The following is a 72089-nucleotide window of genomic DNA, read 5'->3' on the forward strand; positions in this document are numbered from 1 at the left end:
GCAGTTCGTCAAAAGTTCTGGATAATTCGTGGACGACAGGAAGTCAAGAGTTTCAAAAGAAAGTGCACCGAGTGTAAGAAAGAACGAGCGAAGCCTGGCAGTCAGCTTCTAAGTGAACTTCCTATTGAAAGAATAACTGCCATGCAACCAGCATTTTACCATACTTCTGTGGACTATTTCGGGCCAATCGAAGTTAAGTTGACTCGCAACACGACGGCGAAAAGATACGGCGCCCTGTTTACATGCATGACGACCCGATGTGTTCATTTGGAAGTCGCAGAATCGTTGTCCACCCCTGATTTTCTGCAAGTCCTTCATAATATGATTGCGAGACGCGGAGAGCCAAGAACCATCTACAGTGACAATGGCACAAACTTCGTCGGCGCAGTATCTGAATTGAAATCGCTGGTCAGAGAATTGAATCATAGTGAAGAACTCCAAAACCGCCTAGCTAGAATTGGAGAAGGGATCACCTGGAAGTTTCAGCCACCCGCAAGTCCTCACTGGGGAGGAGTACACGAGAGTTTAGTTAAGTCAGTCAAGACAGCACTTAACCGTACCCTGAATCCAAAAGGAGGACCGAAGATAAGTAACCCTACAGATTTGCAGTTGTCTGCCCTGTTTGCGGAAGTCGAGCGATTCGTCAATTCACGACTGATAACCTACGTCAGCAACGACCCTGAGACATAGAGGCTTTGACACCTTACCACTTTTGGGTTACACCGACGCTCGCCAGTTGTCCCACTCGGAGAGTATGCCGACCAAACTTGCAAAGATCGTTTCAAACGGACTCAACACTTAGCAAATCTTGTGTGGCAGCAGTGGGTGAAGCTCTACCTACCTAACCTCATCTCTCGGAAGAAGTGGCGTAAAGAGGAAAGGAACATTTCAGTTAATGACGTTGTTCTTATAGCCGATCCAGGTGTTTTACGTGGTGAGTGGAAGTTAGGACGAGTCGTTGAAACAGGCCCTGGAAAAGACGGACGAGTTCGAGCTGCTAAAGTGAAGACCAACAATGGCGTTTACACTAGGCCTGTTACAAAATTATGTCTTCTCGAACAGGACTGCGGATACGATCGTCGCCCCGAAGAAATCGAGACGAACGATGGGGAGGAGTGATGGACAGGCGTTCGGAAACTCTATATGAAGTACGTGCTTACCATATCGCAGGCTCAAGAAAACAACGTGGTTGTAACGTTTTACTTCGAAAATTGAGTCGTGGTAAAAGAATTTGGACATTTTGAACGTTTTCTGATGGACATCCTTTGTTATTAGACTGTTTTCTGTATCGTTCTGTTAGTTGGCTTGAACTGAAGAAGATTTGACTGTGTTTGAACGGTAAAATAAGCATGATTTCACTGATTTATTTACGTCGTGAAAAGTGCCAAGTGACAGTCATAGTATTTTAATTTGTATTGTCTTATTTTCCTTGTTTATGTTCTTTGTAAGGTTAATATGTTTGTTTAGATATTTATGTCCTATTTTACTTTGTAATTTTATGAATATTTGTCCTTTTTAGCGTGAAAATAAAACCGTTCGTTATTCTGTGTGTACTTCATGTAACATTGCACATAATTGCAAAATATCGAAGGCGCTTGGGTTGGTCGTCAACTAAACATTGAAACGAGGCCTAACGCGTGAACAGAAGGAATTGCATCTGTTGTAACCTTCATTCCAGATCTTCTTCGGGAATTAAAATCCATGCACCGCCAGTTATTTCATAAATAACATGCAAGTGTAAGAATCCAACGACATACTTCTCTTGACTGCAGTAGCTGCATTTTTTTTAAAGGCCCGTTTACACTTGCGATTTTTACTGCGACTTTCGTGTATGATTTTCTTCTTTTAATAGATGTGAACGAGTGAATTATTTACCGACGTTTAAATATGACGACCTTTTATTCATCAGAGCATTCGTAACTAACTACTCTTTCACACCAAAAGAAGATAATCGCACATGAAATCGCACCTAAAATTGCAAGTGTAAAGATCGACACAGACCAAGACGCCTGCCAGGCGCTCACTCGGGCCACAGTTATCTCGCTTGAGCTCGTATCACGCCTAATATTTGGTATTATTGCATGCTCGTGACACCCGCACGAGAAAAGATCCTAGGACGATTTCGATTCGTTGGAAGACTTCGTGCCGCCCACGCGTGATTTTTGTAAACTCGCGACGCAAAAGGGAAATCCGAGCCCATTTTTCAACTTGCTCTACCTATGGTAGCTATAGTAAAGCAAAATAATAATGACTTAGTCAGTCGTACTTCGAGTAGTGTGCGAATAATACACCGAGCGCAATATTTTTAAGCTGTTTTAATTTTAAGTTCTTCCTTAAGTCGGGGGCCCCTTCAGGTGAAAACAAAATGAAACAAACAAACAAAATGAAAGAGATGTCTACTGAAGCAAAACTACTTATACAAACTATTCTATACCTTTGCAACGTCAATAACACTCGTGGATAAAGCTGAATTTGAAGATAGGGATCATGACCGTAAGCGGCGGACACGAGAACGAAAGCTAAAATTTAACTCCATATAATTCGCAGGATGATTGTTGAATTAGAGTACCTAAGTTTAGCTGGGAATGATTTGTTTCAAGTCTTAAGTCTAGTTGCTCGCAGGAGCATCTTAGCCTTAAAATAGATAAGTTAGATAAGATAAGTTATAGTTTTTCAACTGTGGTTTTTTCAATCGCTTTAAAATCGCTTAACTTTGATTAAATCTTAGCATTGCTAAAGGCCATGTTACACAGTGCCATTTTTCTTGCGACTTGCAATGCAATTCTACTTCTAAGAGATGTAAATTAGTGAAGAGTCTTGCAGACGAAAAGTGGATGAAGCGTAGTAAAAACACAAAGTTTCGTTGTTCCCAAATTTTTAATTGTTCACAAAACAGCACAAATGTTAATTTTATTGCTTTTCGAGAATTTTTAGAACGTTTTAAAAAATCATTATCCAATAGCGCTATCCAGCCTTTGTACGTCTGTAATTGACTATAGTTGTTGCTTATTTCCCCCAAATTAATACATACTTATAGATAGTTAACGTCACTTTATTCTCCCAGAATGAATTAATAAAATAATTCATAAATTTTCGTGGCTTATATATCGCAGAGTTCAAAAATTATCCTGACCTGGCTCCGTCAGCGTTATCTGCTTCAGCTTCGCTTTGCTTGTAAACAATAATTCTGGATTATTTAGCACATATGGGATATCTTTTTGCCGTTTGCAAGGCCAAGGGAGTATAATAAAGCTAAGAAATCGAAGATATCAAATTCTACACAAAATTGACTATATATTTTAATGAAATAAAACAACTAAAGCAATTAATAATTAAGACAATTTCACAAAATATTATTAGGTCTAAAACAATTTCTCACAATATTGACAAGATATGCTCAATCACTGTTTCATGCAGTCCTACTTTCGGCCCTTCCTCCATTCTTGATTACGGAGAAAAAGCTACTTTCGTGCACGTAATACTAAAGGCAATTTTTCACAAGGGGAAATTTTTCGATCGAACAAAATTTTTTGCTCGATTTTCTTTTCAATTGTGACCGGTTAAGCGAATCTGCTGCTGTCGACGAAAACTTCGTTCGATCGAAAAATTCTGCCTATTGGAGAACCGGCTTAATAGTTCTAAAAAGTCACCCTAAAATGTTTTAAATGTTACTCGTATTGGTTAATTTAAAAAAACAAAGTCATACATAATTAATGTTGAGATTAAAGGTAAAGTCAATGATTACGCGATTATTGCTTTAAACAATCACATAATTGTTTAAATGCTCGCTTGTAACATTCAGCTTCCAATACTGTGTTGCGACAATCACGGTACGCGACACAGACGGCAATACAACAGGCAAAGTCTTTCTTATCGTGACAAGTCTTGATTGGCTGACCCCGTTTGACAAATAATTTGCGATAAGATAACTTTTTGCAGTCGAACGGGCATTGCTAAAAAAAAAAATTGTTTAGCTGTAAGGGAACTGATAAAAGTTATAATAATAGAAATAATAGCTATATAATTATAATAAATGAAACTTTGAGTAAATTAACTGGTAGCCAGGTACACAACGCGAGTATATATTTAATACTGCAAACCTTTCGGCCCGTTAATCCGGTGGGCCATCATGGGTAGAATTGCCTACAATTATTTTTATGCAAAACAAAAATTAACCAAGAGAATACGTGGAATAATAACAGTATCAAATAGTTTGCCCAAATTCTTAATATGTGACGCTTTAAGGTTACGAAAGGCGTTTTGAAACACAGAATCGCTGGGAGCACCACCTGGGGCCGGTTGTATGAAAGCCGGATAGCGCTATCTACAGGACAGTGATTTTTCAACCGTTCTAAAAATGCTTGAAAAGCAATAAAATTTCATCCTTGAATGGAACCAAAAATTATTAAAAAGGACACTTGATTTGGTGATTTATTCAAAGTTACGCCGAAGAACGGACTGAAGCGATTGAAAAAGCCCTTATCCGGTGGAAAACACTATCCGGCTTTCATACAACCGGCCCCTGAGCTGGCGATGATGAAATTATGGCATTAATGTGGTTCAAAATTACACAAACTGACTACGCTATTTCTCGGACGTCTCTTTGTCGGGGGATTAGAGACCTATAATGACCAGCGTTTTCTGCTTTTAATTAACCATCAGGGATAAAACTGTACAACATAGATTTACGGATTAATGTGGCCCTCGCCTTCATTGTGAAAACACACACCCTACCCCTGTGGAGGATTTTGCCTCTACAGAATCACACCAAATCCATGAAGGACTTTGATTTATACAGCAAGATACATCCTGAATTATTTGTCAATGAAGAGTAGCGCACATAATTAATTTTATGAAGCTCAACTTACAATTCCTTCAATAGAGAGAGCATTGCACTCGTTCTTTAGCAAATATCGTTTGAGTCCAAAGATCATCAATAAACGCTTCTTTTCAAGACGGTCCTCTTCATAAGTACAGTTCTTTTCATTTTTAATTGTGATCTCAGTGGAACTATCTTGTGAAGTTTCATTCGTTGGAGGAATGATGTTACATTTGGGTCCATACTCCACCGAGTATTCTTCAGTTTCTCCATTGCTTAAAGCAGCCAGCACAAAAAACACGCACAACAGTAGTTGTACGGAGTTGATAAACATGTTTGACATTATTCGCTCAAATTCTTTCTTGCATGGAGAGGAATATTGCAGGCAAGGTTTTTTTGAGGTGACTCCTCCAGAACACCTTTATATATACTAGCTGTTCAACGGGAATTACCACATGCAAACAGGAAAATTTGTCCATTCTGTTAAACGTCGACAAAGAAACGGCATAGAAACGGCCGCCATATAAAGAAATATTTAGTTTTTACCTGAAAGATCCTTTCAGAATGTTTTCGCAATTTTGTTTATTCAAATTGACGTGATTTAGATCATACTCGATGTCAATTATCGTCATCCGACAAGGAATTGGTTGTGAAACAGGCAACGGCATCTTTGAAATGTTTATATTCGTTTTCGTGGGCATCTTGGCAACGGGTTGGTATTGAATAGAAATAAAGAACACCTTTGAAACGGCATACTGTTTGCTTATTTTCGTGGGTGTCTTGTTTTTCCAGGTTCAAAGCGCATGCTATGATCACAACAATTATATTTCTCTCGAAAAGACCACTTAACGGATATAAGCACATTCTGGAGAGATTTGAAAAAGAAACGATATCGTCTGATTAGCTGTTTTAATCTTCACAGACAGGTCGTCTATCGGAGCAAAATTTGGCAAAGTTCACACAGACTTCATTTAATTAACGAACGAATTTAATTGACTGAGCTATATAGCCTAATCAGTTGATCAGAACCACCCATAGTTCTTTAAAAAAGTTCAAGTTTAACTATATAACAACTCTTGAGCAACTATCTGTAAATTGAACGTCACTCATTCTATGCAGGCGCACTGTTCATAGAGAGTTAAGCTCCACGTTTGACGTGAAACGGCAAAGGGCAGGTAAACAAAAATTGCCCCTGCAAGTTCACCTTCGAATGCACCCCTGGCTCTGGGGCCGGTTGTTCAAAAGCACGTTAAATTTAACCCTGCATGGTCTAGTGCTAAACCAGCATGGGTTAAAATCCTTAACCATAGGTTGGCTAAACCTAGGTTAAAACTGTGTTGTTCAAAGCAGGGTTAGCGGAAGGGTTAGTTAACCCAGGGTTAAAATATTTAACCTATATAAAATTAAATGTATTTTGAGCACTAAGTTGGATATAAGAACGCCTCCGATTGGTCAATAAACGAGCGTCAAAACTGTAAATTGTGATGAGGAAATACTGTCAATTGAAAAATCATATGCCGTGAGGGAGGGACGTTGTGTTGAACAGCAATTTCCGTGCATGGAATTTTGGAAAGATTTGAAATGAAAGGCCATTTTGTATGATAAACAATGTCAATAAAATTAGGCAAATGATAAACAACCGATTTTAAATTTCAAATGTGTTTAACTCATGAGAAATTATACTTGTTTACGTGTTACCGTGTTTCCGCTCCTTATGCATCCATCTTGAATCGAAGTTAACCCAGGATTAAAAAGTCAACCCACCTAGCTAGCAGGGTTAATTTTTTTATAAACTTAACCCAGAGTTAACGCTAACCGGGCTTTGTACAACGCAAATCAACCGAGGTTTAAAATTTAACCCTGGGTTAGCGTTAACCGGCTTTTGAACAACCGGCCCCTATGGGAATGATCCGTCTCTCAAATAAATCACGCTACTGTGGTAGCGCTTTGCTTCTGCGGCGTGGTTGCAACATGTCTTTACATTCTACCTTCCGATCTATCGCAAAGTACATCTCTTTCGTAATATGTCTTAATGTCTACTTTAAATAATATTTTAAAAACTTGCATGTTCAATTTATTGTCGTGTCGTGTCGTGGGAGTCTCGAAACTAATTATCCAAATGCATGCGGTAAAATACCAGACTTCAATTGGTCAAGACTTCCGTCTCTCTTCTTTTTCATACACAAAGAATTCTTTTTTCAACTGTGGGTGTTCTTGCTAATAGACTTTTTTTAACAAAAATATATAATAGCATTTTGTAGACATATTATTGTGCAGTGCAAATAAAGTCTTTGGAGCAATCTTTATAATTTATAGCTAGCTGTTTGTTTGGTAATTTTGAGATCGTATAGGAGTTATTGGTTATTCTGAGAGACTTTCTCCTCTTATCTCTTGCAGACTTGTATTTTATCATATCTCATACTTCGTGTATATTATTATTGGTAGAATCGTGCTAGTATTCTATTGCAATTGCTGCTCGGCTGCTCTATACCCGTTATCTACCCCTTGATAGACAGCGAGAAGCAAAACCTACAATTTTTGCTGGCCCGAATTTTAAAATGGCGTCCGGCTCTTCATTTTTGCTAAAGACTCAGGTAACTCCTAAAAGAACAAAACTTCCACGAAATTAAATTCGGCATCAAGATATTTAACCCTTAAATAAAAAAGTTAAATTTGTAAATTATCCGGCGAAAACGGGAAGGCTCTTGAGATTTTCGTTCCCTATAACACCGATAAATTTTCATACTTATCAGCATATTGTATTGTAAATAGTAACACAAGGGTTGCATGCAAGTATTTTAGTATGCTTTGCGACTCTTGACAAGCTCGCTATTTCCATCGAGGAAAAGTCAAAAGCCGAGCTAAGTAAACTGATGACTGCGCTTCTTCACCGCTGCACCGCTGGTTAAAACGGTTTTTTCCCGGTACAGCAGTTTTCAGCGGTTTCGAGACGAAGAATTGAAAGATTTGCTTGTTACCTACTGATTTTACTGCCTTAATTCTTCATAGAACACCCGCTGACATTATGAGCCTGCACTAATGAGACTTCGCTAGTTTGTTCCAGCGTGTAACAGTTCGAATGCGAATGAATAAGAAATGATGTGGACCGATGAGAAATAGTCCGGATGTAAACTTTTTTGTATGCAAATTGTGATTGACTGCGTACACATAGAAATATACAATACTTAATGGTTTCCGTGCATGGAAGGCCTGATCCAAACACTTGAGAATGTTGCTCGAGTTAAGAAAAGCGCGCGAAACACGAGCCGAAGGCGAGATAAAATAACAACAAGGCCTGAATTACGGGCTTCGACCAATCAGAACACGGGTTATATATATGTTATTCATAATATTCTTTCACATCAGCCATATCGACATGTTACGTTCACGACACTCACGCACTCACGACTAAATGGAAACCCGCTAGACGTTAGTATTTAGTGCTGTCTCTGGAAGCCTAATTGGGGAGGGTCAATACTCATAATCCATAAATTTTTAACTCATGCTCGTACAACCGAATTTTAATAGAATCGCTATCAAATGAAATCATTCAAACGAATATATACGAGTATTCTTTGCTACCTAATTTGGAGACTTAAGCATGTAGGACGGCAACACGACGACGACGTGGTTGGAATACTCCTTTAAATTAATGATATGGTGAAGAGTTCTTCTATATTATCAACTGTACCAATTTAATGAGATATAAGACGTTGGTAGCGCTCGGTCCTGAGATGCAGACGTTATGCATAGGACGTAATAAATGACGTTTTGCCGTTCTAAACAAAACATAGATCACCTCTAAATCTCCCATAGGTATTTAATAATTCATTTCTTTTCAATGAGGCATTGTATTGATAACTGACGTCGTCGTGTTCCCGTCCTACATGCTTAAGGTCCCTATTATAAGCTTCTAGCGACGGTACTGTTTAAATTTTGTCAAATCAGGGCACTCGCCAAACTTAGTTTAAATTTAAGCCGAGGTTTGATAATAAACAGGTAGTAAATGAATGAATATGACTGAGGAGATAGGACAGGACAAAGGTTTACAACATAAATGTATGTATTTCTACCTGAGTAAATATTTTCACACTTTTGTCCAAGTGGAAGAGAAAAACCCGCTCGATTGGCTCGAAGATTGTTGGGCAGTTCCCTACTGCGCAATTCCTTGTCAAGTTTTTCTTGACAGCCGTACACAGGAGTATTTTTCCTTGTTGAAAATCTGGCATGACTTTGAACAAGGCTCTTTGTCAAGGAAAACTTTTCAAATTTTTCGCGTACCAACGAGCAAATAAAACTTGGCAAGGAAAATTAAACTTGCCCGTCTGTACGGGCTTTATACTTCTCTTGAATGAGTCAACTTGAATAAGATGCACTGAATATGTAGTCGTAAACATGCAGTATCTTAGAATTAAGCTTGAAAACATTTAGCTCGCTTTCTATTTTGAACTTAACCACTGGCACCGTTTTAGCTAGACGGGCTTGATACAACCGGCCCCTGTTCAGTGAATAAATCTTCCTTATTTGAATACGGCACGGATGACAGAATAAAGATTTAGCTTAGCGTTTACGACAAACAAATTTCGAAATGCCAGGTAAAGCCGTGAAAATTGGTGCATTATGTTTAAACTTGTTTATCAGGTAATTACGATACAGATTGCGGCTGAGAAAGGGCTAAGAAACTACCAGTCCTTCAAACATGACTTAAAATATGCCGTCTACCTGGCCGAAACTGGATGTGATAATTACGACGTGTTTACACGATCCAACTTTGTCGGATCTAATTCATTCCTGGCGTATTGAATGTAGTTTGTTATTGGTAAAGCAGTGTCTATTGGCTAGCTGTAGATGATTTTTTGTTTGTAAGTCAACAGACTATAAAACATGCATCAATCAGATGTGAATTGAATCCGACAAAAAGAGGTCTTTATAGGCTATACGTTCACCCGGAACCGGATCAATTTGAGATTCTTAAATTCACTGTGATTTTTAATCATTTTTATCATTCTTCAACCCGTGTGTATATACTAAAAATTTAGGACGAGAAACTTATCTGTGACCGAATTCACATCAGACGAGTTTCCAGGAGACAGTCACTTTAACATGCCGTAATAAATTTAAATATTGAGTCCAACGATTGAATTTTGACATAACAAAAAAGAGGAGATAGCTATTTAGCTTTCTAAATATGTCTTTCCATGTCATAATGACGAGAAATAACCGAATAATTGCGTGTTAATTAATAATAATTTGGCTAGCTGTTAATTTCGATTTTTTTAGACACCCTGTATCTTACCCATGCAGCCTAATTTATCTAAGTGCGATGCAGATCAAGATTAGCACTGTTTTTAAATCTTCATTGCCAGGTTTAATCCATCACCAATCGGTAGAAGACTGTTATCAACTCGCGGATCCTTATGCATCTTTTGATTCAGATTATGGATTACGGTTGTCTCTTCATCCTTCTCATTCTTTACCACACGACCATTCCATAAAACCTGCATAAAAAATATTTCTATTTAAACAAACCTTTATAAGACATAGAAAGATAACCTTCTCGAGTGACAGAAATAAATATGGACAGGATCTTATAGCTAATAGAAGAAATATAATATTGTCGACTTTTTATTTCGGTAACGTTACCAATGTCAATTAGACTGCGTCCATCACATCAACTAATGACATAACTCTGTCTGAATGGAACTCGAACATTAGCGAGTCTGTTATACTTAGTTTTAATGCATGATCGATGATCGTCATTTTCCCTAGTACTAATAAACGTATAAGACATGTTTTCGAAATAGATAAAACCCCAAAATTAATATTAAGGGCAATACCTAAAACCTTATATATTAAAATGTAGGTAAACAAAGGGATTTTTACTTACATTGTCAATGGCAATGAGTCCTCCTGATCGGAGCAACTGCAAGCCTTTCTCATAATAATTATCATAGTTCATTTTATCGGCGTCGATATAAATGAAATCAAAAGTACCACCTTCACCTGCTGCTAATAGTTCGTCTAAAAAAGGACATAAATAATTCTGGTTTTGTTAACAAGGATTTCTGTCAATGTGTGAATATGCAACACTAATAAATATATATAACATTATATCCACTTAACGCCTTTTCATTTGTTCAAACGTTAAATTGGTGTGTTTTCGAACACACGAAGGTGTGTTTCCATACACACCAAGATGTGTTTCCATACACACCAAGGTGTGTTTCCATACACACCAAGGTGTGTTTCCATACACACCAAGGTGTGTTTCCATACACACCAAGGTGTGTTTTCTAAAAGTGCGTATAAAGGTGAGCACAAATTACACACCATGGCGTGATTGAGCACACATTGGTGTGTAGTCAAACACACATTGGTGTGTAGTCAAACACACCTTGGTGTGCAATTCTACACACCTGTTTTTTGTATGTAGTACCTCAGATGCAGTGTTTGAATTGGCTCGAAGTACCAAAGTATAAAAATATATGGATATATATGACATATCTTGGTAATCCCAAAAGATGCACAATCTAGGCTTATTCATGTGGTCATAAAACAATATTGAAATTTAAATTCCAATTCAGATTTCATTCTATAAAATAATTATTACCCAACCTAGTGTTTGTAAAGCTGGTTGAATTCTTAAATCAATCTTGTCCATGACCCCGGCCTAAAAATATCAGTGAAAAATAAATATACCAGAAACGAAATGGAGCAACTTCTAATTTATTATGTGTGATGTGCTAGGCGCGATCTTGGTTGATTCAACAAAGTTTGCTTCACGTTTTCAAGAGCGCAAACTGGATTTGATTTACTTCTTTTCTGTTGAACTCAACGACAACATAGATGCATGGATAAGATAATAGTATAAGATTCAGACAAGATTCAAACAAAGACTTTATATGCAGGGTGTCCCAAAAAAAACGCAACCACTTAAATATGCAAGAATATTAATATTGTTCGGGTTTGCACCATAGTTCAGCTATGTCTGACTTTTAGCATTGTAAATGAAGGATTAAGAGCCATTTTCAATTCCCAGAGGTGCTTATCTATTGCGCTTTAGAGCTGTATTAATGTTTTGCATATTTAACTGGTTGCTTTTTTTTGGGACACCCTGTATAGTCTTTAATTTGAAGTTGTTTGTGTTTTTGTTCTTCTCTATGACACAAAATTTTTTAACAAGAAAGTAAAGATGCACCATAAATATTCGTAAAAATTATGTATTATTATAATTATTCGTGTGTGTTTGTGTTTTGTTTACGTTTTCTTTAGGAGAAACGTAAATCCTAAAAATGCTGAATCCTAAATGACGATATATAAACACAACTCGGAATGTGACGCAAACACGTGGGGTTTAGTGACGTATTTTCATATAAATAATAAAAAAAAATTATTTGTTTCGAGAGTCACTGTTTTACTTAGCTGCAAAAATAGTTAATTTCAAAACATTTGAAGTATATGTTCTAGTTTCAATACCAATGAAAACATTCGCGAGTGAAAAGACTGGAACTGGTTTCATTTTTAAGAGATGTCCCTCCATTTATCCCACCAAGATTACCCCATCGAACTGAGCTGAAATTAGAACTAAAATTCTCACATACTTCTTCTATCAAAGGTCTTCCAACATCAAAGTATTCTCTCGAAACATCGCAGCCAATGACTTTACCATCTTTTGGAATTGTCATAGCGACACTAAGAAGATTATAGCCAGTAAATACACCTAGATGGTAAAAAAAAATGCTTTAGTCGTTCGTTATACCATAGGCAACCCAGAAATGTTTTCGTTCTCGTGGCGCTCCCGGGTGCACGCGAGTATACTCGAACTATTATTTATTATTGTGATATAATAATAGACCGAGTAGACTCGCGTACACGCGCGAGCGCCACGAGAACAAAAACATTTCTGGGTTGCCTAAAGGCTCTGTTACACTGTGCAATTTTTCTTTTGAGAGATGTAAATTTGGCTACTACCGAATTTTTATCTTTATTACACACTCCATGACGTTTCATGCACTTATATTTTGAGAACTCTTCACTAATTTACATCTCTTAAAAGTAGAATTACATCGCAAGTTGCAAGAAAAATTGCACCGTGTAATGCCCAGAAATGTTTTCGTTCTCGTGGCGTACGCGACTTTAAGGTTATACATATTCGCCATATCATGGCGAACCATTATTCAAAACGATGTTGAAAGCTCCGATATTTTAAAAGTTACATGAAATTTAGAAAACAACTGATAATACAATTATAACGCTCCTGAAAATTGGGAAAACTAGTAGAATAACTAGTGATGGATGAACTTACTCGAATGTTGAAGTCTTTAAATCTTATGATCACAGTTATTGCATGAAGCCAGTACAGTAGCGTAGCCAGAACGATAATTGGGGTGGCCCATATTCATATATTCGTGATACGCAGGATTAATTTCTTTTCAAATCAATTGTCTTTGAAGTCTGTTAACATAAATATATGAATATGGGCCCCACAATTATCGATGCTGGCTACGCAACTGACTGCCAGTATGAATCTGATTTTAGTCAGTGGCGTAGCCAGAACGATAATTGGGGGGGCCAATATTCATATATTCGTGATACGCAGGATTAATTTCTTTTGAAATCAATTGTCTTTACAGTCTGTTAACATGAATATATGAATAAGGGCCCCACAATTATCGATGCTGGCTACGCAACTGACTGCCAGTATGAATCTGATTTTAGTACTATTTGATTGCTCATGAAGTGGAAAAGACTTTAACATGGTGCAATAAAAATATATTTTCCGCCTGATGGCATCAATTTTAAAGCATATATGTAGTCTATCTTAAAGTAGTTGCCCGTTTTTTATGTTTGTTTAATTAAGGCGAAAGCGTTGCGCGTCAGTACCATATCGCAAGTGAAAACACGCGAACAAAATTCGAAAAATGTTTTGTGTACTAAATGAGTAAAGCGAGCCTGAATGACACAGATCCAAGATAACTATTGTCCAGGTAAAACATAATTCATTTAAACAAGACGCCTGCTCTGGCGTCAACTCCGGTGTGCCGCGCACTTAATCAAACATAATTCATTTTGGACAAGTGTACTTGTCATGGAAAAAATGGTCAAAATACAAATTTCGCTCGTGTGTACGAGTCAACAAAAAAAACTTGTCAAAGTAATGTGAGAATTTGTATGAGTTTGACCAACGGACCTATTTTGCAGTGGAAGCTAGCATTAGCGCCGTACGTTTCACTGCCTTGGCGATAAGAAACTGCTCAGGTAGAAAGACAGTTTATTATTGAATTTTGATTCGGAATCATATAGAAAAAGAAATAAGAGAAATACTGAATTACGTTATAATTACATTACAATCCTTACGTTATTACATTATTCAGAAAGGCGCCTGTTAGCGCGCTTACGTTTTCCACTGTACGATTACATCGCGAACTGCAAACTAAATTGCCAAAGTAAACTTCTTGGCACTTTCCCACGACTGAGCAAATAAAACTTGTCAAAGAAAAAAGTTTTCATCGAAAATTTGTTGTACATACACACTGCATTTGCCAATAAAAACTTATTGATCATAAGAAATCGTCATATAAAACTTTTTTTTAGGATTCCAGCATTCGCTAGCTTTTAAATATTTTTGGAGGAACCCCGGCTTGCCAATTGCGATGTTTATGTTAATAAAAATGTAGCTTCAATGCAGCTTGCATTACAAATATGAAATACAGACACTAACTAAATTCTTTTTTAACACAAGACAAGAATTGCGCTGTTTGGCAACTGAAAATGAATTAACTTGAGGGTGCTCTTTTTCTATGAAGAAGTGCCCCTGAAAGCATGTGCCCCCCCCCCAACTTTAACTTGCTTCCTACGCCACTAGTCGGTAGGGAGGGGAGGTTCCGCAAGCCCTTTTTTCTAAATGGTCGTGGGCCTACGTTGCAGCTCTCCTTATCCAAAACAGTTTCCCAAGGCCTGCATTACGTTAACCTCGGAGAACAGATTGCGTATAAAGCTATTGCGTATACAGTACCAACCTATTTCTATGGCTTTCTTTGCATTTGTCAATTTAAGCAATAACCGCAAAAATTGGCACTGCTCCGCATCGGAGATCATCCTTATCCTGGGCGTTTCAGCAGATGTTTTCTATAAATAAAGAGATAAAAAAGATCAATTGCACAATGGAATCCCTTTACACCACTGTAATCGCGATACACGTACGGTACGAGAAGCGGACAACGAAAAGACAACCAACAAATGAGTGTCATTTCAAATTCGAAAATCAAGAAAAACACAATACACTTGCATACATATGGCATAATAACACTCATTTCTGGCCTGGTGTGGACAAACGTAAATTATTGCCTATGGACCTTAGATTTATATAGAAACTTAAGGCCCTGTTACACGGTGCAATTTTTCTTGCAACTTGCAATGCAGTACGTTCTCCTTTTGTGAGATGTAAATTTGGTGATTACGAAACTTTTATCTTTATTATACTCCTTGTACGTTTCTTACCCTTACTTTTTGAATACTTTGTACTAAATTACATGTATTAAAAGTAGGATTGCATTGCAAGTTGCAAGAAAAATTGCACCGTGTAAAAGCGCCTTTAGACTTATAAAGACTGCAGAGACCTAGACCATATGACCTAGACTTAATACAGTCAGTGTTATGACGTAGTTTGCCAATGCAGCCAGTTGATAAATCAGGGACTGGCAATCTTTTCCACAAATGTGCAATTAACTTCCAATTAGTTAAAATTCCAATAGTTGGAAAAAGTATATTATCTTTACCATGCACAGACATAGAAAAAAGGAAAGAACAGAATGAAGACTTTTGCCAATTTCTTAAGACAATCTTTCTTTTAATTTTTTGGCTGATTCAGTCTGGACAATCTCCAATAAGATTTACTGTTTTAGGGCTGTGCGGATTGACATTCCATTAATTCCCTAATTAATGTTGTACGTGTGTTCATAAGGTTTTCCTCCACAATTTATTGACTATCATGGCCCAAGTTTATTTGATCAAAACAGAGGAACATAAATAATGTCATGGAAATTGTACTTCAAAGATTCACAAGTTTGTAGCATTGAGCGGGAGACTTGAATTTGGGAGTGGTGTAACTTGCCATTTGAGCATTTTTTACACAAAGTTAAAGAATATTTCAAATACTGCACTGCATGAAGAAATCATGAACTTCGATCAGCTTAATTAAATTGTATTATTCCTTGCCTTTATACAAATATATACCCTAACAAACAAAACACAATATACATAATATATTTAAGTAGTGGCAGCACAAGAGAAAAGTTGAGAAGGAAAAATTGATATTCTAGATAATTGCTTTAGGCATGTTTCAGAAATAATTTTGTAAATTTAAATCTGTGTAAATTAAGGACTAACATGTAATAACATTCAAACTAATGACTGAGCAAAGAGACTTTCCTATTTGGGCAAGCAAGAGGAAACATTTACTTGCCTCATGTACCAATTAATTAACAGGCAAGTGTCAAGTTATTCCAATGGCTGGAAGAAAACTGCTGCCAACATTTTTATAATTTGCTCTATAAAAATAGCTATTTATATTTTTTACTGAAATAAGGATGCAAGGTTTTCCTAAAATTGGCACCCCTCAGGCACGTACTTGTTTTCAGGGATGGATACACCCTACATCCCCAGGATGCTTTGCTATGTGACCTGCTTATAATATGCTTACATTTAAAGCGAACCTACACTTTTGTGCAACTTTTTTCCAGTGCAATGCTCTTGCTACTATGGCATAATGCCACTGCTGTGGCTGGAGACGATATATAGCTGGGCTTGGGGGAGGGCAGTGTGTGGGGATGTGGTACCTCCCCCCCCAAACATTAAAAATGCAGTCACTGTAAAATGTTTTTTATTGTAAATTTGGACAATATCACATGACAGTGATGACACCCACTTGTTTCTCAATGAAAAATACCATCCAACAATTTCAATTCAACGAGTAAAATTTAAGCCAAGTTTTAGGAAATTATGTTCTGACATGTCATAAACCTAGATCGAGCTGAAGAGTATTGAATATTAGGCGTCTCCACTTAATATTCAGACTGCAAACCATACCTCGTATAGTCTCCGTAGTATGTCTGGTTCTGTCAAGGAATTTTTCATAACGTATGCCGCAATTGGATTCGTAAACCCGTCCACATTTTTCCTCGATTTAAAAAGAAATTTTGATACATCGTCCAACTTATCATTGTACGACGACGACGTTGTGGTAGCCATCACAATCAGCAATTTATAGCTCGTTGATTCTGGGGAAAATCGTTATGGTTATGGTGCCAAATACCCAAATTTTCTGCTTCTCCCCCTGCTCTAAATCTGGTAATTATTAAAATCAGGTGGGGCTATTAAAGGTGGGGCTTATTTCCGTCAGATCACACCGAATCACCAATGAACAATGAACACTGCCAATGAATCGTGCTCCATATATAGAGATCAGTGTTTCACTTTGCCTGTCATGATGGCCAGCGGAGGTATTTTGAGCCGCCACGAATGCAAAGTCACGTTTTGTTCTATTGAGCTTTGATCAAAACATTTCTAGAAGTTTGTAATATTAGGGTTTGTAATATGGGTAAGTTTTATTTTTATATGCAAAAAGTGCGATTTTATATGTGATTTAGGAATAGATTTTTCCTGACCCAAACTGACAATGGTACCTATACATTGATTATAAAGTTCATATTAAAATCATAAAGCTAACAATTCATGCTATAATATGTACTCTCTTTATGACAAGAATATCCTATATTAATCTCTATTATTACTAATATACCAATTTCTTTTACTATAGGTGGGTTTTTTTCCAATTTATTTTCATCCTTATTTGGTTCAAAAGAAATGAGGATTCTCATTCTTGGTTTGGATGGTGCTGGAAAGACTACAATATTATACAGGTAAATACCTGGGCATCTTTGGAAGTCTTCTGATCATGCAAATTCAACCCCACATATGCCGGAACTTTATCCAAATGCCCAACAACTTCAACCATTAGTTATCTTTATTTGAACATGTTTATCAGGATGATATATGTACAGTGTTTTGTGAAAGTTTGGAGCTTGTAATGACTAGCAATATGTCACAACTATTTGAAGTTTACAATGGTCTTGTGCTTATTAGGTTTAGATAAAGTCAATTTTAGTGGGTTACTGTCTGTGAGTTAGTACATATCAGGGTTAGAATTTAGGAATTAAATCTGACCTGAACTATTAGGGCTATACTGCAGGGATAAATTAATTAAAAATTTACCTGGGTACTGAGATGTTGAAGTCAAAAGAAAGAAAATTAAAAATTTTCAAAACTCTCTCAAATAGGCTTCAAGTTGGTGAAGTTGTAACCACAATTCCAAGTATGTGTTTAAATTTTCAACTCACATTATCATCAGAAGGTTGTATGTGTCTGTCTATTTGATACATACAGTGTATATACAGCACAGTATTAGTATGATAACAGATACATTCTAACATTAAATACTACCATTATTCACACGACATTTCCATATGTACTGTACATGTGTGTGATTGTATTTTTTAGCAATTGGCTTCAATGTTGAAACAGTTACTTACAAGAATCTGAAGTTTCAAGGTAGGGCTATTGCTTTACAATAGGCTGTGAGTCAGAAATACATGTGCATGTTCCTAATAAATGCTGGAAATTAATATCATGATATTATATATATTTATCGGATATCACCAATATCCAAGATAGATTTTCACCTCGAAAGGCTACTAATGAAGTATACATTTTCTCCTTTCTTATAACAACATGTTTTATGTCCATCCCTTGAACTGAGTTTGCCAATAATCTAACATTACTTGTTTTATTTCTAAACAGTGTGGGACTTAGGAGGTAAGTGTTATTATACACTATCTTTCAGTTTTGTTTTTACTGATGAGTTTAGAAGAGTAAATTTCAAGTTCACTGTAGCTAGATTAGTTTCTCCTTTCACTTATAAATCGATTATTGTATGATTGTGGATTTCTTTCATTCTTGTCCAACAAATTATATGTAGATTTACATATTAGCTATTAGCTGGTTAAGAGATCCAAGCATCAGCAGATAGCATTTCTAGATCAGGTGAAGGGGGACTTCTAGATATATTATGAATTTAAGTTGCTGCTGCTGAGTACATTAGATATTCTGATATAGGCTGACAGGCTGTTGTGTTTCCATGATGGGATTTATGTGTTTCTAACCACATTTGCATTAATTGGATAATGTGTCTTTTTTTAGGTCAAACAAGTATCAGGTAAGAGACCTTACAGACGTGTTTGGATTACCAGTTTCTCTAAATAAACGTGATTAATAGACGTCCTTCACAACATCTACAATACTTACATAAAAGAATACAATAGCGATCTCTTAAATCAAGAAAAACAATTTCACATTTCCCTCAAGTGCACATACAGTACCAGTGTACCATGGTCAGATAGGTTAAAGATTCCCATACCCGAATAACTCAACTACACTGTAGTAACACTATCCTACCCTGAAACATTCTTACCCTAGCTAGCTTGTGCCTTAGTCCCTGAGTCCATACCAAGGAAGAGTAAGCTCATACTTTACCGTGGTATGACTCGGCCACAGGCTAGCTATTCTTGTGCCACCATGTGCGTGAATAAACCAGTGAGATATTTTCCATAGTGAGATATCCTCATGCAAGCCTCCCAGATCGTCAATACAGCTTTCTCATTATGTGAAAACGCGGAAAGCCTGATATTACGCGAAGTTTGATTGGCTTGTTAGTTTTGCGGAGCCAATCAAACTTGGTGTAAAATCAAATTTTTACGCGTTTAACGTCATCATGAGCAAGGTTTTTTACATGGGGTCCTGGCTGATACTGAAGAACAAGCTTTTCAAGAGATTCACCAATGATGCAAAATACCGTGAACTACGTAGCTATATCTGTTCTTTTTTCTACCCTAGACCCTACTGGCGCTGTTACTATGCCAATACAGATGCAGTTATATATGTGGTAGATAGTGCTGATAGGGACAGGATTGGTATCTCAAAACAAGAACTCCTATCCATGCTTGAGGTAAATGTAAAGCCCTGTTTATGCCTGCTTTCCATTGAGTCGTAATTGTCGTGAACAAGTTATTCCCACCGATGACGAATGAGAAAAAATTGTCCGTTTTATTTCTGGCATATGTATAGAAATATTCTGTCATTGAATATCTACAACTTTTATAAAGATATAGAGCAGTTTTTGTAGTTAAATTATCAGGTTAAGGCCCAAACAGACCGGACGCGAATTGGCAACGCGGCGCGAATTTTCAACGTTTTTAATTTTTCAAAATCAAATAAATTTTAAACTATCATAATATTCTTATAGATTACATAACAATAAAACATTTTGACTGCTCTAGCGTCCATAGTTTCCAAATTTTGCTTCCACAATTTAATTTATATCCTTCTGAAAACTCAAAATTCGCGTCGCGTTGCCGCTTCGCGTCCGGTCTGTGTCGACCTTTATTTATACGTGTATATACGTCGTAAGATCTGGCCTAAAGATAAGCAACTATATACTGTATTGTCCTCTGGCGGTGCATTGCTCAGCCCTTTTTATAAAGCTAGGGGGATCTAAAAAGCAAGACATTATTATAAAGACGCGACCTTATTATTATAAGATGATACAAAATGTTTTTTCGATAAGAACCGGGATTCAGTTTACCTGTTCTTAATTCAGACGCGTCTTAATTAAATTTAATAAAAAAACAACAACGCATGCGTGAATACGGCCGAAAAAGTCAGAAATCAGAATAGCGGAAAATACACCATAAAAAGCAAAACTCCAGTAAAAACAAGAGATACGTGGAGTGGCAACAACACTTCATACGGAATTAGGGAGCGAAGAAATGATCGAACTATTTATACCAGCTCGCGTCTTATTTACGTTGCGTCTTATTTTGCCTCCTATAAATTACCCTATTAAGCCTGTTTGTTCTAAACCAACTGCTTACAACCAGAAAAGATCGTAAGCCCCGTTTACACTACACTGAATTTATCGGCACGGCACGGCTAAAATTGGTACCCGTACCCAATTTTTTAAGTGTTCAAGGCACCAAAACAAAGGCCGAGAACAGATGAAATGAGCACGGGTACCCATTTTATCCGTGCCGTGCCAATAAATCGAGTGTAGTGTAAACGAGACTGTAGTCGTACAAGATTTTGTGATTCTCTTTGTAACTAACTGTACGGTAGTCAACTTAGCATCAAATGTGATATAACAACTGCCTAAAATAAACTTCAATGCCTAAAATAGGCAAAAACACTTCTCGACGTTTCGACCTGAGGGCATTCGTCAGGAGAGTTAGTAGGATTCTGTAGTCAGTCTCTTCACGATTCAAATTCCACATTCCCCTAACCTTTCTATTCTTCTACAAATATTAACGCTTTGGGGTAAAAGTCTATGACTTAATAGGCTTAGCCTTCGTTTTGGGATTAATGTAGCTACCAGTATAGATTGTAAAAATCAATATTTAAACCTGTCTCAAAAATCTTCTTCACAGGAAGATGAACTAAAAAGGGCAATTCTTATGGTCTTCGCCAATAAGCAGGTGAGGGTGAAGTGTTTCATTTTTACTATATTCAGAAAATCATGAAAAAACACGTGTAATAAAATTTTAATTATTTTAGTTCCTCAAATCGTCTTCTCTCATCTCCATACCCCTTAGGGTGCATTTCCACTTGCAGAGAAAGAGTTTGCTAGCGAAATATTTGCACGATGTTTTCTTTTGAATTTTGACGGAATAAATAGATTAGTTCAGCTTAACTCTTCTCATTTAAGGGCGACTTTACACCTGGCGGAATTTTGCGCCAATTTTGCCCGAATTTTTCGTTGTCTGCGCTCTTTCATGCAGAACTAATGTGAGAAAAACCAGGGCGCTATAAAACACCGAACAAACACGTGTTTTATAGTGCCCTGGAAAAGCAAAAAGAAATTCCGCTTCGCGCGCAAAATTCCGCCTAGTGGAAAACAGGCTTAAAAGAAAATACGCAAATATTTCGCTAGCGAACCATTTCTCTCCTAGTGGAAATCCAGCCTTGATTGCATCACTAGTTGAAACACTTCCTCCAGTATCTCAAAATATATACAAATCTACTGCAAAAACGTACGAAAGTGTGTTTAGCATCTCCATCGTTAAAATGATATCAACTGGTCATGTAGGATATGGAAGGTTCAATGTCAGCGACAGAAGTCTCGACAGCTCTGGGTTTAGCAGCGTTAAAGAGTAGAACGTGGTCAATATTTAAGACATCAGCGTTGAAAGGCGAAGGATTAGAAGAAGCCATGGAATGGTTAGTTCAATTATGTTTTTATGTTATCTTAATTACTAGCGATCTAAACGAGGCGTTCTGTCATTTTCACAGTAACCTTTTATAGAAACTCGATTTTCACAGCATGGGCCGGAACGCATACCTGTATACTATAGTTAATAATGAGTTAATAATGAACTACCCTACGTGCTGTGCGGAAGCCGGATAGTGCTTTCCGCCAGATTCGATTATCTGAATCAAATTGACGTAATTTAATTACACGCTATCCGACCAACCTCCTCCGCAGGCCCTTTTCGGGCAAATATGGCGGGCTGTGATATCTTGCAGGTAGAAATTTAAACCGCGTTTTCCAAAATCGCCCGAAATGCTCCCTAGCGCCTGCGGAGGAGGTAGCTATCCGACTATCGTTACATACGTCAATTTACGCATTCTCTCATGCACAATTAACGTTCTCTGTAGCCTGGCGGTTACAGCACTCCTCCGGAATCGCGTATGCCGTAGCTTCGATTCCCAAGGGAGGACCAGAGTTGCATTTTTTGCGTTTGAATGCCTGAGCACTCTGTTGGGACCCACAAGTTTTTAAATGTTTGACATAAGCATTTTTATGCATGACGACAGTGAAATTTGTTTGTACGCACAAATGATTTATTAACAATTTTGCCACTTTGCAAATATGGATAACAATTCTAGAGGTTTAAAGGGTCTTAATTTCGAGTGGAATTAAACACATTTTAAATTCAAGCCAGAAACAGTTGAGTTTTATATGATGGTAATGCCGGGAATACACATTAACCACGCTTGTTCTTGTCAGCTACCTCTGTAGCTCAGTGGCAAGAGCATTGCACCGGCATCGCAAAAGCGTAGGTTCGATTCCTGCCAGAGGACCTATAGTTGGCTCATTTTTCCATCAACTGTTCCAGGCTTGAATTTGAAGTGTGTATAATTCCACTCGAAATTAAGACCCTTTAAACCTCTAGAATTTACCTGCATCGAGTAAAGTGCCAAAAATCATATGGATAGCAATATTTGAATTTGCAACTCAAACACAATGACCTCGACACGTTCCTCTTCTCTAGCAAATTTTAAGTCTTGTGTTTAGCATTTTATTAAGTTGAAATTTGCGTTAATGATACACACATGCAAGAATTCACGAACAAGTCAAAAGACATTCAAGTTTTAACAAATTTTGCTTTTGGGGACACCCTGTAAAAAATATAATGATGCGTTTCCTGTTCAAATTTATAGAAATCTTTTTATTAATTTAATTTTTAGGTTGGCAACAGCGTTGAAGACGAAGCAATAGAATTTTTGGAGACAAAGGATTTTGAAAAGAATGAATTTTTATACTGTACATCGTACGAAAATGGACGTAGTTATTATTTGAGTAAAGAACGTAACACGGGTCTAGATGTTAGGGCATGCAGCTATCTTCTTACTGCAGTAGTTTACAATCACAGGCTTTCAATGCCCCTTTGTTAGCGAAACAAAAGACTTTCTACGCGTTGATCAGCCCTGTTTTGTTAAAAATTGACTCTGTCTGATCTGATCATCTGAAAGGACCTTTTCATTAGGCGCCGTGCAAACACGACACATGCATGGATGTAAATTATTGTTTAATTCTACCGCGATATTTAAAGTTTACCCCCTATTTTCATCAAACATGACGTAATATGACGTAATAAGTCACGTGACCTCTATAGCCAAGTCGCAGACCATTTCAGCTTGCATGCAAATAAACCCATATCAGATGTTGTGATCATGGAATAGTCGATAAAACTTAACCATTTCATACCAGGTGATTTAAATGGGTTAATTTGCATAGAAGCTGAAAAGGTCTATTGTGTTCTAGGGCTGCTTTCCACTAACCCGTTTTTCATACGCACGTTCACGCACGTAAAACTGGTAAAAGTCTAAATTCTTATGCATGTCATGCATAGGAGTGTATTTGAAAAAAAAAACTGAAAGATCCGTATATTTTAGTATGCATTTGTTCTATTATAAAATTTAAAAACATTCACAGTTTTTTGCGTGTAAAAAAACGCGTATTGAAGTCGAAAGCAGCCTTAAATTTTATGCAGATTCGTGTCCAGGTCAGTCCTAAGCGCAACGTTATTTCATGCAAAAATTTTAATTGGGTCTTGATCCGTTTGAACTGGATGATTGATGTGCCTCTATAATAATTTGCAGTTTAAACTGCCGCTGTTTTTATTACGATTTTTGTGAAACCTCACATGCAAAAGTTTTTATTGAATATTTTCAGTAACGCTAAACCACACTGAATCATCCACAGAAAGGGACCCTATATAGCCCCTTTTTTTCTAGACGAATTTATTCGCGCGACACGAAGCGATATCTGAAATTCGGTGATGTGATTGGTTTGCAAAAAAATTCGCCGCGAAAAAGTAGAAACGCTTTCTACGCACGAATAAATTCGCCTAGTAGAAAACGGGCCTACGCATGTTATTGCGGTTATCCTGCTTGTACATCGTTCAAATGTTGTAAACTTATACGTGTGTTACACAGTTACCTAAAAAGATATGACAGTACAAATGACCGCCTTGACAAAGACGAGTCAAAATTTGAACTAATTCAAAGCTTTAAAATGGGAATGTAGATTAAAGTTTATTTGACGGAAACCCGTGTTTCAATTCCGATTGTCTGTAACAATAATCAAATGTACAATGTTAGCGCTGAAACATTGATGGGAATAATCATAGTTTAATTAGTTTTAACACAAAGTAATTAATAGATTCAGAGCATCGGCGCCCCAAAATTGCGCGAGAAATTTTTCGGTAATTTGTCAATATAATGAAATAATGTCTAATTACATAAGATAGGAAGCTCTTTTTTTTACGTTTCGAACCTTACCACTTAGACTATGACAAACTACCTCAATTATATTGTCCAAAACTAATAAAAAAATGTAGTATTACGAATTACGAATGAAATATAGAATTGCGAATTACGATTTAAAACTGCTTTTAACATGACAAAATACGGTAATATTTATATAGTTTTTGATCAAAAGCTTTTCGTACGATGCGGGGTGACAGTGCTCCCTGTACTCGTCATTGTTTTTAAATATTTTACATGATCCTATTGGCTGAGGTTTGTTGGTCTGTTTTTTCAACCAATAGGATCATGTAAAATATTCATAATCGTCAAACCAACTGTCAATGTTTTGGAAACTCTCTAATATGCAACAATGCAGGAGTTCCCTTTCAGGGGAATCTGCCCTCTTGCCTCCGATAGGCTTGAAAATTGTATGAAGGGATTTTTATTTCCAATCCCGTTTGATACACGGGATGAAGTCAGAACGTGGTAAGAACAAAAACTGACGACCACTCGCCTAAGGTTCCGCTTGTACCAACCACTGAACCGTGTCTCTATTATACTGCTATGTTTACAGTCGTGACAATAGAAGCGTTACGAAAAATATCGAGTAATTCATTTGCTCAAATGTATCATTTAGCTTACGGAGTTCATCAAATATTTGAAAAACTCCTAACTTCCGGTCTCGAATTGACCACTGTCAAATCCTATTGGTTAATGAAATAAGTAGATGCATATGATTGGACAGTTCGAAACCGGAAGTTAAGAGTGTTTTAAATAGTTGAATAATTTGATGAACCACTGAATGGATTCCTTCATATTTTTCGGAACGCTTTTATTGCCGCCGCTGTAAGTTATATTAGTTGAGTTTTGTGTTGCGCGATGTTATGTGAAAGCAAAGAATAAACTTTTTTCTATCTTTCTACTCGTATTAGAATCGCGATTCCTAAGATAACACATTGTATTACTATCAATAGTGTTACCGTGAATATTTTGTTTTTTACGCTTTTCAATTCCACATTTATTTTTTCCGTTGTCAACTCACACACATTATTTATCCCTACTTTGATTGTCCTGTCCATGTTTTCCATCTTCCTCTCCATGTTTTTCTAGATTTCCTAGATTTCTTCTTATGTCGGTTAATTTCGTATTCGCATCTTCTGTTGTCGTCCCCATGTTCCCCACGTCCCTTCTTATATATCTAACATTCGTCCCCGTCTCATGTATTGTCTTCCGCAAACTTTTAATCTTAGCGTCAATGTTTGTCATTTCTTTTGCCATGTTCTCAATTTTTGCATCTACGTTCGCCGTCGTCGACGTAATTCTTTCAATTTCAGTCTCGACGATAACAAACACCGACTTTATTTGTTCACAGCTGTGGCATTTTGATCGTCTAAACTCGCAAACTTCATGCTGGTGATAATTCAAATCTCGTTTATTGACTACCTCATGGCAACCTTCATTTCCGCAAAACACGGGTTGGAAACCGCACACTTCGACGTGTTGCTTCAGGTTTTGTAACTGTATACGTTCCAGACAACCCCTGCTGTAATGATCACAACGAATCATTAACTCGTTTAAAACATTTTTCACAACTCTCGGGATTTCGCTCAATGATTCGACAGTCATCACCTCGGTGCACGTTGGGCACGCTTGGCAGTTTTTATGAATATGCTTCGTGATACAATCGCGACAAAAATAATGTTCGTTTCGACACATCACGGGATCTTTTAACACATTGTAGCATATCAAACAGTGAAGGAATTCGTCCACATTCGATTCAAATCTTTCCTCTTCGTACCCGAACTCCATTATTTTGTGCTTTTCTATCGCGTTATTGCTGAACAAAACGTTTGTTATCAACAGCACACTATTAAACGTGAGAAGACCACGATTAATCTTATTGCGTTCGACGAAGGAGAACGCTTCCTAGCTGTGTCATATCGAGATTTGCGATGTCAGATTCGCCTCGTTCTGATGTGTCGTCATAGTAACTGGAGACCATGTGCTCGCTCTCTATCAAATCTGCGAATTGCGAGGCGAAGTTGGGCGAAAATTGGCGAGTGGAATTTTGTCGTTTTAAAGGAACGTAAGTAGTGTTTTATATATATTTTTCGATATTTTGGTACTTGAAATGATTGAGGATTATTATATTGGTAGCAAGGACCAAAGTTGCGTTGTTTTATTAACAATACAACCGACATTGAGAATCTCAAGTTGGCACGTTTTTAGTGAGCACGATTTTTATACAGCAGATAGAACTTTGCTCTGTGTGAAGGGTTTAAATGGTAAACCAAAATATTATCTTTCCTCTTTGGATGTTGATGAAGTTCACTTTGTTAAATGTTTGATTTTGCACAGTTGTTTTGTTCAAAAATATGAGTTTATAAGCATGTGTTATTTTGATCTTAAAAACCCTGTTTATAATCATGTATTTTCAAATCCCGGTTATTTGGCTGGGTTGCCTTTGGGCACAATGACTATGTCTATAGCAGGTAGTCACACAAATCATTATACAAATCCCAGTTATTTGGCTGGGTTGCCTTTGGGCAAAATGACCATGTCTATAGCAGGTGGTCAGACAAATCAACACACAATCAATCTTAGCTGTTTTGTGGGCATGGTGAATACAATCAATGCCAGTGATTATAAACCAGCAGAGCAAAGTTTTACTGAAGAATTCAGCAATTTAACCTATTTTGAAGATATTGGCAATAGCAGTGATCTGCACAGTATTAGTAAATTACTATATTCCTTGTACCAAAGGTGTACCTGCTTAAATGGTATTAGTTCATGTAATTTATGTGGTGGTATGTATTCACCAAGTGAGGAGTGCAATTTGCCCTGGAGTGTTTTAGAAAATAAGTTGGCTTTAATAGGTCGAGTGCCATATGACACTGGAAGTTCACCAGGTGACTGCTTTTTTGCATCATTAGGGCATAGTTTATATAAAGATCCTAACTGCCATTTTCAAATTCGTAGTGCAGGAATTGCACATTTAGTCAGTAACCCTGAGTTGTATATTGAAAGTCTGTCAGGAATATCATGGGAAAATTATATCCGACAAATGTCACAACCTGGCACATGGTGTGACAATATCATTATGCAAGCTGTAGCAAATGCCTTAGGTTGCACTATGCATATTACTGATTCCAGTCAAAACTCTAACGCCACCATTTTAAGCCCATTTAACTTAGAACAAAGACAGAAAATTGCATTTTTGGGGTATATAAATGGTATTCATTATGTTTCTACTTTGCCAAATACAATCACTGGCAATGAAAGAGATAATAAACGGAAGGAGACAATGGAAAGAAGTAAAGTTTATGCTCGAAAAAAAAGGGTCAATGAAACTGGTGATGCTAAAAAGCTTCAGCTAGAAAAAATGGCTGCATATAGGCAATCACATAATATTGGTCAATCACAGTATTTAAGTGAATTTGATTTCATGAAAAATGGTCCTTTGCATGAGCAAAGTTGGGCAAAATGCAATATGCAACAATTCCACAAGTCTGTGCAGTATTCAGTCTGTCAGTGTACAGTTTGCAAAGAGGTATGGCCAATTAAAAGCAAACCAAAATTTGTTAGTAGCTATGTATGCTTACGATGTTCCAGAGATAAAAACAATCCCAAAAAGTTTTCTGATGGTAACAGCATGATTCCAGGACCAGTGCCTACTGAGTTACAAGGCCTAACTCAAACAGAAGAAATGCTTATTGCTCGAGCTTTACCAATAATGAGGGTTTATGTCAAACCACATGGGCAAAGGGGGTATTCTGGGCACTGCGTCAATTTACCTCAACATATTGAAGAGCTTGCATCCGTTTTACCAAGATATACTAGCGACCTCTCTGTTATTGTAATTAACATGAAGGGCCGTAACAATACATTTAAGGATGTAACAGTCAGAAGAGAAAAAGTGCATAATGCATTAACATGGCTTGTGAGAAACAATCCACATTATAAAAGTGTCACCATCAATCAACATGCTTTAGAGTTGCTCCCAATAAATGGCATTCCATCTGATATCACAACTGTTGAGTCTGATAGTGATATTTTGTCAGAAGAAATGACATTACCTGACATAGGACCCCCTACTGACAATGATGAAGACAAAGTTTACAATCAATCTACAGAAATGAGCAGTTTTTTGCCAGCCTGTGAAAAACACAGACTAGAAGTGGATGCAATAAAAAATCAATTGTTTCCAAATAACCAAATCAGTTGGCCCACTGTTGATAATCAACCTATAAATGAATATCAAACACCATTTTTAGCAACATTAGCATTTCCTACTTTATTCCCCGATGGTACAGGGGACCCAACAAATCCAGCTATTGTAAGGGATATTCCTTTAGGTGAGAAGATTAAGCATCTTATTAAATTTGCTGAACACATAAATGGCAAATGGATTTACAGATTTGCAAGTCATCCTAGATTCAGTTATTGGTCATTCAATATGTTACAGAGAAAAAGAGTCTTACAACAAAGTGGGATATTTCTTAAGCAAAACCCAGGTGAGGCTCACCTGACAATAGACGAACTCCTTGAAATGGCAGGAAATGGTAACAACAATACATTTATTTCAAAGATATCTCGATATGTAGCAAATATTGCTGGCTCAAACGCCTACTGGTATAAAGTAAGAGAGGATCTTAAAGCCATTGTAACAACTGTTGGTGCCCCTACATTTTTTTTTACATTTTCGTCAGCTGATGTGCATTGGCCAGACTTGCATAAACTGTTTGGAAATGAAAATAGCACAAGTGAAGAAAGGCGGCAATCAGTAATAAATAATCCCCACATTGTTGATTGGTTTTTCACTCAAAAACTAGAAAGTTTTATTAAACACTGGTTATACAAAACACTTGATGCCAAGTGGCATTGGTATAGATTTGAATACCAATCAAGGGGAAGCATACATTGTCATGGCATTGCTAAGCTTAACAATGACCCAGGTTTGTGCGACCTAACTAAGATTGCCCTTAAAGGATACTTGGCTGAAAAACTAAGAGATAAGAACCAGCAAATAAATACATCTGACGTTGATGAAGTCATAAATGCTGGTAAAAAAGCTGCCAAAGTAGCTTGTCAATATGTTGACTGGATGCTTTCAACAGTTCACCCTAACGAACCAGATGATATGTGGGTTAAACCAAACATTCATCCTTGCCAAAAGCTTTATCAGAACATACCAGATTGTGATATGCATGCTGATTATTGCGATTTGTTAAATATGGTTCAAAGGCATACACGTTGTAGTACAGGGTATTGCTTGAGAAAAAAACCTACTGATTCCGAACTAAAATGTAGGTTCAATTTTCCAATAAAACCATGCCCTAGCACAAGGTTGGAATTTGAAGAAATTCATACAAAAGGTAATGAAAATCATTATAGGGCAAAAATTGTGACCAAAAGAAATGATTCACGGCTTAATAACAACCAGCAGCTCCAACTTCAGAGTTGGAGAGCTAACTGTGACATACAAGTAGTGATTGACCACTATGCATGTGTTGAATACCTTACCAAGTACGCTGCTAAAAGTGAGCCTAGAAACTCAGTGCTTAAAGCAGCATTCAATACAATCATGAACAATGTGCCACGTAATAGTAATCCTCACAATGCTATTAAAAAAGTAGTTATGCGAACCATTGGTCAGAGGGATTATGCTGCACAAGAAACAATGCACCACTTACTCACACTGAAACTTCACAGTTCTAGCTTTACCGTGATTCCAGTTAGTCTAAATGGCTCTCGTAGAATTAATACGTCAACTGCAGAAACTGATGTTTGTTCAAGCAACTCTCTTCTTGATGTATATGCCAATCGTGCACAATACAATTTTGCAAAAGATACAGCTAAATTAAATTTTGTTCAGTTTGCAACTCAGTTTAAGGTTGTGAATAATAAGCTCACAAGGCTTCCAGACAATGTGATTCCCAGAATTTTTCCTACATATTCATGCAATCCAACAGGGCCAAATTTTGCTCAGTACTGCAAATATCAGCTGTTAAGATATAAGCCTTGGCAAATAAAACAAGAGAATGCGTGGGATAATGAAGAGCCATCAGATGGAAACATGATAAATAAATGGCAAGAGTTTCTTCAAAAACCATATGCAAAGGAAAATGTTCCTGACTGGTTTGACAAATTGCAGTCTGCTGTCCAAAATCAACATGATCCAGATGATCAACTTACTAATGAACAGTCAGAAAACACACGTGAAGAATGGATGATAATATCTGATCTGCATACACCTTTTGTTGATACATTGGCAACAAACTTAGAACCAGCTTACGAATGGACAATTGATAGGGCTAATTTTTCTGAAGAACAAATTGCTGAAATGCCAAGTTGGATAAAAAATATGAAAAACATGAATGATACAAATAGTACAATAACATGTGATCAAAACATAGATCTTAACACATTCAGTGAAATGCAAGAACTTGCGTACAATATTGTCACATGTCACTTTAATAACACATCTGTAAACAAAGACTCGCTTGCACTTATTATCAACGGAGTGGCAGGTACTGGTAAGAGTTACCTTATAAATGCAATCCGTACACTGCTAAGTAACAAATGTGCAGTCACAGCAACTACTGGTAAAGCTGCCTTCAATATAAATGGTGTAACAGTACATTCCCTTTTAAAATTACCAGTTGGTTCCAGAGGAAATAAAGATCTGACAGGTCAAAATTTAATTAGATTACAAGAATCTTTAACTAACATTGATTACATAATAATTGACGAGTATTCAATGCTTGGTCAATTAACATTTGGCTGGATAGACAGACGACTAAAACAGACAACTGGTCTCCAAGATAAACTGCTTGGTGGCAAATCTGTTATCTTGTGTGGTGACCCAGGCCAGCTTCCCCCTGTGGCTGACAAACCATTATATCATGCAGTACCATCCAATAATGTTGGTGAACAAGGCCATCTTACATATATGATGTTTGATAATGTAGTTAAACTCAATGTCAACCAGCGTGTGCAAGGAAATAATCCAGAACAAACACGCTTTAGAGAATTGCTGTTGAGATTAAGAAAAGGTGAATCAACAGTAGATGACTGGGAACTGTTACTAACTAGACAACCTGCAAATATTGACAACTTGTCAGAATTTAATGATGCAATAAGACTATTTTTTAGTAATGTTGAAGTTGCCAATTATAATCATGAACAGCTTATCAAACTTCAGGAACCAGTTGCTCAAATTACTGCCAGACATTCAAATGCTACAGACAAAAGGATTTCATCTGATGAATTTTCAGGCCTTGAACCCCTACTTTTTTTAGCTAAAAGAGCAAAAATAATGCTAACTATGAATTTATGGCCAGAGGTAGGCCTTTGCAATGGTGCAACAGGGACAGTTGTACATTTTATATATGAAAATGGTCATCAGCCACCTCATCTTCCATTAGCAGTTATTGTCAAATTTGACAATTACAGGGGGCCATCTATAAATCAGACACTCCCATCATGTGTGCCAATATGCCCAATAACTGTGTCAGCTCAGTTGTCTGATGGTGTCCATGAAAGACAACAGCTTCCTCTAAAATTAGCATGGGCAATAACAATTCATAAAAGTCAAGGACTTACTTTACCTAAAGCCTGGATAAATATTGGGAAAGCAGAGAAAACCCCAGGACTAACATATGTGGCTATAAGTAGGGTGAAGGCATTATCATGCTGCATTATTGAACCATTCACTTATGAACGCTTAGCAAGTATAAAATCATCTAAGATGTTGCAGTATCGGCTAAAAGAGGAAGATAGACTTGCCAAAATAACACAAGCAACTTTACATGAGTTTCACAAGACAACTGTTTAGGTCATGGTGTCATTAGTCCCCACTAACATAATAAATAAATGTTATGTTATGATGCATTTGGTAATTTTGTTCTATACTATTTAAAGTTTGAGAAGGAGTGTTAAATGTCTGATAAAACATTACTACGAATATTTTGAGTGACCTAAAATAGAAGTACAAATTAAAGAATACTAATTAGAATGAAGCATTATATAATCATACTAATTAGGATGAACAGTTATATAATGGCTCATTTTCTCTTAGATACAGTTCTCCACAAGGTGTATGTATAAATTATTAATTGAACATTTTAAGGATATATTAAAAGTATATAGTTTAGAAATATATAGTTTTTTTTTATTGAAATCATTGAATAGTTAACTGAATATTGGTGGCCTTCGGACAAGTAAGTTAATAAAAACTTTTCTCCATTGCATAATTTATTTTATGCCTAATTAATGTTTTTCATTTTAGATTACGTGTACTTTCACATTTGATTTACCATGGATGAATCTATGACTGAACAGGATCAACAACAGACACAAGGTATGGATGTACTGTACATCCAAGTCTTCTTAAATGAAAATTAAAACCCGGCAAATAAATGAACGAAATAGCAAATTGGCTTCAGAAGTAGCAGTGAAAAGGATTTTAAATCAGACTGCAAAATTGGATGTTTAATGTCATCGATCTGAGTGACTATGTCTAACATAGTTCAAACAGAATGTTAGCCAATGAATTTCATCTTTTGTCCGTCTTGTCCGAAAGTCTCTTGCTGGGTTTTAATTCTTATTTTTAAATTAAATTATATGTAGCTAATACATGGTTAATTTTAATTGATACAAGATACTTTATCCTAGATTCCTCCGGCTTAACATGTTATTTGCATAATATTTCGGAAATCAAGAATGCGTCAGACTCCAAAAGAAAATATTTTAATTGTATCGTCCAGTGCGCTGACAAGCCAGTCAGAGCAGTCTGTTTTTCGCCGGAGAAAAGGCCAGGATTACAGGCTCTGTCAAACTCAAAAAGCCCAGTTAAGCTGAAAAATTACAAACAATCAAGCAACACCAACGATGATCTCACCATCACCAAATTCACCAAGGTTTCAGCACTTGATAAGAGCGAAGTCAATTTTGCCTTTTCGGAAGATATTTCTTCAGCGTCGACCGGCAAACCAGTTAATATTTCCGCCATATCAAAGCTAGCTTCAGAACAACTGATCGAAATCAAAGGTAAAGTGATGAAAATGTCTGGTATTAAAGTACAGTCAACACGTTTTGGACAAGTAAAGAAACAGGATGTCATTGTAGCGGACCCCACTGGCACAATTAAACTTGTTCTTTGGGGAGAGTACATAAATTCTCTCCAACAAAACGAGACCTACACCTTAAAGAATGTCCGGGTAAAATCGACGAAATACGATCACTACCTCAATACCCCGAAAAACGAAGGTTTTGTTGCAGTTGATGCTACTCCTTATTCTGTACCTGTCGTGGAATATGAGGACGAAATTGACACAACATCAACAGTCAATGGTACCATTATAGGAGTACAACAAGCTTCCAAACATATCGGTTGTAATGGCTGTGCCAAACGAAATGTTGAAATCGTTGCTCCCAACAAGGCTATCTGCCAGTTTTGCAAGCTACAACAGCTACCCTCAACCTGTCCTGTCCACTGGTCTCTGCGTATTCTCGTTAAGCCCAAAAGCGGCTCCAAAAATCTCCATCTTCGTCTAGACAGCGTTTCAACGCAGCGTTTGCTGGAGGTCATCAACCCTGCATTTCAACTTAAGACAACTACCGAAGATGCTATCACTACGATGATTCTGGAGAATTACCAGACCTCTCTAACTTTTACGTATGATGCGTTTAGTTACCAAGTTAGCGACATTTGTCGTTCTGAGGTGGAGCCTGTTAAACTTTCTACACCTTAAAGAACACAGCATGTTATCTACATTTAAAACTGTCTATCATGTAAGGTAGAACATTTCAAACACTTGTTGCAATTTTTGTTCGTTCACCATAGTTCATAAAAAAACTTCTTATTGACTTTACTGTTGCGGGCCATACTACAATATTGCAATGTTTATATTAAAAAATTGCTCGAGCAAATTGTAACCGTCGCAAACAAATTGCAAGTTGAAATTTACAATAGTTCATAGTGCCATCAGGGGCTTTGTTTTAAAATTTGTTGTAAATTTTAACTTGCAATTTGCCCGCGTCGGTTGCAATTTGCTCGAGCGATTTGCCAATATGGGTGAGGGATTTGTTACTTTATTTTTTTTACTTAGTTTTGTTACTTAGTTCTGTTACTTAACACTATCCTCTATACAGTTACATCAATTTCTTTGTCTCAAAAAAGTGAAGCCTTTTAACTATACAACATATAACTGTAGTCATCCTACACCTGAGATTGCTCTGAGACAGTCTCTGACTTTGAATTAATGGATAAATAAGAACACATGGGATACTGTATTTTTTAAATTTTCTTATTTTTGTTTATATCTCCTCTGTGCCATGAGTAACAGAGCTATCAAATTATTTCAAAATTTACACCTAATTTCAAGTTGAAAGATTCACTTTTTATAAGACTGTAATTTCAGTAAAGACAAACTGTATATTTTGACATTTTGTTGTTAAATAAAGCATATGAGCCATCACTGTTGTTAAATTACTCTTTTTGCTGGTAAACTTTTAATCATACGCTGTGACGTTTAATGTTAGCATTTTTGTTAATCATCCTTAACCGAAATTGACACATTTCGAACGCACATTACTAATCTGTGATTACTTCTAGTACTAAAATCTTAAATTTTTAATTTCACGCCACAGACAAGACGTCGCTAGCGCTTCTGGTAAAATGATATCACTGAGGTGTGGAGATTTCACAAGCATTTGACAGTCAGCGGAAACTCCTAGTTATTTAAGCGGTAATTCCCGCTGAGTTCTTGGAAAATCATTGAAGCAAAATATTAGGGGGAACACTTGTACAGAACAGGGGCCAGTTGTATCAAGTCTGGTTTGCTTAAACGGTGGATAAGTTCAAAATAGAAAGCAAGTCTGTCGTTTTATTCAACAAGCAAATTAAATGTTTGTCACCTTAATATAAAGATACTGTTTAAAACTACATATTCAGTGCATAATATTCAAGTTGACCCATCCAAGAGAGTTGTAAGAGTGTTATTTGAATGTTAATTTTGACTTAACCACTGTTTGAACTAAACGGGCTAGATAAACCAGCCCCAGGTGGCAACAGACACATTCGGATCGACAGTCATGCAAGGGAGCTGGAGTGGGTGGTGATGCACTTGAGCACTCCCAGTTTTAGCAAGGTGGTCAATTAAACGCGACGTTAATCGACACATGAGCGACGGTAATCTGGTGGTTAATCACTTTAAGAGTAGAAAATTAATGGGGCATGGTAGAAAACACGGATAGCGGATATCTGCTTAAAGCCAGTGGTATTGTTTCTGCGGACACTTGGTGTAGCGTGCGTTTTTGTTCCTTGGGAAAAATAAAAAAATTAAAAAATATGCAGCCTCTAAAATGCAGCTCTTATAGAAATACCTGATGAAAGCAAAGTGTTTGTCCAGAAAATGCAGATTGTTTGGCTACCATAACCTCCAATTTTTTAATGTAGTCAGTTCAATCTTAGGCATAACATTAAAATTTTAATTTAATCACCGAGTTTATCTCGTCAGTTTTTATGATTGATTGCTATTTGAATTATTATGCTACTTGTACCAAGGTAATTAAGATATTAATGATTGTGACAAGTTCCATGTGCTACTGATTCCTCATTTTTTTAGTTAAATTCTGTTCACTCATCTTTTCCACTGTATTTCGTCTTCATTAATATCATGATGCCGCCAAGAACATTTCAGAATTTTCTCCAAAAAATTTAAAAATGAAATAAAATTCACTTTGACATTTTGAGATTAAAAAATCTGATAAAACGATGGCCGGGGAAAACATTTGCCTCCTGAGAAAATAAAAGTGTTCACAGAGGTAATTATGAGACACCAGAGAATTGTTCAGAACTACTCCAAGTTCGTGTAAATCCCGAAATTTGGGGCCAATTGAATTCCTCTCGAAGAAAAACTGATTTACAGTTGTCCGAAATGTTCAACAATCAACTCAGAAAGTGGCTGTGGTGATATTGCAAATTGTGAATGATACGTTGCCAAACAAAGGACGAGGCCAGTAAGAATCCGGCATCTCGTTTTGCTTATTCCATTGCATTTCTGGGTCGTATGTGCTAGTGATCTATCACGTCTCAGACGGGAACAAATAACACTTGCTCTAAAGAGAGAGTTTGCCACAATTAGTACCAAAGAAATATACAATGCCCCCCTTCGATTTGGCTCAGACCTTCCAAAACAGTTGAAGGAGGCCGAGGCGTGGTGAAAGCTATTTGTAGGTAGAAGCATCACAATATTGGTCTGAAAAGGCCAAACTGACTAATGACAAACACATGATAATAACAAACGCTGATCTCTCACCCAGAAGTGTAATTATATCCCTTCCCAAACTTTAACCATTTTGGGATTTCGGTCTAAATTCCAAAATGATGACTATAACATTCACTGATGAAAAAGCAACAAATTTAAAACGATTATCGTTCAAGATCTTCTAAACAGAAAATCTTGCACAATACGAGAAATTGCTCGGGTGATTGGTAAGCTGGTGTCTAGCTTTCCTGGTAGAATGTATGACCCCCTCTACTACAGGAAATTAGATAGGGATAAAACCCTTGTGTTACAACAACAAGAGGGTTATTTTTATGCAGTAATGACTATATCACAAGCAGCTAAGTCAAAATTAACTTCGTGGGTGCATAACATTACATCTACATTTAACATAGTCTCCCATGGACCACCAGTAAGGCAGGTCACAACTGATGCTTTCCAGCCTTCCCTACAAGGTTGGCTTTATCATCTATACTTTCAGTACAAGAAAGATTAAAATTCGGAGATCATCCACTCGTTTCTCGTTTCCTCAAAGGGATATTCGAACTAAAACCTGCACAACTAAGACATATACCGAGGTCTGGAATGTTAATATGGTTCTGGCTCACTTGAGATCATATAAACACTCAGAGGAATTATCATTAAAAGAGCTTACCCTAAAAATTACTATGCTGCTATGCTTACTTACCGCTCAACGATGTCAGACAATTCACTTGATGGATATCAATTATATACCGAATTGTTTTTAATAGAAAACTTAAGCAGACAAAGCGTGGACATCATTTGGAACCTATGGAACTTTTAGAGTTCCCACTCGACAGAAAACTGTGTGTTGTGGTGGAACATCTTTGTGTGTATTTACGAAAGACAAAAGTTATCGGAGGTTCAGATTCACAATTGTTATTAAGTTTTGTTAAGCCACATGCACCAGTTTCCAAAGAGACTATAGCCAGATGGATTGAAACAGTTCTTCAACTAGCTGGTATTGATGTATCGAAGTACAGTGCACACAGTAGACGCATGCGCATCTCATGTGACTCCTTCGTTCCTGGCTGATGACAAGACAGAATTACAATCAAACTTCAACTTACAGGCAAGTCTCGTTTAATTTTCAATTTTGCACTAATGCTGCCGATATTTCATATTTCTGGACGAATTTATGCTGAGAGAACATTAACAGGTAATTAAAATCCATGTTATGTCTACAACAAAAGTGTTTTAGTCGTTAGTTCACCATATTGGGCTACGTCGTTAGTCAACCATATTGTGCTATTAGCGCGAAGTCAAAAACTTCAAACTGAGTTCAAAGCAATAATCTGCCATCCTTTTCGCTATTTCGCGCTCACAGTGTAGCTTGCTCATGGGCAAAATGCGAATGTGGACAAAAGTATTTAAGTTCCTGACAATATGTTCATTTTGGCCGATGTGGCATTTGCTTGTTGTGTAATTATCCCTGCATGGTCATTCAAGATTGACAGGCCAACTGATTTCTGCGACATTCATCGTTGAATGGCCCGATTTATACTAGAAACTAGAGTCTAGAGACTGTTCATCCGTCTGGACAAACTTGGGCAAGCGAGATGAGCAAACACTGGCAAACAGACGGATCATCCGTCAACACGAATTATCTGCACACACTTAAGAAGTTTAATTATCACAAAATTATTCGTTTTTTTTAAATTTTGCCTTTGGTCATGTAATTTTGTGCTGTGACATATCGTGCATACGGTTATAAATATTATCTTGCATTTAACAGGGTGACAATGATTGTTTAACTGTAAATGGTAGTTCATCTTGACGCATCTCTCGCCAGTTTTAATACAACGGTTCATAAAAAGGCTTTTGTGCACTACGTAAATTATTTCGCAATTCTCGTGCACGTTCCGTAAACGCACGAACGATTTTGCTTCGTCTGACATATTCGTTTACATACAGATACAGGGTGTCTCAAAAAACCGGAACCACTTAAATATGCAAGAACATTAATACAGCATGATGGATAAGCACCTCTGGGAATTGAAAATGGCTCTTAGGGGCTGTTTACATGAGCCCTGTTACCGGAGATTCAGCGAAGCGTGAGATGATTTTGAGGTATTGAAACGAGCAGATAACATGATCCTGGCGCTTGTTTGGTGTCATAAAGACTTATTTCAGTACCTCAAAGTCCTCTCATGCTTCGTTGAATCTCGGGCGACCGGGCTCATGTAAACAGCCCCTAAAAGTTAAAAATGCTAAAAGTCATTACACTTTATTTTATTAACATATTATACTTAAATAAATCTCAATTTGCCGTTAGCTTACACAAACGTTAAATTTATTTAGGCAACTGTTCCATGAGAACACGATTAGAAGCATTTTCAATTCCCAGAGGTGCTTATTATTGCCTTTTAGAACAATATTAATATTTTTGCATATTTTTGCGTTTTTTTTTTGAGACACCCTGTAGTTCGTCGATCTAGATAGTGTGTCGTATTTACTCAGAAGAATGATGCATCCGTCTGTGGTCTGCCGACGGACTATTCGTCCGGACGAAGCATCCGTCTATAAAAGTCTTATATAAATCGTGCCAATGTCAATATAAGAACACTGAAAGAAAAGTGCATGTGCATGTGTTTCTAGTAAGCTCTAATGCGTCATGCGTGCACAATTAAGAAATTAGCACAAAATTAGCACAAAAACAGTCATGCATCGTCCTAATTAATATTCCTAATTTGCATTTTAATGATGTTATATGTTAAAGATGGATGAAACAGAAGCACCCACAACTACATACAAAGGAATTATAATTTGCGTTTGTTCCTTTTTAATTTCTTCATTTTCACTGGGAACAACATCAAATTATGCCATAATGCTGCCGACATTCTTGGACGAATTTAATGCTGGAAGAACATTAACAGGTAATTAAATTTTTCTTGCTACTTACAGTGCAATCCTACGTTTAAGAGATGTAATTTAGTACAGGGTATACAAAATGTAAGTGTAAGAAACTAATAAACATAAAAATAATTACCGAATTTACCTCTCTCGAAAGTAGTATTGCATTGCAAGTTGCAAGAAAAATTGCACCGTGTAACAGGGATTTAACAAAGAGATTTTGAGTGTACCATATTATCCTACGGCTCCCATGCCCAGGTTTACAAGTCAAAAGTTCAAAGCAATAATCTATCATCCCTCTCCCCGTTTCGAGCTCACAGTTCCTGGCTCATGAGCAAATGTGGACCAAAGTATTCAAGTTACCGACAATTTAAAATATTTTCTTTTGCTTGTTGTCAGGGGCGGATCTAGGGGTAGTCACACCAATCACGCGACTAACGTAAAAAATCCGCACTAATTTGATTCAATGAAAGTGAAATAATATTTATTTTTCCGAACGCAGTCCAGTTGTAAATTTGCAGCGGCATAATTAATTTTCTGGCCGAATATTGAATTAACACTGATCTCTCTTGATTTCCCCGCTCTGAATTCAAATTTCAAACTGCACAATCGTGATCGTTCTGGAGTTGGTTAGGGGCGTTTCTGGTCAATCTGATTGGCCTATTCGGTGGTTTCCAAGGAGACAAAAATGGTGATCGTTTTGGGGGTTTGGTCTGATCGTTTTAGAGGTTGGTTATGGGCGTTTTTCATCAATCTGATTGGTCAGATCGATAGTTTCCATGGCGACACAAATTGTGATCGTTTTGGAGGTTGGTCTGATCTTCATTTCTTATTGGCTGTTTAATTCCTAACCGATCACGACCGATCAAGCGATCAGAGTCAGACTAGCCTCCTCCGCAGGCATCTCTTTAATATGTATTTATATTATGCATTTATATTTGACCGTGAGTAATATCACCGATCAGAGCCCATGTTTTGCAGTCAAATGTATAGTTCTTTGCAAGGGAATTCAAAAGAAAAACCGGTGTAGAGCAGTTTTAATGCGGGCGCTATATTCATGACACTATTAAATAACATGTCGTCGAGAGATGGATGTTTTCGTATTAAATATACTCGCATGTGTTCGACGAATTGAGAAGTGTACTGTTATAAGGTAATTATAAATTATCCAATGTTGATGTTTATGTAAACTATACCCTGATAATACTATAAGTTCATATAAACAATGGTCCGATAATTTAACTATGTTATTGTTAGCTTATATATTTTACCTAGGCTTTGAGGCTGTTGTTATTAGCATATATTTGCATTCGCCCGTCGCCCGTCAAATCGATTTAGAATTTCGAGCCTATTCATATTCTCATTTGTTGTATTGATTATATAGTGTAATAATCTGTAATTTGCAGTTTGAAAGATTTAGAAAGCTATGGATATTTGCGAAATCATTATAATATATAAATATAAAGCAATTTCGCTTTGACCAAATTCAATGATAACGTAATAATTAAACCTGTGTTCTTACATTTCACTAGACAATAACATTTTGAGCTGAAAATTTCTTGAGAGGTCTGTTCGAAGGGGTAAATTTCTACCATTATTGAGATTTGACTATTGCTATAAAAACATGCATTTTATACCCACAAAACGTTTCTTTTTAAACCTTCCATTTCAGTGCCTACACAATGTTTTGTGTGGCATTCAATAGCTGTGCTCTAGGAATTTAGCAGACTATAACCTGGCATTAAGCTTGGAAAGCCTCACAAATTTCATAAATCTGGCGGGGGGAGGACGATTGGTGACGAAAATTGGCGTAAAAACGTAAAAAAAATCCTAGATCCGCCCCTGCATATTTTGTCTCTGCATTCATCCAGGGCAGACATTGCAACTGATTTCTGCGACAATCATCAGTGAAAGTCAATATAAGTCACTTGCAAACGATAGAATAAGCAAATGAGCTGCTTCCCCCAGTGTGCGGCGAGCTTTTATTCACTTGTGCAATTTGGCACGAACGAGCAAATTAGAGCTTGCCATGGTTTCAACAACTTCGTACAAATCTGCAAGCCAAAAAGTTGTAACAAGCTTGTTGGCCACAGGCTTGCCACAGTTGTTGTCCACAAGCTTGCCACAACTTTACAACATCCCAACAAGCTTGCTGAGTCTGCAAGATGTGAACATTCTTGTTGCCTGGTGACAGAGCTGAAGCCAAGCTTGGATCTTCAACGCAGCAATCAATGAACTCAGATTACAAATTAAAAGATTGCTATTGTTAATTATAGAAAAATATGTTAATCAAAAGATTGCTATTGGTTTATCTGTGCAAAATAATATATACATGTGATGAGAAAGGAACAATTTTTGGCATAAATCTACCTCAAAATTGTCAATGAGTTGTATTGTAGTTTTATGTGGTTCTTAAACCATATATATTCTATTAAGAAATTTTTTTGAAAATGCACATCTTTATTAAAAAGACTTTATATTTGTTTTTCTAGCACTAATTGGATCAAGTCAGTATGCAATGATATTTATGTTTAGCCCATTAGCGGGATCTCTAATCGACTTGTTTGGAATGCGTAAAGTTTCATTTGCAGGAGGATTTCTTTATTCCGTTGGATTAATCTCAGCTTCTTACGTTAATTCAATATATGGTTTATTCCCGACATTTTCTCTGATGGTGTCTTTGGGAATTGCTTTACTTTATTCCTCGACTCAGATAACGCCTGTTAAGTGCATCTCATCAAAATACCAAGGAGTTGCATGCTCTTTTGTTTCTGGCGGCTGGTACACAGGATGGCTAAGCCTTTCCTTGTTGATCACATTTTTATTAGAGCAATTTCACTGGAAGGTTATGTTTCGTTTACTCTCATCTCTTGGAGTCGTTATTTGTTTGCTAAGTTTAACCTATGGTTGGATCAAACAGAATGGAGATATCCCCAACAGAAATCGAACACCGTTTTGCAACTGGTCCTTATGTAAACGTCCACGATATTTTGTTTTGGTTTTTGGTTCAGCAGTATCAATGTTGGGATTTCCTGTTGCAAATTTCTTTTTGGTATGTACTCACTCAACTCACTACACAATACAGTAGAAATTGTGAGGTGACTATTTTGAGCAATTCTATTTTCTCCCAATGTAAAGTTATATAATCTCATAATTTGTCATTAGAATGACACCATCTTTCAATGATTTTACAAAGTTTAACTTTTTTGTTTTGTGCAAGAAGAAAAGGGTTCATTTTGCTTTGTAAATGCTTAATATGTGACTTTTGTGAGAGTTTTGAAATTGAACTTACATCACCGAACCCACGTGGACTTTCTGTGTATACATTTCTTTCTGCGCGGTGACCCTGTACCGGCTGTACATGCAACCTCGCAAGCCAGGCTCTTTTACCTACGCTCCACGGCCCACGCTGCGGCAAAGACCCTGGTCAAGGCTGGTCACGTGATTCTTTTGTTACGCTTCTCCCGTGTGGGGATGGGTGGGACACAAGTAGCGCATAGATCACATCAGTTAAAACAGCGTGTTTCTAAGGACTGAATATTGAGCGCTGTTGTACTGCAAAGCGAAATAACATGTGTCGTTATTGTTATTTGACCTCTAAATTCTCTCATCAACGCCCAAATTTAGAAGATAGCACAGGCCTTAGAGTGTCTGTATTGAATATCAACTGAACTTGTGACGATACTAAAACCGATTCTATCGACGATGATACAGTCTACACATAGCACTTGAATCTAAATTCGGTTTATTGCTCTTTTTAGTTTTTTACTGCGCCACACTAGCTGTATTTATTTAGTTTATTGTGTGAACCGCTATTTTTAGTTGCGTTAGTACAAAGTCATCTGGATTGTGACAAGTGCTAAAAATAGCAGAAATGGTATATCGACTTTGCCACTCCTCCCATGGATATGAACTAAGCGCTAATTAAAAACCTCCCATATTTTGGGAGGTCACATGACCAGCCTTGACCAGGGTCTTTGCCGCAGCGTGGGCCGTGGAGCGTAGGTAAAAGAGCCTGGCTTGCGAGGTTGCTGTACATGGTTTTACCCGAAGGCAAGGATTGAAATAAACTATAAGAGAGGAAATGAGCATTATACAATGCATGCAGTGTCGGGCTTTTGTACGAGTATATATCATTTTAAGATTAAATCATAAGCTGTTCACTTTTCGTTCAAACATTGGCCAATAGAAAAAAGTTTCCATTTATCTGGCTTCTCGCACAGCTTTCAGGGGCGACTTTCTAGAACGGACATTATCTAGAAATAGAATGGACTAGAATGGACGATTATCTAGAAATTAATTAAGTACGTTTTTGTGGTATCACGTGATATTCTACCATTCAATTAAGGTAACAAAAACTTAACTCTGTCGTTCTCTTTTAGGCAGATCGTGCTAAAGCGTACGGCATTCACGAAAGCCAATCAAAATGGTTTTACGTTGTGTTTGGAATTTTTGGCATTACATTCGGACTTATAGCTGGAAAGATTGGGGATATGATAATAAGATATCACGTTATTTTGAATATATCAAGTCTCCTTTTTCATGGTATAAATACACTTTTCAGTTACCTATGTACAACTTACATAACGTTATTAATACACTCGGCCATCTCTGGGATATTTTTTGGTATTTACAATTCTACACTTTGTCTGTCTATATTGAATTGTGTTGGAGCGGCAAATATAGCACAAGGCTTTGGGTTTCTTGTTTTCGTTCAAGGATTTTCTTTATTTCTTGGACCACCCCTTGCAGGTGAGTATATTTTAAATGGAACCTTGACTGAACGTAAGAAATGGCAAAAATCATTCACGCATTGAAAAAGAACTATGTCCACTACATGTCATCATGAAGGATAGAGTACTGTCCAGAAATAACCTAACAAAAACCACGGTTGAATCGCGGTTGAATCAGGGTGAGATCGCTGTCGAACCGCGGGGTTTAGACGGAGGTTAAACCTCGCTCTAAGATTTTTCGATTTGGTTATTGTGCTTTCTTTCTCGTCTGCTCATAACATTTCGTTCGGATGCGAATTACCACTGGAAAGGTACTTTTTCCCATGCGGGCATTTGCGATTTCTATCGGTCGACCGCGTCCGAACCGGAACCTAACCGAGCCGCAACCGCAGTGTTATTTTTGTATTCTATAGTACTGTATTCTATATTCAGTTATTATCCTTTCTGTTTCTAGGTTTTCTGAGAGACGCAACTGGCACATTCAAACTTCCTTTAATTATTGCTGGATGTTTGGAAATCGTCGGAGCGTTAATATCGTTTCCAGTTGCCAGAGTAAAAATTGGTGATGAACCAGGCCAGGACAACCATGAGAATAGTGAAAACAACAACAATATTTAGCAAGAGACGAAGTCGAAGTCATTAATTTTAATTAGCTATTAACATGTTACAAATGGCATTTTAGTATAACTAGCGCTCAGTGGGCTTCCCTCAGCGGCGAGTAAAAACAACATAAGAGCTCTGGGTACGAGTTTGTTAATCGGTTTTTAGAAATTTTGAAATTATGAAATTAGGAAAATTTTGTCTACCCCTCCCCCCTCTGTAGATTGCATTTAGGAGCTCTTAATTGATATTACATAAAGTATACGCTTTTGAATTAAAAGAGACTTTTGCACTGAATTTTGGCTGTTATATACACCACTGAGCTAAATAATAACTCCTTGAGAATTTGCTCTTGATCAGAAAATAAAGCAAAAAACATGGCGGATTTTGAGCATTGTGACGTCACCTAGTCCCCTTTGCCCATCGTAATTACCGCTGACATAGCGCGATACAAAGTCAAAAATGTGTCCGTCACTCCCCCCCCCGATTTTTGACTGATATCAGTTTTTGAATGTTTTTTTGGGTAGCCGCTGCGCATGCGCAGCTAACCACTACGTTGTTGAACAAGTGTCTGTTGTCTGTGGGTATACGTATGTCTGTTAATCTTCGGGGATCGTCGGATAAACGTATTAAACGAAAGGTGACGAACATACTGTTCGTGCGTTCGTCAATACATGGTCAATTAAACGCGAAGTTAATCGACGCATGAGCGACGGTAATCTGGTGGTTAATCACTTCAAGAGTAGAAAATTAATGAGGGCATGGTAGAAAACACGGATAGCGGATACCTGCTTAAAGCCAGTGGTATTTCTTCTCTGGACACTTGGTGTAGCGTGCGTTTTTGTTTCTTAGGAAGAATACTGAAAATGGCGGACAACAGTAACAACATCGAATGGTGGAAAAACAATACGCAACTGGAGAATGATTTAAAAAAATATGTAGCCTCTAATATACAGTGCTAATAGAAATATCTGATAAAAGCAAAGTGTTTGTCCAGAAGGAGGTTTGGCTACCATAACCTCCAATTTTTTAATGTAGTCAGTTCAATCTTAGGCATAACAATTGAATTTTTTTTAATCAGCGAGTTTATCTCTTCAGTTTTTATGATTGCTATTTGAATCATTATTACTATTTATGACAAGTACTATGTGCTACTGATTCCTCATATTTTGGTTAAATTTTGTTCACTGATCTTTTCTAATGTATTTCGTCTTCATTAATATCATGGTGCTGCCTGCAAGAACATTTCAGAAGTTCCTCCAAAAAATTTAGAAACGAAATGAAATTCACTTTGACATTTTGGAATTAAAAAATCAGAAGTGAAGAACTTCTTTTCTCAATTTTTTTTTCTCACATACAACGTACTTTCCAACTTCCCCCCTCCTCCCTCGAAAAAAAGATTATAACTATCATGTTGACATGTTACCATCCCAATGCTTATTATTAACTAAATTTTAACCATGGATCAACATCTATTGCCACAGTTGCAAGTGTGGTAGAATGCTACAACCCTCCCAGATTAGGATAGATAACCCCCCCCGGGATGGGAGGTCATGTGACATTGTAAAGTGAGGGAAGGAAAACCTGTTATTTTGAAGTCATGAATTATTCATAAAAAATATACTGAAAATGACATGGAGTTGTGAGAATTTTGGCTTGAAACAAAAGTTCGGGTCATAGTGGTGCCGTGACCAGGATTTTATAACGATTTGGAGACAACATTTACCGAGATTCGAAGGGATTGTGATTGTAAACAAGACGTGCGAAAATGACGGACGAAGTCGAACCTAATGAGAAAGAGAGGGAATTGGAGACAAAAATGAACAAAGAGATCGAGAAATTAAAGTATTATCTTGAACAAACCGATGAATTAATCGAGGAGAGAGACTACAAGGAAATTGAAACAGTAAGCAAACGTTCAGAATTTATTCTCGATGAGATATATAACTTAGTGTCGACGATGCAAGAATTAAAATTGGACCGGGGCGAGTATACAGCAAGAGCGATACGACAGTGGAAAAAAACTGCCAAGGAAACGTATTCACCATGGGTATTGGAACTCAGTAAGTTGCAAAATATATTAGCGAAGAGAAAAGAGGAAATTACTTTTGAAGAAACAAGCCGGAAACGTGACACAATGCGAGAGGAAGAGGAGCATCATCGAGAGGAGATTAGACGACAAGAGCGGCAGTTATGGCAAGAGAAGTTACAGGCAGAGCTCGAGACAACCGAGAGAAAACTTGAGATGGAAAAGGCAGCTAGCACATCCCATGCCAAATTGCCCAAACTTACCATAACATCATTCAAGGGTACGGCTAGCGATTGGGTAAGGTTTGAGAACATGTTTTTGACTCAGATACATTCGAAACCTATTTCCGACGAGGAAAAGTTTGGTTATTTGCTTGAGATGGTATCCAACAAAGTGCGAGACAGGATTTCCAACTTAAGACCAGGTCCAGCCGGTTACAAGACAGCCTGGGATCGTCTGAAGAAAGAATATGGACAGACAAGGTTGGTAGTAAATTCCCATATTGATGAGATAATAAATTTGGAGACAGTTAGGGGATCGTCCCACGATAGGGTTCAAGTGTTTTATGAGAAACTGAGTAGAAATTATGACGCACTACGCACCCTGGATGAACATGCCAAACTAGATGGGTTTGTAATGTGCACCCTTAACAAGATACCCCAAGTCAAGCCGGACCTAGTTAGAACTGATGACAATTGGGAAGACTGGAAAATGGAAAGGTTGATTGATAATTTACAAGGGTGGCTAAGAAGGAACAAATCCCCTCATGATAACAATAGGAGGGACTCTCGGGAACGAAGCATGTACACTCGCCGAGGGGGAGACAAGGGCGGGAAACGAGGTAGTCAATGCGTCTTCTGCAAAGCAGAACACTGGAGTGACAAGTGCAGCTCGTATACTACCACTGAACAACGAAAGAAGTTCTTCGTAGAGAACAAGTTGTGTTTCAATTGTGCCTCACCCGGACATAGAGGTAGCGAATGTCGTAGTCGTGGATGCTTTCATTGTGGTTCGAAACACCACACAAGCCTCTGCATTCAAATCAAGAATGAGCCCCAACAGAGAGGTGGGGAAAGTGATCCCATACTGACGGGATATACCCCAGTCGTAGAAGAGCCAACTCTACCGGCGATAATACCAGTAAGATTGAAGGAGGAGGTGTTCTGGGCATATCTGGACTCTGGTTCCGGAAGGAACTTCATTTCGAGAGAGCAACAAAGAAACTCAACCTAAAACCTGTACGACATGAAGCTAGAGAAATTATTACAGTCAACGGTTCCAGCAAACAGTCAATGCCTATCTTCGACGTCACCGTAGAATCGCTGGATGGCAAAGCCCAAGAGAAAATCGAGCTGACCGGATCCAAGTTGAGTGATTTTACCACAGTGACACGACCGGATATGAAACAAGCTGAAACATGAATTCGAGCACACCAAGATAAACGATTCTACATGAATCCAGGAGGGAAATATCCCATTCATATGATCATCGGAGACAAGACATATTGCAAGATACGAACAGAGGAAGTCTTCAAAGGCAACCCTGAAGATCCGGTGGTGGAAGGATCGTCGTTTGGCTGGATTATTCATGGTGGTAACTATTCGAGTGAACAATGCATGTTCACAAGAGAAACAACGGATTATGAGAGATTGTATAGCCTGGATGTCCTCGGAGTGGAGGATCGAAGCGAAAAGACCAGCTGGATATCCATCGGGAATTTCGAGAGAACATAACGAAGACAAAACAGGGACGATATGAGGTTAAAGTACCATGGATACCAGGGACTACTATAACGAATGATAACCTGGAACCAAGCAGGAAGCGACTAGGCAATGTTTGGAAGAAGATTAATCAAGATAAAACACTGAAAGATGAATATGTTGAGATAGTACGAAGCCAGTTAAATGACGGTATTATCGAGAGAGCACCAGAACAACCAGGAGGAGAACGTTTTTTTATATGCCACACAGGCCAGTCGTTAAGGAAGATGCCACCACAACTAAAGTAAGAATGGTGTTTGACGCCAGCATGAAGCCCCATCCCATGGCCAATAGTGTAAACGACTGTATGTATACGGGACCCCCACTGCAACCACTCCTGTGGGACATAATGATTAGAGCGAGAGTGGCCCCAAACATAGCTTTAGCAGATATCCAAAAGGCATTTCTGCAAGTCGGAATAAAAGAAGAAGATCGGGATGCCTTCCGATTCTTGTTCAATATCAATGGTAAAGAGGAACATTTGCGGTTTACAAGAGTGCCATTTGGAGCGGAGGCGAGTCCATTCATGTTGGGAGCAACAATACAATACCACCTGGAACAACAACCAGTCGAGTTTGAGAGTACCATCAAAGCATTAAGAGAAAACACCTACGTTGACAATGTGATGAAAACAGGAAGTGATGTTTCAGAACTAGAGAGGTTTAAGCAAGAAGCGACAACGATATTGGAAAGTGGTAAGTTCCCGTTACACAAATGGGAGTCGAATGTGGGAACACTGGAAAGTGAAGGGATGCCGAATCCCTCAAAGATTCTAGGACTCAGATGGGACAAAAAAGAAGACGAACTGTTAATTGAAGTACCTGATTATCCGGAGGAAATGCCTGTGACTAAGAAGTCCATCGTCAGCCATCTGGGGAAAATGTATGATCCGTTGGGCATCGTGTCGCCGACCATGGCCGAAGGGAAAAGAATTTTCAGAGAAGTATGCGATGAGAAGAAAAGCTGGGATGTGGAAGCATCTACGCCTTTGAAAAATGATTGGTTGAGGTGGACTAAACAGCTTCGAAATGTGAAAATACCACGATGTGTGGCGAAAGACCTAAAGGAGATCAACGCGATTCACCTCCATATTTCGCAGATGCGAGTAACTTGGCATGCTCGTGTGTGACAATAGCGGTAATAGAACAAGTTACTGGAACAGTGAAAGGTCTCCTTGCATCGAAGTCGAGGATCTCGAAAAGGAATACTTCAATCCCGAGATTGGAGTTGGTAAGCGGCCAGATGGCAGCGAATATGGCGAAAAACATATGCTCTGCACTGAAACGAAGACCTGTTGCTTCAATAACTGTTTGGATGGACAGTTTGGTAGCCTTATTTTGGATATCAAATCCCGCCAAGCACTGGAAGGTGTTTGTGGCAAATCGGGTGAGGAAAATCGCGTCAATAACCGCCGAAATCGGGATCCAGTGGAAGTATTGTCCTACCAAAGAGAATATCGCAGACCTAGGAAGTAGAGGTGCGACAATAAACCGGATGGAGCAATGTGGCTGGTTTACGGGACCTGAGTGGTTAGTGAGGGAAGACCATTGGCCTGATCAACCAATACTGGCAAGCACGAAATATACCTCTCAGGAGAGCATTCCCCTCAGACAAACAGTTTATCACGTAGAAGAGAATGCTGTAGACGAATGGGACCTATTGTTAAACAGGAACTCTTACTGGAGAACAGTTAGAGTGACGGCATGGGCGCTACGGTTCGTGAACAACTGTCGATCGAAAAAACGTGAGGTGCGTAAGAAAGGTCCAATCGATACTGCCGATATAGAAGCAGCAACAAACTGCTGGGTGCGGAAGGTCCAGAGTACCGTTCAAGACGAGGTCGAGGCCCCCGGGTGGCAGCTTATCAAAGACGAAGGTACGGGTATTTTGGTGTGCAAGGGGAGGATCGTGGGATACCAACCAATCTACTTGAACGCAGAGCCATTCGTGGAGAAGTTAATAGCATACATACACGAGAAGATTATGCATCTAGGAGTGGCAAACACTATGGCAGCAATACGAGAAAACTGGTGGGTGCCTCATCTGCGCTCCAAAGTGAAGAAAGTTATAAAGAAATGCAACACGTGTAAAGTCTTCTCAGCTAAGCCGTATGGAGCACCGACGACGGCCCCGTTACCGGAGTTTAGAACCAACGAAAGTAAACCATTCCAAGTTACAGGGGTGGATTTCGCAGGGCCCTTGATTTGCAAAGTGGGAAAGAACGAGACCGAGAAATGTTACGTGGTTGTATTTACATGCGCAACATCGAGAGCACTTCACCTCGAACTAACACATTCACAGACAGCCGAAGAGTTCCAAGAAAAACTAAATTCCTTTATCACAAGAAGGACAAGACCTCGGCGAATAGTCTCAGACAACGCGACAGTATTCAAAGCAACAGCGTCGTGGATAAAGAGAATAAGGAAGAGCGAAAAGTTGCATAACTATCTGGCTACCCAAGAGATCCACTGGACATTTAACCTTGCGAAATCTCCATGGTGGGGAGGGATCTACGAACGCTTGATACAAGAGTTGAAGAAAACCCTGTACAAGACCCTGGGCAAAACACACCTGACATACCACCAACTTCAAACGGTTATAATGGATATCGAACGAAATCTGAACAATCGCCCACTGACTTATGTTGAAAGCGATCATAGCGAAGAACAAGTTCTGACACCGAACGTGATCCTCTGGGGACAAAATGCATGCACGATCGAACCTGATGAAACCTTTGATGACGAAATAAGTAAAGTACAAAAACGGTTAGAAGTCGCGAAACAACATGCGTGGTCAAGATGGCGAAAAGAATATGTGCACGGACTAATGGAATATCACCGAGTTAACAAGAGCCGTAACGAAGTACCACAGATTGGGGAGGTTGTCCTTATTGTGGGTGAAAAAAATAGAGGGAAATGGATGAAGGGGAGAGTCATTAAATACGTCACAGGGAAGGACAGAGTCATCCGAGGAGCGATATTGTTGCACAAGGGGAACCACATAGAGCGTCCGATCCAATTACTCTGTCCCTTAGAGATTCGAAGTCCACTACATGAAACGGAAGTACACAACGCAAGTACTGAAGAAGTCGGGGAAACACGAGAGAACCGGAAGAAGAGGCAGGCTGCAAAAGATGCCGAACAAAGGATTAAGGAATGTTTACAGCAAGACGATGAGTAGTAACATGCTGTTAATTGGTGATCTGGGACATTCAAACATTTGATCGAACAGTCAATTAACAGTAATATGTAGTAAAAATATAAAAAAAACGTTCATATTTTTAGGGGAGCGTGTGGTAGAATGCTACAACCCTCCCAGATTAGGATAGATAACCCCCCCCGGGATGGGAGGTCATGTGACATTGTAAAGTGAGGGAAGGAAAACCTGTTATTTTGAAGTCATGAATTATTCATAAAAAATATACTGAAAATGACATGGAGTTGTGAGAATTTTGGCTTGAAACAAAAGTTCGGGTCACAAGTCCAAGAAACAAGAGAGAATTTCGTTTTCAGACCAATGAGCGAGTTTGTTTACATTTTCAGTAAGCCAATCAGAATGCATAAATTTTGATAAAAAGTACAATATATACCATTTTACATGAAGTGTTACAAATTTAGGCATTCTGATTGGCTTTGCCTGAAAAATGTAAACAAATATGGCGATTAGTTTAAAGCGAAATTCTCCCTTGTTAGTCCAAGAAGGTTGCAAAATACATTACACTCATTAGCTGAGAAGAAAAAAACCCGGCCGTCCGGCCGTAATACAAATATGGTAACTTCACTTGGCTATAATTATTTTCGGTACTTTACAATATTTTGCAGCAAAACCTGGCAATTTGACTTAGTTTAGTGTTCACTTTTCGGATATTCCCTTTTTGTTACTAATTCCTAAATCAAAAGTTGGTCGAAAATTGAAATGAATAACGCGTTAAAACTCGAGTGAGCCGGAGACCAACCAACCAGCGTCCTCTACTTCCGGACCCTAAATACCTTTAACTGTCTATAATAAGAATTTCCCACAGGAACAATATATATAGAATTCTATCTTGTATCAGCTTACGTCACTATGGAGTCACATGGGATGCGCATGCGCATCGCCAATCAGTGCTAGCGTCTTTGCCAAGAAGTACACAAGGTAAAATGAATTTTCTATTTTATATCCCCCGTAATACTCCGTATATTTTCACATTTCACTTCTATCCTTTTCAGGAATGGTAAGTTTTTTAATTTCCTAATATAGTTTGTTGGTTTTAGACAAGTTTCAATGAATGAAATTATGGAAATTTCAACAATAAATGAAGGCGTTGACGAACATGCCGTCGGGTCATCGACCCGTTAAACTGACAATGCGGGTATTAAAACTTATATTCTCTGGAATATCCAAGAAAGTACGGGACGAGTAGCAAGTCTACTTTCCACCTTGTGTAAAAATATGCTCCGCGCATCTTAAACGACGAGCGCCCACTATAGGCAAGAGCTCATCTCAAACGGGAAGCACGCAAGACCATGTTTTTAAACAGGACGACGTTGACGGGTTTGTAAGTCAATTTGATGCTGACGATAGACCACCCCAAACGGCGTCGTCAAATGAATGAGTCCAGTCTTCACCGAAGTGAGGATGAGAAAGATCTGGAACTACTTACTGGCACGGTCACAGTAGAAAAAAGTGCACCGGATGAAATTGAACACGAATTCCTCACTGAGTTAGCTGATATGCTTGAAAAGAATGAGGCTACTGGACAACCGGTCATAAAACAGTTAGCAGACATCACCGATAAACGATGGGGAAAACATTTGCCTCCTGAGAAAATAAAACTGCTCACAGAGCGTAATTATGAGACACCAGAGAATTGTTCAGAACTACTCCCAGTTCGTGTAAATCCGAAATTTGGGACCAATTGAATTCCTCTCGAAGAAAAACTGATTTACAGTTGTCAAATATTCAACAATCAGCTCGGAAAGTGGTTGTGGTGATATTGCAAATTGTGAATGATTTGTTACCCCAAACAAAAGACGAGGCCAGTAAGAAACCGGCATCTCGTTTTGTTGATTCCATTGCATTGCTGGGTCATATGAATAGTGATCTATCACGTCTCACACGGGAATAAATCAGACCTGCTTTAAAGAGAGAGTTTGCCACAATTTGTACCAAAGAAATACCCAATAGCCCCCTTCTATTTGGCTCAGATCTTCCAAAACAGTGAATGAGGCCAAGGAGACTGATACCATATTGGTAATTCCATTGCAATTCGAACCAGAAAGCGTTTTGCTAACCATAGAACAAAACCATATGAGGATAAAAAGACAACTCGCCAAATCAGAACACCCGTAATTACAGGGGGAAACTTCTTTTGTCCAAGGGCTACCCCAACAACAAAAAGAAAAGACCGCCACCGGCATCCGGAATGAGATCATAAGAGGACTTCAAGAATTTAAGTAAAAAATAATGTACGTTCATTTTCTTTGTTTATTAATATATTGCGGGCGTGGTGAGAGCTATTTGTAGGTGGGCAAGCTGCAAGCATCACATTATTGGTCTGAATAGGTCAAACTAACTAATGACAAACACATGATAGCTGATATTAAAGGGATTGGGATTGAATGCTCATAAAGGGATAACATCCACAATGAACTGTCAGGCCAAGAAATAATTTCTTTACTAAATAAAACCTTAATTGAGCCTGCTGAGCCAAAGTTAGGTCAGATTATATCTGGAGTATTTTTACATCCCAAAAAGGATGGCTCCAATCAACCTATTCTCAACTTTTTGTTCAAATTGTTTAAAAACAATTTAATAAGGTGGTTGAGTATCACCATTTCAAAATGGATTCTCTTTATACAGTTATAAGTCTCATGGAACAAGACTGTTTCATGGGTTCTATCGACATTAAGGATGCATATTATTCGTTTGCTATTAATTAATCCCACAAATCGAAAATATTTATGTTTCATGCAGAATGGCCAACAATTTTGTTATACATGCCTTCCTAATGGCCTCTTTTCGGCCTCAAGGCAGTTTACAAAAAATTTAAATGTGCCATTATCATATTTGCATGAGGAAGGCCACATTTCTCTTGGCCACTTGGATGATTTTTATTTACAAGGGAAGACATACTATCAGTGTGTGCTAAATGTAGTGGATACTGTTCAAATGTTTGCCAAATTGGGCTTGATCTCTCACCCAGAAATGTAATTTCATCCCTTCTCAAACTTTAACGATAAATTCCAAAATGATGACTATAACATTGACTGATGAAATTTGAAACGATTATGTAAAGATCTTCTAAACAGAAAATCGTGCACAATACGAGAGATTTTTTTTCTCTTTTTTTGCTTTTTTTGATTTTTTTGATGCAGTAATGACTATATTACAAGCAGCTAAGTGAAAATTGACTTGGTGGGTGCACAACATTACATCTACATTTAACATAGTCTCCCATGGACGACCACCACTAAGCAGGTCACAACTGATGCTTCCCTACATAATTCGGGAGTTGAATGCAACAACATCTCTACAGTTGGGCCATCGACGACCAGGGAAGCTCAACACATTAATTACTTGGAAATGCTGGCTGTATTTATCGGATTACAAACGTTTGTTAAAGATGAGCAGAATATACATGTTCGGGTTAGGTTAGACAACACAACAGGAGTAAATATCCTGAACCACATGGGTTCAAGTTATTAAGTAGATTGCAATAATATTTGCAAAACCATTTGGGGTTGATGTATTGCCAGAGATATCTGGATGAGTGCTGCTTACTTGCCGGGAAAGAGCAATACAATAGCAAATAGAACTAACGAGAACATAACAATTCTTTGAATGGATGTTAAAGAGGCAAATTCTACATGATTCATTATATCAGTGAGATTTCAACCTGACATTGATTTGCCGGTTTGCTTCTCGTATGAATAACCAATTTGATAGATACGCGGCTTACAGGCCTGACCCAAATGCAATAGCTCTCAATGCATTCACAATGCTCTGGACAAAATTAAAATTTTATGCTTTTCTTCCATTTAGTGTGGTATCAAAAGTATTGAGCAAAATTTGTCAGGAGAAAGCAGCAGGCATTGTAGTTTTGCCAAACTGGCGCACACAAAGCTGGTTTGCGGAAGCAATGCAAATGTTACTACAACCACCTGTTCATTTGAAATCGGGCAAAATCCTGCTCACTTTACCATCGAAATCGATGGATTTACATCCACTACATACCAAGTTGTTACTCGTGGTGTGCCATTTATCAGTTGGTGTGCCATTTATCATTTATCTTTCGGATGCAGCTCAACATATCCTGATGTCCTCAGGGAGATCGGGAACACTAAAACAGTACCAAACACATTTCACAAAATGGAACCAGTATTGTATTGAAAATCAAATCGATCAATTCAACCCTTCAGTAGAGAATGCCATTGAAATTTTTACGAAATTATTTGATTTGGGTTTAGGCTACAGTTCGATAAATACAGCACGATCGGCTATCATCTATACGTCCAGTACAAGAAGGATTTAAATTCGGAGATCGTCCTCTCGTTTCGCGTTACCTCAAAGCCCAAAGGGATATTCGAACTAAACTCTGCTTTACTAAGACATACCGAGGTCTGGGATGTTAATATGGTTCTGGATCACTTGAGATCATATAAACCTTCAGATAAATTATCATTAAAAGAGCTTACCCTAAAAATTACTATGCTTTTATGCCTACTTACCGCTCAACGATGTCAGACAATTCACTTGATGGATGTCAATTATATGCAAGAGATGGAGGCCAGATACCGAATTGTTTTTAATAGCAAACTTAAGCAGACAAAGCCTGGACATCATTTGGAACCTATGGAACTTTTAGAGTCCCCCCCCCGAGAGAAAACTATGTGCTGTGGAACATCTTCGTGTGTATTTATAAAAGACCAAAGCAGAGCCGTAGCTAGAAGCTTAATCAGTGGGGGGGGGGTGTATATTCATATATTCGTCTTATGCCCAACTGATTTCTTTTGTACGCCATTGTTTCTACGGTATATAAACATGAATGTATGAATATACACCCCTCCAATTAAGCGGTCTAGCTACGGCCCTGGACCAAAGTTATCAGAGGTTCTGATTCACAATTGTAATTAAGTTTTGTTAAGCCCCATGCACCAGTTTCCAAAGAGACTGTATAGCTAGATGGATTAAAACTGTTCTTCAACTAGCTAGTATTGATGTATCGAAGTACAGTGCACACAGTAGCCGGGAAGCCTCAACATCACATGCAAAGTCTGAAGGACTTTCTGTACAAGAGATCATGAAGTGTGCTGGCTGGTCTTCGGACGCAATTTTCTCAAGATCTAGAAAAAACCAGTACAAATTTCATCAAATTTTAGTTCGTGTGTTCTCAGTAATTGAGATTGACTGTACATAGCCAGCGTTTTTTGATTGCAATGTTAGCATTTGTTAGCATTTATTAGCAAAGATCTAGTGGTTATTTGTCATGTGTTCAGTGATATCCTTCGGCCGAGCAGGACTTTGAAATCTCATGTGACTCCGTAGTGACGTAGGCTGATGACAAGATAGAATTGAAAATTAAACGAGACTCACCTGTAAGTTGAAGTTTAATTGTAATTCTGTCTTGTTATCAAGCAGGAACGAAGAAGTCACATGCCCATATTATCTCTCCCCTCCCAGTTGTACTCCCTCGTTCTATAAATTCCTGCACGTACTTGCTTTGAAAAACTGATTGGCGATGCACGCATGCGCATCTCATGTGACTCCTTCGTTCCTGGCTGATGACAAGACAGAATTACAATCAAACTTCAACTTACAGGCAAGTCTCGTTTAATTTTCAATTTTGCACTAATGCTGCCGATATTTCATATTTCGAACGAATTTATGCTGAGAGAACATTAACAGGTAATTAAAATCCATGTTATGTCTACAACAAAAGTGTTTCAGTCGTTAGTTCACCATATGGTGCTACGGTTAGGTATTAGGGCGAAGTCAAAAACTTCAAACTGAGTTCAAAGCAATAATTTGCCATCCTTTTCGCTATTTCGCGCTCACAGTGTAGCTTGCTCATGGGCAAAATGCGAATGTGGACAAAAGTATCTAAGTTCCTGACAACATGTTTATTTTGTCGATGTGGCATTTGCTTGTTGTGTAATTATCCCTGCGTGGTCATTCAAGATTGACAGCTAACTGATTTCTGCGACACTCATCGTTGAATGGCCCGATTTATACTAGAAACTAGAGTCTAGAGACTGTTCATCCGTCTGGACGAACTTGGGCAAGCGAGATGAGCAAACACGGGCAAACAGACGGATCATCCGTCAACACAAATTATCTGCACACACTTAAGAAGTTTAATTTCATATTCGTCTGTAAAATTTTGCCTTTGGTCATGTAATTATGTGCTGTGACATATCGTGTATACGGTTATAAATATTATCTTGCATTTAACAGGGTGACAATGATTGTTTAACTGTAAATGGTAGTTCAACTTGACGCATCTCTCGTCAGTTTAAATTCAACGGTTCATAAAAAGGCTTTTGTGCACTACGTAAATCATTTCGCATTCTCGTGCACGTTCCGTAAACGCACGAACGATTTTGCTTCGTCTGACATATTCGTCTACATACAGATACAGGGTGTCTCAAAAAAACCGGAACCACTTAAATATGCAAGAACATTAATACAGCATGATGGATAAGCACCTCTGGGAATTGAAAATGGCTCTTAGGGCTGTTTACATGAGCCCTGTTACCGGAGATTCAACGAAGCGTGAGATGATTTTGAGGTATTGAAACGAGCAGATAACATGATCCTGGCAGTCGTATAATCACCACAACAATAGCATGTGCTTGTTTGGTGTCATAAAGACTTATTTCAGTACCTCAAATTCCTCTCATGCTTCGTTGAATCTCGGGTGACCTGGTTTCATGTAAACAGCCCCTAAAAGTTAAAAATGCTAAAAGTCATTACACTTTATTTTATTAACAAATCATACTTTTTAAATTAATCTCAATTTGCCGTTAGCTTACACAAAAGTTAAATTTATTTAGGCAACTGTTCCATTGGAACACGATTAAAAGCATTTTCAATTCCCAGAGGTGCTTATTATTGCCTTTTAGAACAATATTAATATTATTTTTTGCATATTAATTTTAAGAGGTTGCGTTGTTTTTAAAATCCGTTTACATTACATTCAATTTATTGGCACGGCACGGCTACACGCCTAAAAACGCTCAGGTTGATGCAAGTTGATATAAACAGGATGGAGCAATGGTGTGCTGCCCACATTGTTCAGAGTTGTTATCAATATTGAACAATATTGTTGAAACTGAATCGGGTGTAACAATATTGTTCAATATTGATAACAACCCTGAACAATGTGGGCAGCACAACATTGCTCCATCCTGTTTATATCAACTTGTATCAACCTGGGCATTTTTACGCGTGTAGCTAAAATGGGTACACGTGCCCAATTTTATCGGTGTTCAGGCTACTAAAACAAAGGCCGAGAAGGGATAAAATGGGCATGGGTACCCATTTTAGCCGTGCCCTGCCAATAAATTGAGTGTAGTGGGGCTTTGTAATTGTAGTGTAACGGGGCTTTAGACATCCTGTAGTTCGTCGATCTAGATAGTGTGTCGTATTTACTCGGACGAATGATCCATCCGTGTGTGGTCTGCCGACGGACTATTCGTCCGGACGGAGCATCCGTCTATATAGATCGTGCCAATGTCAATATAAGAACACTGAAAGAAAAGTGCATGTGCATGTGTTTCTAGTAAGCTCTAATGAGTGCACAATTAAGAAATTAGCACAAGATTACATAAATTATGTACGCAATAACTAAGGATTATTACGAAGTGACGTTCGTAAGATCTAATATTTGAGGGATCGCGAAGTTAAATGTCACCCAAGCAAATTTACCCAAAATATCTTAAGCTTCGGCATAATATTCCAATTTGTGCAATAACAATAAAATCCATACATACCTTGAAAAATTGCACTTTTATTTCTGAAGTCTCTTTATCTAATTTTCATTCCACGAATACTCGCTGCTTTGTCTAGCGTGTCAAATATATTGTTATGACTAGAAATACATGCATGCAGCAACCCCTGCCATTTTAAACGAAGCAAAATATTTCGTGCGCTACCCAGACCTAACTTTCTACGCTAATATTATGAAATAACTCGTGCAAATTTTTCGGAACCAAAGACAGTCGTAAAGGTGAACAGAAATCACCTGTTTGCCTGTTGCATTACGTTGCAGTTTAAGTGAGTGCTAAACTTTTCTATAGCAAAACCTTCAAAACATCAAAACAGCACAAATAATTAATAACCATACAAGCACTAAACGTCGAATGTTGTTTTCCAATTATTTATTTTATTCAATGATTTTAGCGACTATATAAGCTGCAAAGTTTTATCAAAACTCTGAAGTACACTTTTGAGAACTCTTTTTAAAGTTTAAGCGATAATGTAAAGCCTTAAACGGTCGGTTAGTTCCTTGTAAAACGACATACCAAGCTCGTACTTGGCAAAATAACAATTCATTCTTACAGCAAACACTGAATAAGCAAAATATAGACACCTACCGCTTCAAAGATTATAAACTACGTGTGGTTCCTATTTCACCAACTGTTTCTGTGCTGTGATGATCTTTAAATCTTTTATTATTGTTTTAATATTTGACTCCATGATTTCATTTCATATTTTTAAAAAATAGTTTGCAAAATGACGTTTAAAATGCTGACGCTCTCATGCATGCTCTTTTTTTTGTCTTAGCCAATCAGCAAGTTGTAGACGACCGTTCTTTCTTCGTTCAAATTTAGCGCATGCGCACAACTACCATGACCATTGAACGTCCATGACATTTGGGCAACTTTGGATTCGCCTATGTTCTGTCAGAATACCCGGGTGTAATTCCTACTCTCCGGGCGGGATTAGTACCCTTGCACGGCGCTCGGGGATGTAACGGTTAAGTGGCACGAATTACCAAAGTAAAAGTCGCCCGCACACGAGAGCAAATGGTTTACGCCAATGGCCACGAATGACTTTTTGCTAAGCACATAGCGCCGGCCTTACACTGCATGAAAAACCGCGTATTCACAGGTGAATACGTGCGAATATGAGTTCGAATATGGTCCATATTCACACGTATTCACAGATATTCACTGTAAACATCCTCGGAATATTGGGGGTATTCCGATGTGAATACCTGTGAATAAAACACACCGCGTATTCTGACCTAGAATACCTTCGAATACTCTGTGAATATTTTTCAAGACCTAGTATTCACACTTCGGCATAGAAAATGTGATTGTACGCATGAATACGGGATAATCAACGAGTTATATTGTGTAAATATTGCAGGAAATGCGTTTATATACCACGGAATAGGCAAAGGTTGTTTCAGTTCAATGCCGGTGTCAACTGTTATCCAGCATTTCTTCTCATCAGTCGTCACGGTCACAAATTGAAATTGCACTTGATTTGTTTAGGCGACAGACAATAAAGACAATAAATGTTACCAAACGCACGATGATTTTTATTTGATTAATTTTTTGCTGCCGCAGGGATGTCGAGTATCGTATATCCTCAGTCGATGAGCGCTGAGTAGCCTCGTAAGTCGTAAAAAAGCTGTATAAAAAGAGAAATATCCATCAATTTCTTTAATTACCTGTGTAAAAGAAGTTATATATAAAAAAATACTTTTATTTTTGCTTGGATACGTAAACACATGGGTAGAAAGTTGATCATTCTGTATAGTCAAAAGCATCCGTGATATATACAGTTCAGTGTTGGGAAATCGTAGGAAATTTCCACTGAGGAAATTTCCTTTGGGAAATTTCCTCTTCGACATGTTAGTGACAATTTTTGCGCCAAGGAATTGCGGCGAAATTGCGAATAAATGGCGAAATTCGGAGGTCGTATAACAATAACAAATAAATGTCTTTAAATGATTCCTCGCAAAAGTTGTCCAGTTCCCTTCGTTTACAAAACGATAACATGGCACAAATGTCAATTGGTTTCAACCAGGGCGCTTATATATAAATGCGTGGTTTCAACAGAAGTTCAAGCTGTTCAACTTTGAATTGTTAAAGATGTTCGCGATGCCCCAAAATAATTCTTGTGGCGGCGCTAAAATCAGGTAAGTTATTTAATAATAACAAGAGTTATGTCATACTATAGTCCTGAAACAACACAACACAACAACAATAGTGCGAGGCCAACGCTTTTACGGCTGGGCTCATCACTTTTTTTGTTTTTATTAATATAAATAGATTACGATTGTGTTTATTGTAGCTAATTTGTACACAGCTAACTGTACCTGCTTGTAAATAAATAAATTGTATGATGATGGTTTTCATCAATCCTACCTCCATCACACACTAATTATAGTAGGTACAAATGTTTGCCATTTCAAAGCCATACTCAATACAAACAAAATTTAAAAGTTTGCCAATACTGAAAAGGGACATTACTTTCTTACCTACCACAAATATTCAGAAAGCTGCTGTAATCATAACTTTAACATAACATAACCCTTAGATAGACGTTTCAAGATGCATTGAAATGAGGTGCATTGGTGCATTTCATGAGGGTTTTTATATTTTAGGCAAAATTTATATATTATAGATATATATTGTTATATAATTGTCACAGAATAGCTAATGATTGATTGCCAAAAGATTGAAATCTTAACAATCAGCTGCCCAAAGACAGAAATCTTAACAGCTTAGAAATCAAAGCCAGACTTGTTTTTTAGTTATATATAATACATATTTTTTAACAAAATAATGGCCTATATTTTTCCTTTTAGCATATATGAATTATATTTACACTAATATTTACCACAGAATAGCTATTGAACTGGTTGCCAAAAGATAGGAATCTTAACAACCAGCTGCCCAAAGACAGAAATCTTAACAGCTTAGAAGTTCATGCTAGACTGTGTTTTTAAGTGAAGCCTTTTAACATTGCCCTCATCATAATTTATAACTGAGACTGTTTACTGATTTGTTTGCAATTACTTTTCCGTACCGGTACATAAATTATAATCACAATACTTAAAGAATATACCATTAAAGTGTAGATGAGTTTACTACAGCTTCTCGATGTTTGCATACTAGGAGTAGCTATGTGTATATACAGCTTTAAGTTCATGGAAGAATTTGTTTCCATTTTTACCCTAATTGATTAGCTTCCAAATTATATGAATGGTGTGTACATTGTACATTGTACATATACATTCTCCTAGGAATATTATAATTTCATTACACTGCATAAATTCTATGCACAACAATAAAAACAAATGGCCATGCATGCAACATCAGCTTTTACCATTATCATTAACCTTTCGGATAATAATCTATTATAGCTTAAGAAAGTTTGCTATGTATTTTGTTCAATAATTGCTTTAAGGTGGTTTTAATTGTTTTTAGCCATCAGGGGTTGCAAGATTGAGAAAATTCCCAAAAGAGTTGGCCTTAACTTTGCTAAAGATGAAGAGGATTTTTCACCCAGTGAAAGAAGTTCCTGATTCATTATCTGCTCACCTATAGTTTTTAATATCTTACCAAGTGAAAAAACATCACTTGCTTTGCTCAACAATTTACTATTAAGTATAATTTCTGACATACTCCAGGAGCAATGTTTCATATATACTAAAACAACATTGCTTATAAATTAACAATCAGCTGATGAAAGATTGAAAATCATAACAGCTTAGTAGAAGTTCATGATAGGCTGTGTTTTTGCTACATATTTTTGAACAATTTGTGATGTTCCAATAATATTTTATAAAATGTGAAATGTTGTAACCCATCACATGTACATGATCTGTTAAGGACTGTATAAAATTTAAATAATTGACTGAAATCTTAGTATTGCATTTGATCAACCTTGATAAAACACATTAACTGTGGATAAACCTACCATTGCAATGTGTATGACTGCTATGCAAATTAACATGGCAACCTAAAGATTATGCATGTTTGTTCATATTGATATTTTCCTTAATGGACAGACTTGAGGGACAATAAATGCCTAAACATTCGCACAGGCTGCGAACGCATAACCCATTAACCTCTTATCACCAGGTAATTTGTTAATAAAATGTTGAGATTACTCCCAACATGGTCATAGGGTATAGTCTATAGGCCGGCTATTGAATTCAACTGCACGATATTTAGTCACTCACCGAAGAGGTCCCTTACGCACAAACAGTATATGCGTTTTCGGTTTTGAACAATAAAAAATCCTTGAAATACGGTTAATATTCGTTATCATTTTACACGTATTAGCGAACATAAGGTGCTGTGGAAATCGCGCCATGCAATCTCATTTCTATTTCGCGCATTTTCTTCATCAGACTTCGTGGGAATCGTAGCATACAAATACTCGCCGGCATGCTCTTTAACTGCGACCAGAGTTTCCAGACTTTACCAAGCCCTTGGCATCCTTCACTCTCTTCCCTTATTTATAAGCGCCAAAAAGATTTCTTACAGCCACAAACGCACGATCTCCTCGTTCAATATTTATTAAACTCGAAAGCGCGCTTTTTGGTTTTTGCGCCAAATTATTTATAAAATTCCACTTCAATTTTTCAGCATTCAAAATAAAGTTTAAAAATGTCAGCTGATGAATTTATTTTGTGGAAACACGGATTAAGTGAGAAGTGAGATATTCCAAGTGTGAATATTGGTCAGAATACGCGGCATATTCACGGCGTATTCACACTTAGAATACTGAAGAATACGATGCCGTATTCACACTAATATTCCATGTCGGAATACGCTTGCAATATGTGTTTTATTCACACCCGTATTCACATGTGAATACCTTGGAATACGGCGTTTTTCATGCAGTGTAAATTATTAGTTGTCAACAACTAAGCAGTTTCCCTTTTTGAAAAGTGAAACATGCGTAGTTGTCGACAACTAATAGTGCATTAGTTTGCTGATGCATTAGCTAATTATGCATTAGTTTTCTTGTATATAAAAAAGTCATTATCGGTCACTAACGGTCTTATAATAAATTTTATATTGTTAAACTTTCTCTCAACTGACGGCAGGAAAGAGCGTTCCGGATTAAATGATTTTTGCCGCGTTATGCGGGTTTTAATATGGGGGTTCAAAATGGGGTTGTTGGCAGGGGGGTGATGGTATCTATCTACGGTTCTTGCCGAGTGACGAATCTACTTCGTAAAAAACAAAGGAGTTGTCCTTCTGGGGCCGGTTGTTCGAAAGGCGTTTAGCTTAAATGGTGAATAAGTTCAAAATGGAAAACAAAATTATCTATTTATTCAACAACTGAGCATGAAATATTCCGACGTAAATAGTTTTATCAATGGAAGATTTAATGCATAATTAAGATGCAGGTTCATGCATCCACAAGATCTATGAGATTTTTTTTAAACTTTGGCATATCCACCGTTCAAGCTAAACGCCTTTCGAAAAACCGGCCCCTGATAGGTATTCTGTGGTGCAGTCATCGTCTTAATTAATATTCTTAATTTGCATTTTAATGATGTTATATGTTAAAGATGGATGAAACAGAAGCACCTACAACTAGATACAAAGGAATTATGATTTGCGTTTGTTCCTTTTTAATTTCTTCACTTTCACTGGGAACAATATCAAATTATGCCATAATGCTGCCGACATTCTTGGACGAATTTAATGCTGGAAGAACATTAACAGGTAATTAATTTTTCTTGCAACTTACAATGCAATCTTAAGCCCTGGTCAAACGAGAATGATAGTTGATGATAGTTGATGAGAGTTGCAACTCTCGCTTGCGTTTGACCGCGAACTCTCATACACTCTCGTGCACTCTCATCAACTCTCATCGACTTTGAACTGGTTCAAATTTTGATGAGAGTTGATGAGAGTTGATGAGAGTTTGGGCGCGTTTGATCGGTCATGAGAGTTGATGAGAGTTGCAAAACCGCAAGCGGTTTGCATTTTTTTTGCAAAAAAAAAGAAATCTTCTGAAAACAACGGGTAAAAACAAAAAAAATAGCAAAACGAAGTGGAGTAATGACGAAATTAATGCGCGCGGTAATCAACTCTCGTTCTCAATTCTCATCAACTCTCATTCTCGTTTGACCAGGTCTTTACGTTTAAGAGATGTAATTTAGTACAGAGTATTTAAGATGTAAGTGTAAGAAACGAATAAACATAGAAATTTCGTAGTTATCAAATTTACGTCTCTCGAAAGTAGTATTGCATTGCAAGTTGCAAGAAAAATTGCACCGTAACAAAGAGTCTCTGAGTGTACCATATTGTCCTACGGCTCCCAGGCCCAGGTTTACAAATCATAAGTTCAAAGCAATAATCTATCATCCCTCTCCCCGTTTCGAGCTCACAGCTCCTGGCTCATGAGCAAATGTGGACCAAAGTATTCAAGTTACCGACAATATAAAATATTTATCTTTTGCTTGTTGCGTATGTTTTGTCTCTGCATTCATTCAGGGCAGACATTGCAACTGATTTCTGTGACATTCATCAATGAAAGTCAATATAAAGCTGCCCGCAGACAAGAGTTATCTGCTGAGTTAAAAGTCACTTGTAAACAATAGAGTAAGCAAATAAGCTGTGCGGCGAACTTTTATTCACTGATGCAATTTTGCCAAGGCATTGCCATTTGGCACGGAACGAATAAAATTAGAGCTTGCCATGGTTTCAACAACTTCCTACAAATGTGCAAGTCAAAAAGTTGTAACAAGCTTGTTGGCCACAAGCTTGCCACAACTTTACAACATCCCAACAAGCTTGCTACAAGCTTGCTGAGTCAGCAAGATGTGAACATTCTTGTTGCCTGGCGACAGAGCTGAAGCAAAGCTTGGATCTTCAATGCAGCAATCAATGAACTCAGATTGTATATTAAAAGATTGCTATTGTTAATTATTGAAAAATATGTTAGTTAAAAAATTGCTATTGGTTTATCTGTGCAAAAAAAATATATACATGTGATGAGAAAGGAACAATTTTTTGCATAAATCTACCTCAACATTGTCAGTGAGTTAGCTTTCGGGTCACCGTCCATGCATGTAGTTGGCCCCTTAAACTAAATTGTGTTTATGAAATTAACGCTTGAAAACAATGGAATAGTTAAATATAAAAATTGACCCCCCCCCGCCACTTTAAGATACAATTGTTAAAAGATATCTCGGATCAACAAAATACTGATTTTCTTCGTAATACAAGCCCAGGCTAGAGTATATTAAAAATGGAACTCACTTAATATTATACACTTAATGTATGCTCCCGAGGGAAATATTGAGTCTTGTTTTCCCAAGAGTCTGAATGTTTTCCCGAGGTGTAGCGAACATGAAGTGTTTTGTTATATAGGAACAAAAACATTCATGTTACAAGACAATTTCGTTTCAAAAAACTTTGTTATGTAAATATGCGGGCAACAATTTTTCACTTGTTTCCCTGGTCGGAAACATTGCATTTATTTAAAGTCATGTGACTACGAATGAACTAATCACATTTAAAATACACAGCACCTTTATAACAATTATAAATATTCTCTCCTTTTCAATAACAAAAGTTCGCAGACCTCTGAGAATTATTTTTAGGCTGCGTTTTTATATACATGCACCCTGTAGATTGTGCACTTTTTTGACCAATGCATGGGTAATTGCAAACCACCTTTTATAGTTATATACGCGACTGAACGAACGTTAATCAATTCATATTCATATTCATATTCATGACTGCTAATAAGAGTTTTTTTTTAAATGCACCTCTTTATTAAAAAGATTTTATATTTGTTTTTCTAGCACTAGTTGGATCAAGTCAGCATGCAATGGTCTTTATGTTTGGCCCATTAGCGGGATCTCTAATCGACTTGTTTGGAATGCGTAAAGTTTCATTTGCAGGAGGATTTCTTTATTCTGTTGGTTAATCTCAGCTTCTTACGTTAATTCAATATATGGTTTATTCCCGACATTTTCTGTGATGGTATCTTTGGGAATTGCATTACTTTATTCCTCGACTCAGATAGCGCCTGTTAAGTGCATTTCATCAAAATACCAAGGAATTGCATGCTCTTTTGTTTCTGGCGGCTGGTACACAGGAACGCTAAGCCTTTCCTTGTTGATCACATTTTTATTAGAGCAATTTCACTGGAAGGTTATGTTTCGTTTACTCTCATCTCTTGGAGTCGTTATTTGTTTGCTAAGTTTAACCTATGGTTGGATCAAACAGAATGGAGATATCTCCAACAGAAATCGAACACCGTTTTGCAACTGGTCCTTATGTAAACGTCCACGATATTTTGTCTTGGTTTTTGGTTCAGCAGTATCAATGTTGGGATGGCTTGTTTCACATTTCTTTTTGGTAAGTACATCAACTCACTACACAATACAGTAGAAATTGTGAGGTGCATGACTATTTTGAGCAATTCTATTTTCTCCAAATGTAAAGTTATATAATCTCATAATTTGTCATTTGAGGTCATCTTGATTGTACAGAGTTTAACTTTTTTGTTTTGTGCAAGAAGAAAAGAGTTCATTTTGCTTTGTAAATGCTTAATATGTGACTTTTGTGAGAGTTTTGAAATTGAACTTATATGACAGCAGATGGATTAGGAAATGAACTACAGTACATATTTGCGTTTGAACTAAGGCATGTGTTCAACCCCGAACCCAAGTGGACTTCCTTTGTATTCATTTCTTTCTGCGCAGTGACCCTGTATATGGTTTTACCCGAAAGCAAGGATTGAAATGAGCTTTATATAATACATGCAGTGTCGGGGTTTTCTACGAGTATATAGATCATTTTAAGATTAAATGATAAGCTGATAACTTTCTGTTCAAGCATTGGTCAGTAGAAAAAAGTTTCCACTCATCTGGCTTCTCGCACAGCTTTCAGGGGCGACTAGATTATATAAAGAGTACTTTTTTGTGGTATTACGTGATATTCTACCATTGAATTAAGATAACAACTCTATCAATCTCTTTTAGGCAGATCGTGCTAAAACGTACGGCATTCACGAAAGCCAATCAAAATGGTTTTACGTCGTTTTTGGAATTTTTGGCGTCACATTCGGACTTATAGCTGGAAAGATTGGGGACATGATAATAAGATATCGCGTTATTTTGAATTTATCATGCCTCCTTTTTCATGGTATAAATACGCTTTTTAGTTACCTATGTACAACTTACATAACGTTATTAATACACTCGGCCATATCTGGGATATTTTTTGGTATTTACAATGCTACACTCTTGTCTCTCTGTATTGGAGTGTGTTGGAGCGGCAAATATAGCACAAGGCTTTGGGTTTCTGGTTTTCGTTCAAGGATTTTCTTTATTTCTTGGACCACCCCTTACAGGTGAGTATATTTTAAATGGAACCTTGAATGAACATAAGAAATGGCAAAAATCATTCGGTCAGCACATTGAAAAAGAACTATGTCCACTACATGTCATCATGGAGGATAGAGTACAAACCACGGTTGAATCGCCGTTGAACCGGGATGAGATCGCGGTCGAACCGCGGTTAGACGGAGATTAAACCTCGGTCTAACTCGGTCTGACATTTCTTAAGATTTTATATATTTGGTTATTGTGTTATCTTTCTCATCTGTTCATAACATTTCGTTCGGATGCGAACTACCATGCACTGGAAAGGCACTTTTTCCCTTGGGGTCGTCTGCGGTTTCGACAGCAACCGAACCGCGACCGAACCGGAACCTAACCGAATCGCAACCGCAGTGTTAGGTTATTTCTGTATCCTATAGTACTGGGGTCGGTTGTATAAAAACGTAGTTAACTTTAACTATGATTAGCGCTAATCACTGTAGTTAAATCCTTAACTATGATTAGTTAACTACACGACTTAACTGCGTTGCATAAAACGTAGTCGGATGATTAACTAATCAAGTAGTTAACTTGCGTGGAGCTTGCGTGGGGTTGTTAAACAGAGAAATAGCATGAAGTATTCCGAAATTATTGACCGCTATTATTGATTTTGAACAAGACTGTGGACTTGTATTTACAAAAATTGACAGTATTTTCACAGAATACCTATCAGAAGTAGAACTCCTGTACTTTTTTCGTAAGTGTGATGCGTCATGATTCGTCACTTAGCAGGTGCATTTTTTTTGAGGTAGTCACCCCCCTGCCAATACTAAAAATGCGCTGATTTTAGACATTGGCAGAGGGGTTACAGCTTCAAAAAATGCACTTGCTAAGTGACGAATCATGACGAATAACACTTACGAAAAAAAGTATAGAGTTATTCTTCTGATAGGTATTCTGTGGTATTTTGATCTAAAATATTGGAAAAAATGCAATAAAACAAGGAAAAAAGTCAAAATAATTCAACGAGAAAGGCGCTCGTAATATAAAAAGAAAATGGAGATGGCTAATGTTGGCTGGGATCGCAAGTTGGCATCGACACGTCTCCCGAAGCAAGAATATTTTCCGTTGCTGCCCAAATTAAAAAAAATTAAAGCATATTGAAAGTTTACAAGCTTCGACGGGGGCTTATCTGAGTGGATAACAGTTCACAACCTTGGTATGTGTTGATTTTAATGTTTTCTCACTCCAAAAGCTTAAGACGCCATTTTTAACTACGATTTGGAAAGTTAACGATGCCCTTGAGGATGATTAACTTTAACTACTTTTTAACTACGATTAACGCTAAACGCCTTAAAGTTGACGACGTTTTAACTACATAAAAGTGATTAAAAAGTGATTAAGAGTTTTATACAACCGGCCCCTGTATTCTACAGGGTGTCCCAAAAAAACCCGAAAACTATTGAAATCACCCATAACAATGCAATTGTTAGAGTTTGAATGCCTAAGCACTCTGTTGGTAAACACAGGTGTATAAATGTTTACCATACTCATTTTTATGCATGCATATGATGCAGTAAAATTTGCTTGTTCGAAAAAATGGTATTTATTAACCATATTTACAATTTACAAATATGGATAACAATATTTAAATGTGCATCTCAAGGACCATGACTTTCGACATGTCCCCATGGTCCCAAGGGACCATGCCCTAGCATTTTATAAGTTGCATTAAATCCCCACGGGCTGAAATTCGTGAATACGGCATTCAAATTTTAACAATGAGTGATTTAAATAGTTTTCGGTTTTTTTGGGACACCCTGTATATTCAGTTATTATCGTTTTTGTTTCTAGGTTTTCTGAGAGACGCAACTGGCACTTTCAAACTTCCTTTAATTATTGCTGGATGTTTGGAAATCGTCGGAGCGTTAATATCGTTTCCAGTTGCCAGAGTAAAAATTGGTGATAAACCAGGACAGGACAACCATGAGAATAGTGAAAACAACAACAATATTTAGCAATTATTCGCCGAAGGCCAGGTGAATATCGCTGAATAAAAACCGAGACGAAGTCGAAGTCATTAATTTTAATTATTAACATGTTACAATTGGAATTTTAGTATAACTAGCGCTCAGTAGGCTTCCCTCAGCGGCGAGTAAAAACAACATAAGAGCCCTGGATACGAAGTTGTTCATCGGTTTTAAGAAATTTTCAAATTAGGAAATTAAGAAAATTTTGCCTACCTCCCCCCTCTGTAGATTGCATTTAGGTGCTTTTAATTGATATTACATAAAGTATATGCTCTTGAAGTGCAAGAGAATTTTGCACTGAATTTTGGCTGCCATATACACCACTGAGCTATATAATAATTCCTCGAGGACTTGCTCTTGATCAGAAAGTAAAGCAAAAAACATGGCGGATTTTGAGCTTTGTGACGTCCCCTAGTCCCCTTTGCCCATCGTAATTACCGCTGACATAGCGCGATACGAAGTCAAAAATGTGTCCGTCACCCTCCCGATTTTTGACTGATATCAGTTTTTGAATAT

General features: G+C 37.6%; 7 protein-coding genes across 7 annotated transcripts; 5 read left to right on the top strand and 2 right to left on the bottom strand.

Annotated features, from left to right (window-relative positions):
* Positions 1-3477: 3477 nt before the first annotated feature.
* LOC114542463 lies at positions 3478-5169 on the bottom strand. Its single transcript, XM_028562007.1, has 2 exons — positions 4869-5169; positions 3478-3953 (listed from the first exon to the last, which is right to left on the bottom strand). The coding sequence occupies exons 1-2, from the start codon at positions 5160-5162 to the stop codon at positions 3750-3752; spliced, it is 498 nt and encodes a 165-aa protein (XP_028417808.1). The 5' UTR covers positions 5163-5169; the 3' UTR covers positions 3478-3749.
* A 4705-nt stretch (positions 5170-9874) lies between these two features.
* On the bottom strand, positions 9875-17156 carry LOC114541169 (probable caffeoyl-CoA O-methyltransferase 2). The gene is made up of 6 exons (XM_028561159.1): positions 16907-17156; positions 14839-14947; positions 12421-12539; positions 11435-11489; positions 10707-10840; positions 9875-10317 (listed from the first exon to the last, which is right to left on the bottom strand). Exons 1-6 carry the CDS (start codon positions 17066-17068, stop codon positions 10168-10170), a joined length of 729 nt encoding a protein of 242 aa, XP_028416960.1. The 5' UTR covers positions 17069-17156; the 3' UTR covers positions 9875-10167.
* Positions 17157-17335: 179 nt separating this feature from the next.
* LOC114540950 (ADP-ribosylation factor-like protein 1) lies at positions 17336-24755 on the top strand. The gene is made up of 10 exons (XM_028560947.1): positions 17336-17417; positions 17637-17739; positions 18157-18191; positions 18377-18427; positions 18677-18691; positions 19076-19091; positions 19769-19880; positions 21355-21402; positions 22014-22144; positions 23396-24755. Exons 1-10 carry the CDS (start codon positions 17414-17416, stop codon positions 23424-23426), a joined length of 546 nt encoding a protein of 181 aa, XP_028416748.1. The 5' UTR covers positions 17336-17413; the 3' UTR covers positions 23427-24755.
* Positions 24756-26973: 2218 nt separating this feature from the next.
* On the top strand, positions 26974-35382 carry LOC114540939. The gene is made up of 3 exons (XM_028560939.1): positions 26974-27044; positions 33249-33320; positions 33635-35382. The coding sequence occupies exons 2-3, from the start codon at positions 33278-33280 to the stop codon at positions 34711-34713; spliced, it is 1122 nt and encodes a 373-aa protein (XP_028416740.1). The 5' UTR covers positions 26974-27044; positions 33249-33277; the 3' UTR covers positions 34714-35382.
* A 7473-nt stretch (positions 35383-42855) lies between these two features.
* Positions 42856-45485, top strand: LOC114541948. The gene is made up of 3 exons (XM_028561737.1): positions 42856-43174; positions 44505-44667; positions 45310-45485. The coding sequence occupies exons 1-3, from the start codon at positions 42971-42973 to the stop codon at positions 45471-45473; spliced, it is 531 nt and encodes a 176-aa protein (XP_028417538.1). The 5' UTR covers positions 42856-42970; the 3' UTR covers positions 45474-45485.
* Positions 45486-47223: 1738 nt separating this feature from the next.
* On the top strand, positions 47224-48717 carry LOC114539136. The gene has a single exon (XM_028559871.1). The coding sequence runs from the start codon at positions 47224-47226 to the stop codon at positions 48715-48717; it is 1494 nt and encodes a 497-aa protein (XP_028415672.1).
* A 2534-nt stretch (positions 48718-51251) lies between these two features.
* Positions 51252-52424, top strand: LOC114539152. Its single transcript, XM_028559872.1, has one exon. It carries the CDS (start codon positions 51252-51254, stop codon positions 52422-52424), a length of 1173 nt encoding a protein of 390 aa, XP_028415673.1.
* Positions 52425-72089: the final 19665 nt, after the last annotated feature.

The sequence above is a fragment of the Dendronephthya gigantea genome, unplaced genomic scaffold (genome assembly GCF_004324835.1).
Source record: "Dendronephthya gigantea isolate DGI-Jeju-01 unplaced genomic scaffold, DenGig_1.0 000003F, whole genome shotgun sequence".
NCBI classification, from domain to species: Eukaryota; Metazoa; Cnidaria; class Anthozoa; order Malacalcyonacea; family Nephtheidae; genus Dendronephthya; species Dendronephthya gigantea.

Coding starts and splice junctions, on each gene's coding strand:
- LOC114540950 (XM_028560947.1), top strand. Junction 18,192..18,376: donor AGTTGTAACCACAATTCCAA/GTATGTGTTTAA, acceptor TGTATTTTTTAG/CAATTGGCTTCAATGTTGAA. Junction 19,881..21,354: donor AACTCCTATCCATGCTTGAG/GTAAATGTAAAG, acceptor TCTTCTTCACAG/GAAGATGAACTAAAAAGGGC.
- LOC114539136 (XM_028559871.1), top strand. CDS start 47,224: ATGACGGACGAAGTCGAACCTAATGAGAAAGAGAGGGAATTGGAGACA.
- LOC114540939 (XM_028560939.1), top strand. CDS start 33,278: ATGGATGAATCTATGACTGAACAGGATCAACAACAGACACAAG. Junction 33,321..33,634: donor GGATCAACAACAGACACAAG/GTATGGATGTAC, acceptor ACTTTATCCTAG/ATTCCTCCGGCTTAACATGT.
- LOC114541169 (XM_028561159.1), bottom strand. CDS start 17,068: ATGGCTACCACAACGTCGTCGTCGTACAATGATAAGTTGGACGATGTA. Junction 12,540..14,838: donor AAAGAAAGCCATAGAAATAG/GTTGGTACTGTA, acceptor TTTACCATCTAG/GTGTATTTACTGGCTATAAT. Junction 10,841..11,434: donor ACCAGCTTTACAAACACTAG/GTTGGGTAATAA, acceptor GTCCTTTTTTAG/ACGAACTATTAGCAGCAGGT.
- LOC114542463 (XM_028562007.1), bottom strand. CDS start 5,162: ATGTCAAACATGTTTATCAACTCCGTACAACTACTGTTGTGCGTGTTT. Junction 3,954..4,868: donor CTCTCTCTATTGAAGGAATT/GTAAGTTGAGCT, acceptor TTTTTTTTTTAG/CAATGCCCGTTCGACTGCAA.
- LOC114541948 (XM_028561737.1), top strand. CDS start 42,971: ATGTTTCGTTTACTCTCATCTCTTGGAGTCGTTATTTGTTTGCTAAGT. Junction 43,175..44,504: donor CTGTTGCAAATTTCTTTTTG/GTATGTACTCAC, acceptor GTTCTCTTTTAG/GCAGATCGTGCTAAAGCGTA. Junction 44,668..45,309: donor ATCAAGTCTCCTTTTTCATG/GTATAAATACAC, acceptor TTCTGTTTCTAG/GTTTTCTGAGAGACGCAACT.
- LOC114539152 (XM_028559872.1), top strand. CDS start 51,252: ATGGCAGCAATACGAGAAAACTGGTGGGTGCCTCATCTGCGCTCCAAA.